At 37.0% G+C, this 72,089-nt stretch overlaps 1 protein-coding gene across 1 annotated transcript; it reads right to left on the bottom strand.

The window, feature by feature from the left end:
- Positions 1–54,097: 54,097 nt before the first annotated feature.
- Positions 54,098–58,836, bottom strand: LOC112724236 (probable methyltransferase PMT1). The gene is made up of 6 exons (XM_025775403.2): positions 58,678–58,836; positions 58,135–58,317; positions 57,130–57,724; positions 55,537–55,649; positions 55,220–55,440; positions 54,098–54,565 (listed from the first exon to the last, which is right to left on the bottom strand). The coding sequence occupies exons 1-6, from the start codon at positions 58,780–58,782 to the stop codon at positions 54,253–54,255; spliced, it is 1,530 nt and encodes a 509-aa protein (XP_025631188.2). The 5' UTR covers positions 58,783–58,836; the 3' UTR covers positions 54,098–54,252.
- Positions 58,837–72,089: the final 13,253 nt, after the last annotated feature.

Genomic DNA, 72,089 nt, shown 5'->3' with positions numbered 1-72,089 from the left:
TAAGGGTTTGCCGCTGGCCAATGGGTTGCTGCATGCACAAGGCGGGATTCGAACCTCCGACACTTGCTTAAGCGGACTAGTGAGCTAACCACTAGACCAAAATTGCCCCCCAACTAATATGGGTGGTGGGTGTGTTGTGGTTTGGGTCAATGGCTTGAAGGTCCATCTGAAATGGGTTGTGAATCCGGATTTGGGTCTCTTGGTTTGGGTATTTTTGGTCAGCTATAACACATGAAAAAGACAAAAACATTCATGATAAAATATCTTGGGCTCATCATAAAATTTGAACATATCTTTATACACTTTCTCAATCCAATTGAATAAGGTTCCTCCAAAAGATGCATAATTGAGCATCATAGCAAAGTACTCTGGAGTGAAAGTAACAAAACAAAGAATGATGATTATTCATGGAATCTAAAATTAGAATACAACGTATAGCAATGGTAAACAAGTTACAACATAAATTTGTACTAATAGTATTTTTTTTAGTATTTAAAAGTGAACCGACATTTTCTAACACACAAAAAAATAGTAATAAAGAAAATCTATGATAAAAGATTAAAGTAAAAATACAAATAAAAGTAATAATAATCCCTAAAACTAATAATAAAGATAAAATTAAAATAGATTTAAGTTAGTTTAAAATTTTTATGATTATATTGAGGTTATTTGTAGTAATAATAAATATAAAATGGATGTAATATACTCAGTCATATGATTCCTAAAATCGAAAATAATATGCATGGTGAGATTGGAATAGAGGAAAATCCGAAGAACCAAAATTGATTTATATTCACGTTACATTTTTTTTGAGTTACCTAGCCACATTTTTGAACGGTAAAGAAGCCATGCGTCTCATTATTTCTTATTTACTCTAATATTAATTTTTATAATTAAATAATATAGAAACTATTTGTTTTATTTTAATTTTGTTTTAGACTACTTTTGTAGTTTTTATAATAATATTAATAATACCAAATAATATTAAATAAAACATTACAAGCTAGAATATCATGTAACATAATTCAGCTAAATACGAGAAATAACCATGTACTAATATGTTAATAACAATCACTTTTATTTACTTAAAAAATAGAAAATATAGTACTCTTTTATTCTAGATAATAATAAAAGTACAATATTCAAGTGGTTTATTTTAAAAAATTTAATTCTTTTTTAAAAAATTGTCTTTGTAAATATGTTATTTTAAAATTTTAAAATTTAATTTATCCAAATAATTTATTTTTACCAAAAATTATTGTGGTAAAATTTAAAAATTTTATTTTTATCCTAGAAACAACAATAAATATATATAAAAAGTATATTTAAAATTATTTTTAAAAATATTATAGATTATTTTCATTACGTGTTAAAAGTGTTTAAAAAAAGAAATTAACTTTTATGTTTTTTGAATATAAAAGAAGTTTATAACTATGATCAATCGTACATAGTCATCTAAAGAAGTATATTTGGGATGCTAAGCAAGAGCTCAATTAATTTACTTTGTCAAAGTAAAGTTATAAATATAAAAAAATTTTGAGTCTTCAAGAATTAAAAACTGTAGACACTCAATTTAGATGACCCTGAGCTGACTAAAAAAAGAAATTTGCACTAATTTAATTGGAGTCTATATTTGTTTAAATTTAGTTATGTATTCCATTTATTTGTTGTTTGAAAATAATGCTCACATTAGTACTATAGATAACATGAAACAAAATTTTTGTGTTATTATCTAATCAAGAATATTTCTTCTTGCTATTGTTGCCACTATTTCTTGTTATCCATGGTAAAACAATTAGCATTAATGTACATGATCTAATGGTGTTTCACTGCCATTAGGTTGTATAAAGAGGCATGGACCATGCCATAAGTATGTTTGGTCATGTAGTTTGGCAATGCAAAGATCTACTCAAACATTATCAAATTTTAATTTCAAATTCTTGACATATTGAGTCAGAAGTATTTAATGCTCTTGCAGTGGGTTACCCAGGTAGTAATTTATCATGATAATCCAAAGTATCTGTCACATCAAAAGGGCCTTATCTATCTAAAAAAGTAATAAAACTAAGAAAAAAAGGATCCCTATTCTGCCGCTAAAGCTTCCCTTCCAAATATCTTTCTATTTCTATTGCACATACCACACAAATGGAAGCGTTAGACTCTTTGGTCCCTTTGTTACATGAGAATCATTTCCTCTGCCAGTGCCTTTTGTCCGCATGCAAACCGGATCATTTATCCCACCACCCCGTCACCGTTAAGGTGTGGATTCACATATGGAGCCACACGCAACCCATTCTTGACCTCTAATATGATAGCATCCCGTGCCATTTTTTCAGTGAAGACCTTGTAGTCCTCATCCCTTAGACAAGTCACCTTGGTAAAATGCTTACGTTGGTCTACAAGTGCACCAAGTCTGCTACGGTACCGGAATGCAGCATTACCCGTATCAGTAACTTGCCTATCGGCAATCACATTGTTCTTGGCGCTTTTGCACCACCTCTATAGGACTAGAGTCTCTGGCAAAGAACCGATATTAATACCAACTAGAACGACAATTATGTAAACACAAGGGATTCCATATGACTCCATTCTGCGGCAATTACATTGAAATATTCCATTGTACGGCTAATGCAAGACATGCCAGGTTGCCTCCGGGCGGCGATACTTCTGTATCACATAGCAACATCCATTTTCACAATCTTGCCGGTCTACAAGTAAAATCTTACAGCCAGTTTTAGGGACTCTCAAAATCTATAAAAAAGGTCACAGGTATATAGGGTTGCCGCAGATGTAAATCACGCAAAATTAGCGAATAATTAGTCAATAAATTAAATTTTAATAAAAAAAATTAGAAATATGAATATTATATTAAATAAGGATAGAGATCATCAAAGAATTTGGTCCAAAATTGGGTCGAACGGGCCAAACCGGTTGAATCGAGCCTGAACCAGACCCTTGGGCCCAACCAATCCACTCATTTAAGTGAGCTTCAGCTCACTTCTCTCTCTTCTACATGCAAAGAATGTAGAATACTTAAAGGGGGACGAACATGAGGTAAAATCACAAAACCCTTGGTTCCAATTCAATCCTCCATAACTTTCACTCTGAGCTCCGATCGCTGCACCGTTTGCGGCCACCCGTCTTTGGCGTCGAGCTCTACAAAGCCCGGTACATTGAAAGGTAAGAAAGTCATGTTTCTCCCTTAATTTTTTCACTTTCAGTTTCGAAAATTCATGTGCAAAGATGTTGAAAATTGTTAAATTTCAGTGTTTTGGATCAAATTAACTTGGTGGACCTACTGAGTCTTGTCCCATTTTCCTGTTAGTAAGGTGAGAATCCTAGAACTCTAGTTAATTCTTTAATTTTGTGTGTTGGTATATCAGGTATTGAATTTTGGGTATGAATATGTTATATATGTGTTAGGTGTGTATATGTATGATATGAACTCTTTGGAGCCATTGGAAGCTTAGTTGGAAAATTGGTTAGTGCTAGAGTTAAACTTCGGTGTGGAAGGCTTGCGAGCTTGTCTTGCGGGATTGTCTTGGAGAATACGCAGAAATTGGCCAAGGTATGGTTTAGGTTTCGCATATTTAATATATAATATTCTGTGAAACCTTAGGCTAGAGGACCATAGGATAGGTTGGAACGATTAAGCATGTTGAATGATAGTATTTGTGATAATGGTTGAAGACATGGATCGAGTATGTGTTGGTGATTATGATTATGTTGGAATTATAATGCTAAAATGGTATTTGAATAATGATTAGTTTGTTGGTAAGGTTGTTTGTGCATAATTGGTGGATTGCTCATAGTCTTATTATTTAAAGTAAGAATTTAGGTACAAAATTGTATAATATTGATGTATGATGGATGATGTAATGATATGATTATATGTGTGTTGAGAAAGTTATTGATAATATTGTTGATGCAAAATGAGGAATTGGGGTTTGAAATTGTGTAAATATAAAGTTTGGTTGAAGGTGGTGTGATGTAAAGAATGTAGTGTTGTGTTAAAGTGCTATGATATGATATTGTGCTGAATCTAGGTATAAAATTATGGATATGAGTTTAGGTTCCAAGAAAATTGAGGTTTGAAGTCTTTTGTGAAAAATCGATTTTTGGCCGAATATCAGCAAGCCATAACTTGGCTTCCGGATCCCCAAATGATTTCAAACTTATTTTGTATGAAAATTGGGTCCGTGAAGTTTACGCCGTTCGAAGAATGGAAGAAAAAGGATTTTTAACAAAAAAATTATGGTTTCTATTTAGTATTTTAAGCTTTATAATCTGAGTGTCGGTATTCTAGGATTGCCTCTGGCATTCCCAGGACTTTATATACTATATGCGTGGCACCTTTACCATGTTGAGAACCTCTGGTTCTCACCCCGTACTGTGTTGCTGTTTTTCAGATGCGGGTCAGGAGGCTCCTCAGTAGGCATTTGGACTTCTAAAGCGGAGTGGTTTCTGGGTTTCTTTTGCTATATAGTTTATGTATATATGTATGCACTTAGCTTTCTCTCCGAATAACTTGTTTATTTTGTTCCTCTTAGAAGTTAAAGGAGTGTTAAGGTTTTATCTTTGTATTTTGGGTTGATGGAAGATGTATATATGTATGTAAATATTCTCCGGCCAGCCTTGGCTTCGCAGGCTGAGTTAGGAGCTAGTTATTCTGTATCCTTGATTCTCTATTCTCTCTTTTTGTCTATTTATACCTACGATCTTTAGGTTTCTTCGCACGCAAGTTATCTCGTTTCCTGAGTGTTGCGCTTTTATTTTCACGATTTTGTTTCACCCGTTTCTCAAGACTTCTAGTTTATTATATTCTTTCTGCTGCTATATGTATATAGTTTATTTTAGAGGTTGTAATACCACACCACCTCTATTTTACGGCTTAAGCGTAAAGTTCTGTGTGGTAGGGTGTTACATTATGGTATCAGAGCAATTCATTCCTGTAGAGCCTGAGGAACGGACTGACTATACTTCTGAGCATACTCTGAGTTGTATTTATATGCTATTTAGGATATCAGACTGATATAAATAGCATAAAGTTCATGAGCATGCATTTGGGTCTTTGAATCATTGGACTTGTGATATTGAGACTGATCACCTTGATATCACTTGCTTGGTGTGAATAGGAACCAAATGGCGTCTCATGGGCGCGGTCATGGGCGTAATTGAGGTCTGGGACGAAGAGGTAATGAGGTAACCATACCGGTAGGTAGTTTAACCTATTTCGTGACCGTGATGACGAGTGCTATTGCTGCCATTAGTGCTGTTGCTGCTATGACTAGCCAAGTGATAGATAAGATGGAACCACAAGCTAGGACTGGCAATAATGGTGGTAACAAACATGAAGGTGGAAATAATGTTTTGAGTACGGGGGTACCAGTAAGTTATCTAGAGCAAGTTAACACGGGTCAGGAAACGGGAGAAAGCTCAAGGAGAACTGAGGTAGCAAGGAGTAACCGCCAGGAACCCTTCACAAAGAAAAAGGGAAAGATTACACCTAAGAGCCAAAGCTTCAAAAAGGGTTGTTATGTCGCTTCACATTCTCAACGCCGGAACAATGACCGAAGAAACGACAACCGTCTGGATCCAAATTCAAAAGGGCAAACTAGTATTCAACTGGAAGACTTAAGATGCCCAAGATGCAAGAAGTACCATCCGAATAGACCATGCAGAGCCAGACTAGGTGTATGTTACAAGTGTGGGAAGCGAGGGCATATAGCTTGAGATTGTCTACACATGAAACGCCGGGATGCAACTGAATCTGAATCTCAAACCCGAGGTAACCACGAACTAACAGTTAGATTTCTAACTTCTTTGCATATCATTAATATGTGATATTCATTCGTAATGCATGACAAGCGTTGATAATCGTGAAGTCCAAGTTGATGATTAGTCAAAGACCATTAGTCATTGAGACGGAGCGATATTTAGTTAATTTATAGGAGCGATTAAGCTCTTGAAGGTTAAGGATCAAAGTGACGTAGCGGAAGCAGGTTAGATTATATCTAAGGAATTAGGAGTGTTGAGGGCTACGCAGAGTTATTGTTTGAAATCCAGTGACGGTAAAACTTCGAGGAAGAGAAATAGAGCAAATTCAACCTTTAGTTGTTAATTTTTAAGAGGCGTGTGAAGACGAGACCAAATTTCTACTACGACAAAGTTTTTGAGACAACTCTTGAAGGTGTACCAGAATTTCCATCTCAAAGAGAAAGTGAGTTTGTGATAGACTTGTGCCAAAAGTTGGATCAGTGTTGATTGCACTACAAGCGAAGACACCATTACAATCAGTAGAACTTAGGATTGAGTTGAAGAGAGTACTGAAAGAGAGAATTGTCCAACTAAGTGTTACCTTGTGAGAAGCACCGATTATGACAGTGAAGAAGGAAGAGAACGGTAAGAGACTTTATACGAGAGGGAATGTGCCAAATTTCTTTTCAAACTTTCGTTGAAACTCTATCCGGAGTTCTTCTTAAATGACTTGATCATCTTTCCAGTTTTACTCTCTATACGCATGAATCTTGTTTCTTCTAGAATGAGTTTGAGCTTGTCTTGGTATAATCACGTCTTGCAATGAGTAGGGTTGTTCGTATTCGCAAATCGTGCTCTTCTAAATCAGTTGAGACTTCTTTGACTCTATACGCTCTATTCTTCCTACCAAAGGTCCTTGATTCAAACTCTTTTTCTTGAGATGCACCTTAGTTCTTCTCCTCGTGCATTCCAATATTTCGGTACAACTCTGTTTGACCGTACACAAGATTTTCCTACTGATTTCTCATGAACACCGTTCGTATTGTTCATTCGTCTTTCGATCTTAATGCCTTTTTTTAAAATAAACTCGAGCCTAAACTGGTATCGCATATGAATCCTAACTATAACCATTGAGACGTTGATTTTCTTAGAGCAATACTTTTGGATGCAAAGGAGTGTGCCTTTCCACCTTACAACTAGAAAAGAATGTGGGGGAAACAATACAAAGGAGAGTGCCTTTCCACCTTCCCCACATCCTCATCACGACAAGAGAGAGAACTTCCGTCCTCAACTTGCCATCCGAACACATTTTCAATTTAACACGCAAGCGGGTTCCTACCCCAAACCTTGCCATCTCGACCAAAGCGACCATACCAGTCATTGCCGGTCTCAACATTCACTCCTAAGTTCTAATTCAATCACATCTTCGCACTTTTCATTTTTAATTTGTCATTTCAAAGTTTACTTCACCCACAAGTTTCCACCATTTCCTAGCTTCATCCTATTACTAGGATTAATACTGAGATCTAAGGGTAAAAGAGTGAAAATAGAGGTTTAGAGGTTTAAATTCATGTTTAAAATACAAAAATCTTATTTGCTGAAAACAGGGGTCACACGTACACGTGGGCCATGCGTACGCATGGGAGTGCATTTCTAAAAGGTCACATGTACGCGTGGTAATACAATTTTCTATGCTCGTGTGCACAAGCATTCTGCTCGCATACGCGAGATACCTAACCCGAAACGGTTGGTCGCGTCGCGTGCAGGTGGTCGCGTATGCGAGTTATGTAGAACAGCAAAAATGCTGAATGCTGCAGAATTTTCAGCTTTGCACTCCAAACTTCTGATGTGCATAACTTTTTCATTTTAAAATATTTTTCATCCGTTCTTTGAACGGCGTAAACTTCATAGACGCAATTTTCATTTGAAAAAGTTTGAAATAACTTGGGGGTCGGAAGCCAAGTTATGGCTCACCGAAATTTGGCTAAAAATTAGTTTTTCACAAACACCTCAAACCTCAATTTTCATTACAAACCAAACATAAATCCCACTTCCTATATATTTAGCTTAACAACATATTATAACACACCAACACAGCAATAAAACTCCCACTTCATACCACATTCAATTATACTTCAATATATCACAATTTCACACATAAATTTCTCATTTTTAAACCAACAAGATTCCAATCCACTTACTCATTATGTATTTATATCATCATGTTTCCATATATATTCATATCATCATGTTGTTTATCATCAACTCATCACTTAGCCTCCTATTATCATCATAAACCACAATCATCCAACAAATACTCAATTTTTTATCAAAATCATCCCTAAGGGTGCTAAGCATCAACCATATACTTGTATTCCAACCTATCCTATGGTCATCTAGCCTAAGTTTTCACAGAACATTACATATTAAATACGTGAAACCTAAACCATACCTTGGCTGATTTCTACGTATTAACCAAGGCAACCCTCAAGGCAAGCTCACAAGCCTTCCTCACCACAATTCAGCTTCCCAAGCTTCCAATTAAGCCTCCAATGCCCACAAATCAAACTCCAATATACATATATACCTAAATTAACATCACCACACATGCCTATATCCAAGACTTAATACCCAATACACAAACTCAAAGAATTAGCTAGAGTTCTATGATCCTCACCTTACCCAAGCATCATATAAGCAAGAGTGAATATTTTTCTTAAGCTAATCGGGTCATATAACATCAAAGAAGAAAAATCTCACCACCACTCCAATAATTTTCAAAAATAAAAAAGGGGTAGAGCAACTAGGGTGAAAGTGAAGTTTACCAATGAAATTATTTCGATAGATTCGTAGAGTTCGACGCGGTGGTCGCGTAGGTGCAAATGGTGCGGCGATCGGATCTCGGAGTGGAGAGATATGGTGGTTTGAAATGGAGGTTAGGGTTTGGAACCCTTCTCTTCCCCTTGGATGTTTCAGCGTCCTTCTTTGCTGAATGGGGAAGAAGGGGCTCTCCCTTCATTAAGTATTGGGCCAATGGGTTGGTTCTACCCGTTTGGCCCAATCTCGAGCCAAATTCTTTAAAATAGTGTCAAAATTCTTATTTTAATTTTCTCTATCATGTTAAACTACAAAAATTCATTTTCTAATTTTCTTGAGTAATAATTAATTTATTCTCTAATTATTTACTAATCTCTCGGGTTTTACATCGGGAGGCGGTAACGATGGGTCGTATAGAGGTTAGGTTAGCGAAAGTTGTGAGATACAGCGATGTGATTAGAATTAGTTGGAAATTCTCTAAGTTTAGATAATCCTCTTTATGGCTTAGAGTTTAAGTTATTTAATTTGTTAAGCTTGTGTATCTGTGATGTGAAGTTCAGGATTGCCTTTGGCATCTCGGAACCTTATGTCTTATATATTGGGTACTGTTACCATGCTGAGAACCTCCGGTTCTCATACCATATATTGTTGTTACTTTTCAGATACAAGTCGCAACCCATCTCGGTAAGTTTGTGGATGGTGACAGAGCAAAGGATCTTTTGTTATCATTGTATTTTTATTTTTATGTTGTAGTCTCTTATTTTTATTCCTCATCGGGCTTCTAGTATTACTATTTCATTCTATATTTATTACTGTATGAGTTTTAAAACTATCATGACACTTCTTTATCCTTCGCTTTACGGCTAGAGGTAAGGCTTAGGGTAACAGGGTGTTACATTTATGGTATCAGAGCAGTTCGTCCTCGTGAGCCTGAAGGATGGACCAATTGTGCTTCATTGCATTCTCTGGGTCAATTTTTTTTCATGCTATTTAGGTTATCCACTTGATATGCATAGCATGCTTGTTTGTGAGTGCCTTTTTGGGATAATTGAAGCACTAGACTTGAGATATTGAGATTGATCACCATGATATCGATTGTTTGGTGTGGACAGGAACCTGAATGGCTACTCATGGACAAGATCGTTCCCATACACAGAGAGATAGTGAGGATGATCAACCGATCGGTAACCACGTTGAATTTATGGCAGCTATGACCCACCTAGCAAACGCTATGTAAGCGAATGCTGCTGCGACTGCTCAGGCTATGGAAAGAAAAGGACATGGAAATGATAACGGCAATGAGAATGGAGAAGGTGCGGGAAATGACTTGGGCGGTGGTGTTCCGATGATGTTAGAGACCTTTCTGAAAGTTAACCCGCCAAGTTTTAAGAGATCGACAGATCTTACTGAAGCAGATAACTGGTTTCAAGCCATGGAGCGTACGTTGCAAGCTCAACATGTTCCAGAGAATCATTTCTTGGAGTTTGCAGCCTATCAGTTGTTAGGTAAGGCACAACACTGGTGGCAAGGGGAGTGCCGACTGATGTAACCGCAGAATAGGGACATCCCATGGGAACTGTTTCAAACTCTGTTCTATAAGAAGTACTTTTTAGAGTCGATGAGGGAAGCAAGGGAATTGGAACTCATGCAGCTGAAGCAAGAGTTTATGACTGTGGCACAGTACACCAGCAAGTTCGAAGAACTTTGCAGATTTTAGAGGGTATGTCTGATGCACCACTATTTCGTGGAACATCTTGTACTTAATTTGGGTAGATTTTAGCCACTTTTCCCACATTTATTCAATGCAATAGTATGGATTCATGACTTTCTCCTAAGTTGTGCTTAAGTGTAAAAACATACTTTTTAGTCCCTTAATTGGTTGATTTTAATTCACCTTTGATTCTACTAGATGCCTTGATGCGTTTATTAGTGATTTGAGGTTGAAAAGGCTAGGAATGGTTCAAAGGAGCAAAGAGAAAAGCATGCAAAGTGGAGAATCCATGAAGAAATAAGGATTTGGGATGCTGAGATCGACGCGCACGCGCAGCAGACGCGTACACATGGATTGAAAATGCAATAGATGTGTACGCGTCGGTGCTCGCACGTGACCCACTTAAAGTGAATCCGCTGGGGGCAATTTCTGGGCTTTCCAAGCCCAGATCCAACTCATTTCTGAGGCTATTAGAGGCAGAATTCAAAGAACAATTAGTGGATTAGCACATTAGCACATAGTTTAGTTTACATCATGTTTTAGTTAGTTTTTAGAGAGAGAATCTCTCTCTTCTCTCTAGAATTAGGTTAGATCTAGATTAGGATTTCTTAGATCTAGGTTTAATTCATGCTTTGATTTACTTTTCCTTTGTAATTTCTTGTTCTTATACCCTTCCTCTCTCTAGTTTGGTACTTTACTCTTTGTACTTATTTACTTTGTTATTGATGCACTCTTGTTCCTCTTATTTTCCTTTAATGCAATTTGAGTTTGATTTCTTTTATTGTTGATTTGCTTTATTATTGTTAATTCCTTGCAATAGGTAGTGTAGATATACTTTTCTTGCAATTTGATTTTACTTTCCTTTTATACCTTCCAAGTGTTTGATTAAATGCTTGGAAGGATATTAGAGTAGATTTTTCTCCTCTTGGCTTGAGTTGAGTAATTAGTGACTCTTGAGTTATCAAACTCATTTGTTGATTCATAATTGGAAATTACTAATTGATTTGCATGTCACTAAAGCTAGTCTCTCCCTAGGATTTGACTAGGACTTGTGGACCCAATTTGATTATCTTCACTTGACTTGCCTTCATAGTTAGAGGTTAAATAAGTGGAGCAAAGAACAATTGTTGTCACAATTGATGATGATAATAAGGATAGGACTTCTAATTCTCATACCTTGCTAAGAGCTTTCTTAGCTATTAGTTTTATTCTTACAATTTACTTTTCTTGTCCTTTATCCAAAACCCCAAAATATACATCTCATAACCAATAACAAGAACACTTTCCTGCAATTTCTTTGAGAGACGACCCGAGGTTTGAATACTTTGATTATTATTTTTATTGGGGTTTATTACTTGTGACAACCAAATTTTTGCATGAGAGGATTATTTGTTGGTTTAGAAACTATACTTGCAACGAGGTTTCATTTGTGAAATTATATACCATCAAAAATTCGTTCATCAAAATGGTGCCGTTGTTGGGGAGTTGCAATTGTGTGCTTTGCTATTGGTTATTGTATATATGTGAATATTGTGAATATGTTTACCTTTTGCTTCTTTGTTAGTTTTTGGTAGTTGAAGGAGTTTGTTCTCTTTATTTGTTACTAGTTTTTATTTTTATTTTCTCTTGCTACTATTAATTCTCACCAGTTTGGCTATGAGTTTGGTTCTCATTATGTTGTAGGAAATGGAAGCTTCAATGAGGATATGTATCAAGGATAGGACACTCAAGAGTGGGAGGAGCCATATGTATATGATCAATCCTCTTGGCAACAACCCCCACCAATAAACTATGAACAAGAGCCATTCCATGATGTATATCAATCCAATGGTTATGGTGAATCTCCTTGTGACTATTAAGAACCACCACCATATACCTATGAGCCATATCCTCAACATAGTCATCAATCATACTCACAAGCCCCTTTTCACCAAGCACCTCCATATGATCATAATCCATATCCACCATACCAACCACCTTTTGAGCCATATGAACCATATATGGAACCACCACAATATCAAAACTTCCAAGAACCACCTTCTCCATACTATTACCAAGATGAACCACCTCTGATGCATGAAAACTTTTACCCACAAGATGAATTCTACTTTCCATCACAACCCTCTATGGAAGAATGTCCATGTCCATCAATCTAAGGACATTATGATCTCACTTATGTTAGCAATTTGGAATGAGAATTAAGGAATCGCCTAAAGGAATCAATGGATCGGCTTCAAGTAACCATCTAACAAAAGTTGGACTCATGGGATTCATGCCACAATCAAAACATGTCCATGGATGATTGTGGAAGAGTAACTGAGGAGCGGAGTATGAAGGAGATTGTAGAATCTCAACTTGAGAACAATAGATTGGAGTGTGTGGTTGATGAGCGGATAATTTATACGCTTTTTGGCATTGTTTTTAGGTAGTTTTTAGTAGGTTCTAGCTACTTTTTAGTATATTTTTATTAGTTTTTAGGCAAAATTCATATTTCTGGACTTTACTATGAATTTGTGTATTTTTCTGTGAGTTTAGGTATTTTCTGGCTGAAATTGAGGGAGCTGAGCAAAAATCTTATTCAGGCTGAAAACGACTGTTGATGCTGTTGGATTCTGACCTCCCTGAACTCGGAATAGATTTTTTGGAGCTACAGAAGTCCAATTGGCGCGCTCTCAATTGGGTTGGAAAGTAGACATCTAGGGTTTTCCAGAAATATATAATAGTACATACTTTGCGCGAAGATAAATGACATAAACTGGCATTTAATGCCAGTTCCATGTTGCATTCTGACGTTGAACGCCAGAAATAGGTTGCAAGTTGGAGTTAAACGCCAGAAATAGGTTACAACCTGACGTTTAACTCCAGAAACAGCCCAGGCACGTGAGAAGCTCAAGTCTCAGTTCCAGCACACACCAAGTGGGCCCCAAAATTGGATTTCTGCACTATTCATCTTAGTTTACTTATTTTCTGTAAACCTAGGTTACTAGTTTAGTATTTAAACAACTTTTAGAGACTTATTTTGTATCTGATGACATTTTAGATATGAACTTTGTACTCTTTGACAGCATGAGTCTCTAAACTCCATTGTTGGGGGTGAGGAGCTCTGCAGCGTCTCGATGAATTAATGCAATTATTTCTGTTTTCTATTCAAACATGCTTGTTTCTATCTAAGATGTTCATTCGCACTTCAATATGAAGAAGGTGATGATTCGTGACACTCATCACTATTCTCAACCTATGAACACGTGCCTGACAACCACCTCCGTTCTACATTAGACTGAATGAGTATCTCTTAGATTCCTTAATCAGAGTCTTCGTGGTATAAGCTAGACTCCATTGGCAGCATTCTTGAGAATCTGGAAAGTCTAAACCTTGTCTGTGGTATTTCGAGTAGGATTCAGGGATTGAATGACTGTGACGAGTTTCAAACTCACGAGTGTTGGGCATAGTGACAGACGCAAAAGGATCAATGGATCCTATTCTGACATGATCAAGAACCAACAGATGATTAGCCGTGCTGTGACAGAGCATTTAGACCATTTTTACTGAGAGGATGGGAAGTAGCCATTGACAACGGTGATGCCCTACATACAGCTTGTCATGGAAGGAACAAAGCATCTCTGAAACTCCAACATATTCTCCATTACTGCGTAACAATTACTCGTTTCATGCTCTCTCACTTTTTACAATTGAAACTAAAGAACCATATTGGTATCCTGACTAAGAATAATAAGATAACCATATCTTGCTTTAAGCCAACAATCTCCGTGGGATCGACCCTTACTCACGTAAGGTATCACTTGGATGACCCAGTGCACTTGCTGGTTAGTTGTGCGGAATTACATAGTGTGAGTGTAATTTTCGTGTACCAGTGGTGCAACAAGTAGAACGAATGGAGAACATTGAACCACTGGTGCGAAATTTATAACCCACAAACTAACTGGCAAGTGCACCGGGTTGTACCAAGTAGTACCTCATGTGAATGAGGGTCGATCCCACGAGGATTGATGGACTAAACAACAATGGTGGATTAAATTACTTAGTTAGACAAACTGAAAAGAGCGTTTGGGTCTCAATTGCATCAAACCGTAAATTCAGAAAATTAATAAAGCAAGCAGTGAACAAGTTGTGAATAATATATGGAGAAAATAGTTAAAGCTTCAGAGATATCTATTTTCCGGATTGACTTTTCTTACTAACTATTTGAATCATGCAAGATTTAATTCATGGCAAACTGTATGTGACTAAACCCTGATTCCTTAGACCTTTTTAGTATCCTTGATGAGCGGATATTTTATACGCTTTTTGGGGGTAATTTCATGTAGATTTTAGCATGTTTCAGTTAATTTTTAGTAGAATATTATTAGTTTTTAGGCAAAAATCATATTTCTGGACTTTACTATGAGTTTGTGTGTTTTTCTGTGATTTCAGGTATTTTCTGGCTGAAATTGAGGGAGCTGAGCAAAAATCTGACTTAGGCTGAAAAAGGACTGCTGATGCTGTTGGATCCTGACCTCCCTGCACTCGAAATGGATTTTCTTGAGCTACAGGAGTCCAATTGGCGCGCTCTCAACGGCTTTGGAAAGTAGACATCCAGGGCTTTCCAGCAATATATAATAGTCCATACTTTGCGCGAGGATAGACGACGTAACTTGGCGTTAAACGCCAAGTTCATGCTGCTGTCTGGAGTTAAACGCCAGAAAAACGTCTTGATCCGGAGTTGAACGCCCAAAACACGTCATAACCTGGAGTTTGACGCCAAGAAGGGCCTCCACACGTGGAAAGCTTTAGTCTCAGCCCCAGCACACACCAAGTGGGCCCCAGAAGTGGATTTCTGCACCAATTATCTTAGTTTATTCATTTTCTGTAAACCTAGGGTACTAGTTTACTATTTAAACAACTTTTACAGACATTTCTTGTACCTCATGACATTTTCAGATCTGAATTACATACTTTGTGACGGCATGAGTCTCTAAACTCCATTGTTGGGGGTGAGGAGCTCTGCAGCGTCTCGATGATTTAATACAATTCCTTTGTTTTCCATTCAAACACGCTTGTTCTTATCTAAGATGTTTATTCGCGCTTAATTGTGAAGAAGGTGATGATCCGTGACACTCATCACCTTCCTCAATCCATGAACGTGTGCCTGACAACCACCTCCGTTCTACATCAGATTGAATGAATATCTCTTAGATTCCCCAACAGAATCTTCGTGGTATAAGCCGGATTGATGGCGGCATTCATGAGAATCCGGAAAGTCTAAACCTTGTCTGTGGTATTTCGAGTAGGATTCCGGGATTGAATGACTGTGACGTACTTCAAACTCCTGAGGGCTGGGCGTTAGTGACAGACGCAAAAGAATCAATGGATTCTATTCCAACCTGATTGAGAACCGACAGATGATTAGCCGTGCTGTGACAGAGCATAGGAACATTTTCACTGAGAGGATGGGAAGTAGCCACTGACAACGGTGACACCCTACATAGAGCTTGCCATGGAAGGAACTTGCGTGTGAGAAAGAGGATTTCAAGGAAGAGTTGAAGTTCAAAGGACAAAGCATCTCCAAAACTCCAAGATGTTTCTCATTACTGCACAACAAGTAACTCTATTATTTTAACTTACAATTTTATGAAATTTGTAGTTTGGCTTTTTACAAATAAATCCAAATAACTTCTTTAGCCTCCTGACTAAGATTAATAAAATAAGTATTGATTGCTTCAAACCAATAATCTCCGTGGGATCGACCCTTACTCACGTAAGGTATTACTTGGACGACCCAGTGCACTTGCTGGTTAGTTGGACGAAGGCTCTATTATCATATTCCATAAAGAGATACAATTTTGTCCACCAAGTTTTTGGCGCCGTTGCCGGGGATTATTTGAGTTTGGACAATTGAAGGCTTATTTTATTTCTTAGATTAGGAATAATTTATTTTTATTTTTATTCTTATTTTTTATTGTTAAAGAGTCATTAAATCTTGATAGGATAGTTTATTTTCAAAAATTTCTTTTTAAAAAAATATTATTTTTCTTAATTAAGTGTTAATTTTTCGTGAGTATAGTGTCTTATTCTAAGTTTGGTGTTAATTGCATGTTTTATATGTTCTTTGAAAATTTCGTGTTAGTGTTCTTGGTTCTTCCTTGATCTTTAAGTTGTTCTTGATAATTGGTTATACCCTTTGGAACCTTTTTCAAAAATAATTTTTCTTGGATTGAATCTTGTGCCAAACTTTAAGTTTGGTGTTTTCTTGTTAATCTCTTTTATAATTTTCGAAAATTTTCTTAAAGTTTTCTAAAAATTTTAAGTTTGGTGTTCTTCCTTTTGTTCTTGGTGTTCTTGTGAATCTTCAAGGTGCTCTTGAGTTTTTCTTGTGTCTTGATCTTAAAATTTTTAAGTTTGGTGTTCCTTGGTGTTTTCCCTCCAAAATTTTCGAAAATAAGGAACATTAAATCTAAAAAATTTAAGTCTTGTGTCTTTTGTGTGTTTTTCTCTTTCATCAAAAAATTCAAAATTCAAAAAAAAAATTTTTATTTTTCTAACTAATTTTAAACTATATTTTTTCGAAAATTTTATATAAAAATTAAATTTTCAATTTCAAAATATTTTCACTTTCTTTTATTTATTTCGTTTTTATTTTATTTTATAAAAAAATTAAATTTTTTTTATAAAATAAATAATATCAACATATACATCCTTTCTTTTATTCCAACACGGAAGCACCTATGAATGAACAGTCCAAGAGGACTCTGGGGTCATATGCCAACCCCACTACTGCTTCATATGGGAGTAGTATCTGTATACCCTCCATTGGAGTTAGTAGCTTTGAGCTAAATCCTCAGCTCATTATCATGGTGCAGCAAAACTGCCAGTATTCTGGTCTTCCACATGAAGAACCTACAGAATTTCTGGCACAATTTTTACAAATTGCTGACACAGTACATGATAAAGAAGTGGACCAGGATGTCTACAGATTATTACTGTTTCCATTTGCTGTAAAAGATCAAGCTAAGAGGTGGTTAAATAACCAGCCTAAGAACAGCATAAAAACATGGAAACAGCTGTCAGAAAAATTCCTGAATCACTATTTCCCTCCCAAACGGATGACACAGCTAAGGCTAAACATCCAAGGCTTCAAACAAGGAGATAATGAATCCCTTTATGATGCTTGGGAGAGATATAGAGAGATGCTAAGAAAATGCCCCTCTGAAATGTTTTCAGAATGGGTGCAATTAGACATCTTCTACTATGGGCTTACAGAAAAAGCTCAAATTTCTCTAGACCACTCAGCTGGTGGATCTATACATATGAGAAAAATAATTGAAGAAGCTCAAGAGCTCATTGATACAGTTGCCAGAAATCAGCATCTGTACCTAAGCAGTGAATCTTCCATGAAAGAAGAAGCTAAAACAGTAACTGCAGAACTCAGTCCGGTGGATCAGGCTAATGAATTCAATCAGCAATTAGACTTTCTAACTCAGCAGCTAGCCGAATTCAAGGAAATATTACAGGAAACAAGAATGGCTAACAGAAACATGGAAGTTCAATTAAAACAGACAGAAAAGCAACTGTCAAAACAAATAGCAGATGAATGCCAAGCAGTTCAATTAAGGAGTGGGAGAACATTAAATACCTCACTTCAAAGCAGCAAGAAGACAGGAAATGAACAAATAGCTACTCAAAATCCCTCTGAGGACAGGCAGAGCCCAGAAAGGGATAAAGCTGGCGCTGAACGCCCAGACCATGCTCATTCCTGGCATTCAACGCCAGAAACAAGCATGGATCTGGCGTTGAACGCCCAAAAAGAACATGGTTCTGGCGTTCAAACGCCAGTAACAAACAAGGAGGTGGCGTTTAACGCCACTCCAGCTTCCACACCTGGCATTCAAATGACAGTGGGTGATCAGTCACATACAAGTGCTGATAACAACCCTTCTAAAAAGGCTTCCCAACCCACTTCTGTAGGTAATAAACCTGCAGCAACTAAGGTTGAGGAATACAAAGCCAAAATGCCTTATCCTCAAAAACTCCGCCAAGCGGAACAGGATAAGCAATTTGCCCGCTTTGCAGACTATCTCAGGACTCTTGAAATAAAGATTCCGTTTGCAGAAGCACTTGAGCAAATACCTTCTTATGCTAAGTTCATGAAAGAGATCTTAAGTCATAAGAAGGATTGGAGGGAAACTGAAAAGGTTTATCTCACTGAAGAATGTAGTGCAGTCATTCTGAAAAGCTTACCTGAGAAGCTTAAAGATCCTGGGAGCTTTATGATACCATGCACATTAGAGGATACTTGTACCAAGCAAGCTTTATGTGATCTTGGGGCAAGTATCAACCTAATACCTGCATCTACTATCAGAAAGCTTGGTTTGACTGAAGAAATCAAACCAACCAGGATATGTCTTCAACTTGCTGATGGCTCCATTAAATACCCATCAGGCGTGATTGAAGACATGATTGTCAAGGTTGGGCCATTTGCCTTTCCTACTGACTTTGTGGTGCTGGAAATGGAGGAGCACAAGAGTGCAACTCTCATTCTAGGAAGACCTTTCCTAGCAACTGGCCGAACCCTCATTGATGTCCAAAAAGGGGAAGTAACCTTGAGAGTCAATGAGGAGGAGTTCAAGTTGAATGTTGTTAAAGCCATGCAACATCCAGACACCCCAAATGACTGCATGAGTGTTGATATTATTGACTCTCTGGTAAGAGAGGTCAATATGGCTGAGAGTCTCGAATCAGAGCTGGAGGACATCTTTAAAGATGTTCAGCCTGATTTGGAGGAATCAGAGAAGATAATAGAACCTCTGAAAATCCCTCAAGAAGAGGAGAAACCTCCAAAACCCGAGCTCAAACCATTACCACCATCCCTGAAATATGCATTTCTAGGAGAAGGTGAAACCTTTCCTGTAATTATAAGCTCTACCTTAGAGCCACAGGAAGAGGAAGCACTAATTCAAGTGCTAAGGACGCACAAGACAGCTCTTGGGTGGTCCATTAGTGATCTTAAGGGCATTAGCCCAGCCAGATGCATGCACAAAATCTTGTTGGAGAATGACGCCAAGCCAGTGGTTCAACCACAAAGGCGGCTGAACCCAGCTATGAAAGAAGTGGTGCAAAAAGAGGTCACTAAATTACTAGAGGCTGGGATTATTTATCCTATTTCTGACAGCCCCTGGGTGAGCCCTGTCCAAGTTGTCCCTAAGAAGGGTGGCATGACAGTGGTTCATAATGAAAAAAATGAACTAGTTCCTACAAGGATAGTTACAGGGTGGCGTATGTGCATTGATTACAGAAGGCTCAATACAGCCACCAGAAAGGATCATTTTCCTTTACCATTCATAGACCAGATGCTAGAAAGACTAGCAGGTCATGAATACTACTGCTTCTTGGATGGATATTCAGGTTATAATCAAATTGCAGTAGATCCCCAGGATCAGGAGAAAACGGCATTCACATGCCCATCTGGAGTATTTGCATACAGAAGGATGCCATTTGGCCTGTGTAATGCACCTGCAACCTTTCAGAGGTGCATGCTCTCAATTTTCTCTGATATGGTGGAAAAATTTCTGGAAGTCTTCATGGATGACTTTTCAGTATTTGGAGACTCATTCAGCTCCTGCCTTAACCATTTAGCACTTGTTCTGAAAAGATGCCAAGAGACTAACCTGGTTTTAAACTGGGAAAAATGTCACTTTATGGTGACTGAAGGAATTGTCCTTGGGCACAAAATTTCGAACAAGGGAATAGAGGTGGACCAAGCTAAGGTAGACGTAATTGAAAAATTACCACCACCTGCTAATGTTAAGGCAATCAGAAGCTTTCTGGGGCATGCAGGATTCTATAGGAGGTTTATAAAAGATTTTTCAAAAATCACCAAACCTCTGAGCAACCTGCTAGCTGCAGACACGCCATTCATCTTTGATGAAGAGTGTCTGCAGGCATTTGAGACTCTGAAAGCTAAATTGGTTACAGCACCAATCATCTCTGCACCAGACTGGACATTACCATTTGAACTAATGTGTGATGCTAGTGACCATGCCATTGGTGCAGTGTTGGGACAAAGGCATGACAAGCTTCTGCATGTCATTTACTATGCCAGCCGTGTGCTAAATGATGCACAGAAGAATTACACAACCACAGAAAAAGAGCTACTTGCAGTGGTTTACGCCATTGACAAATTCAGATCCTACTTAGTAGGATCAAAAGTGATTGTGTACACTGATCATGCTGCTCTTAAATATCTACTCACAAAGCAGGATTCAAAACCCAGACTCATCAGATGGGTGTTGCTTCTGCAAGAGTTTGATATAGAAATAAGAGACAGAAAAGGGACAGAGAATCAAGTAGCAGATCACCTGTCCCGAATAGAACCAGTGGAAGGGGCGTCCCTCCCTCTCACTGAAATTTCTGAAACCTTTCCGGATGAGCAACTACTAGCCATCCAGGAAGTGCCATGGTTTGCAGACATTGCAAATTACAAGGCAGTAAGATTCATACCCAAAGAGTACAGTAAGATGCAATCAAAGAAATTAATCACAGATGCAAAGTACTATCTTTGGGATGAACCATATCTCTTTAAGAGATGTGCAGACGGAGTAATCCGTAGATGTGTGCCTAAAGAAGAAGCACAGAAGATCCTGTGGCATTGCCATGGATCACAGTATGGAGGACATTTTGGAAGTGAACGAACAGCCACAAGAGTCCTCCAAAGTGGCTTCTACTGGCCTACTCTTTATAAAGACTCCCGAGCATTTGTGCTTAACTGTGATAGTTGCCAAAGATCAGGCAACCTGCCTCACAGTTATGCCATGCCTCAACAAGGAATCTTGGAGATTGAGTTGTTTGATGTATGGGGCATTGACTTCATGGGACCTTTCCCACCATCATACTCAAACACCTATATTCTGGTGGCAGTGGATTATGTATCCAAATGGGTGGAGGCTATTGCAACACCCACTAATGACACTAAAACAGTGTTAAAATTCCTCCAGAAATATATCTTCAGCAGATTTGGTATCCCTAGAGTGTTAATCAGTGATGGGGGCACTCATTTCTGTAATAAACAGCTCTACTCTGCTCTAGTACGTTATGGAGTCAACCACAGGGTGGCTACTCCATATCACCCACAAACTAATGGGCAGGCTGAAGTCTCAAATAGAGAACTTAAAAGAATCCTGGAACGGACTGTAATTAACCGTAGAAAGGATTGGGCAAGAAGCTTGGATGATGCTCTATGGGCATACAGAACAGCATTTAAGACCCCTATAGGGACCTCTCCATACCAGCTGGTGTATGGAAAGGCATGTCACTTGCCAGTAGAACTGGAACACAAGGCCTATTGGGCAACCAGATTCCTGAACCTTGATGCCAAGTTAGCTGGAGAAAAACGATTACTCCAGTTAAATGAGCTAGAGGAATTTAGACTCAATGCTTTCGAAAATGCAAAAATTTACAAAGAGAAAGCAAAAAGATGGCATGATAAGAAATTGTCATCCAGAGTCTTTGAGCCAGGACAGAAAGTTCTGCTATTTAATTCAAGGCTCAAATTATTCCCTGGGAAATTAAAATCCCGGTGGAGAGGTCCATATGTAATCACAAGCGTATCACCATATGGATACATAGAACTTCAGGATAGTGACTCTAACAAAAAGTTCATTGTTAATGGACAAAGAGTTAAACACTATCTTGAAGGTAATCTCGAGCAAGAATGCTCAAGACTGAGACTTAATTGAAGATCAGTGATAGTCCAGCTAATGACATTAAAGAAGCGCTTGCTGGGAGGCAACCCAGCCATGTACAAAGTTTAATTACTAATTAAATAAATTTTCTTTCTTTACAGGTTTAGGTCTAAGTATCTTCAAAAGGTGAAATAGCAAAATTTATTGAAGTCCCAAGAGTTACAGAGAAATTTGGAAGCTCCCTGGCATGAAAAAGCCAGTAAGAAACACTTTGGGCATTAAACACCCAAAAGAAGCACCCACTGGGCGTTTAACGCCAGTAAGGGTAGCCTTCTGGGCGTTAAACGCCAGAAAGGAGCATCTTCTGGGCGTTAAACGCTAGAAAGATGCACCTTCTGGGCGTTTAACGCCAATCTGCTAGCATTCTGGGCGTTTAGAAAAACGCCCAGTAAAGAAGGACTTCCTGGCGTTCAACGCCAGAAAGAAGCATCACAGGGGCATTGAACTCCCAGGAGAAGCAACATGTGGGCGTTAAACGCCCAAACCATGCACCATGTGGGCGTTTAACGCCAGGATGGTGGGAGGAGGTACAATTTCGTTTTTCTTTGCAATTTTTCAAAATTTTTATGTTTCAATTCATGATTTCTTGCATAAACATATTTTAAATTATCACTTTCAATTCCAAAAGTTTTTATCCTAATTTCTAAAATCCCTTTTTCAAAAATATTAAATATATCTTAATCCATAAAGCCAAATGGCTTTCCAATTCAAGCCATCATCTTTTCAAATTTGTTTCCAACACATCAATAATTCCTTTTAAAAAAAAATCCTCTTCACAATTAAATTTCAAAATTATCTTTTAAATTATGATTCATATCTTTTCCGTTTTAAAATTATATCTTTTTCTGATCATAATTTTTAAAATCATATCTTTTATCTTATCTCTTTCTCTTTTTTCGAAAATTTCCCACCCCACCCATCCCTTTATATTATATTCGGCCTCCTCCTCCTCATCTTCATCCAACACTTGCTCTCCTTCTATCCCTCTTCTTTCTTCTCCTTTGCTTGAGGACAAGCAAAACTCTAAGTTTGGTGTGCTTATCCGTGATCACAAAAATATACTCACTTAAGATCATGGCTCCTAAAGGAAAGCAAACCACCCCAAGAGGGAAGAAAGAAAGCGCTCCAAAGCCACTTTGGAATCAAGGGAAGTTCTTAACTAAAGAACATTCAGACCATTACTACAAGATAATGAGTCACAGATCAGTGATCCCGGAAGTCAGATTTGATCTGAAAGAAGATGAATATCCGGAGATCCAAGAGCAAATTCGAAACAGGAATTGGGAAATTCTGGCCAATCCTGAAACGAAAGTGGGGAAGAATATGGTTCAGGAATTCTATGCTAATCTATGGCAGACAGAAAGGCAAAGAATCATTGGAGCTGCTCTCTTTGACCATAAGACCTTAGTCAGAGGAAAGATCATTCATACCAATTCTGACAAGATCAGGGAGATATTCAAGATTCCTCAACTGAAAGATGACCCAGACTCCTTTAATAGGAGAATGATGAGGGTCAATAAAGGGTTGGACAAGGTTCTGGAGGATATATGCATCCCTGGAGCCAAGTGGACTACCAGTACAACCGGCATCCCAGTTCAACTCAAAAGAGAAGATCTAAAACCAGTAGCCAGAGGCTGGCTGGATTTTATTAGTCGTTCCATATTGCCCACCAGCAACCATTCTGAAGTTACCATCAAAAGAGCTGTCATGATTCACTGCATCATGTTGGGAAAAGAAGTGGAAGTCCATCAGCTGATCTCCTGTGAGCTGTGTAAAATAGCAAACAGGAATTCTAAGGACGCTAAATTGGCTTATCCAAGCCTAGTTTCTATGCTTTGCAAAGATGCTGGAGTAAAGATGGGAATAACTGAATATATCCTAATTGAAAAGCCCATTACTGGAACATCAATGGTCAGGCAACAGCAACAAGAGGATTCTGCCAGAAGGAGAGCACAAGAAGCCCTCCCAGAACTGCCCCAATTTGAATATTGGGAACAGCTTGAGGCTTCTATTTCCAGATTGCAAGAAGCTATGGATCAAATAAAGGAAGAACAGAATAATCAAGGTAGCATGATTTGCAAACTGCTCAAGGAACAGGAGGAGCAAGGGCGTGATCTAAGGGAGCTGAAGCGCCAAAAATTAATCCTTGAACCACACCCCAAAGAATTAGAGGAGCATCCACTCCTCAAAACAACAGGTTGCTGAGTTCCAATTTTTCTGTTTTAACTTAGTAATAATTATTCCTTTTAGAAATTGACCTTAGAAGATATTTAGTAGTAATTAGGATGTCTATTTTGATTTTATTTCCAACTAAGCTACAATTTATTTTTCTCATCATCATTAGGCATGAATAAAGTAGTAGATTTTCTTTTAGAATAAAGAAGTAATTTATATTTTTCGAGTTCTTAATAATAAAAATTTATAATTAATTATATGTGGTGGCAATACTTTTTGTTCTCTGAATGAATGCTTGAACAGTGCATAATATGTACTTTGAATTTGATGAATATTGGCTCCTGAAAGAATGAGGAACACGAAAAATATTGTTGATGATCTGAAAGATCATGAAATTGATTCTTGAAGCAAGAAAAAGCAGTCAAAAAAAAAATATACAATATTCACAAGCCATGAGCACTAGCCAAGAGTAAAAAGGATCCAAGGCTTTGAGCATCAATGGATAGGAGGGCCCAAGGAAATAAAAATCCAGGCCTAAGCGGCTAAACCAAGCTGTCCCTGACCATATGCTTGTGTCATGAAGGTCCAAGTGAAAAACTTGAGACTGAGTGGTTAAAGTCGTGATCCAAAGCAAAAGAGTGTGCTTAAGAGCTCTGGACACCACTGACTGGGGACTCTAGCAAAGCTGAGTCATAATCTGAAAAGGTTCACCCAGTTATGTGTCTGTGGCATTTATGTATCCGGTGGTAATACTGGAAGACAAAGTGCTTAGGGCCACAGCCAAGACTCATAAAATAACTGTGTTCAAGAATCAACATACTACACTAGGAGAGTCAATAATACTATCTGAATTCTGAGTTCCTAAGGATGCCAATCATTCTGAAAATTTAAAGATACAGGGAGATGCCAAAACTATTCAGAGACAAAAAGCTACAAGCCCCGCTCATCTAATAAGAATCTGAGCCTCATTTAAAACTCGAGAATATTATTACTTCTTTATTTCTGTTAGAACCTATTTTATTCATCTAGTTGCTTGAGGACAAGCAACAGTTTAAGTTTGGTGTTGTGATGAGCGGATATTTTATACGCTTTTTGGGGGTAATTTCATGTAGATTTTAGCATGTTTCAGTTAATTTTTAGTAGAATATTATTAGTTTTTAGGCAAAAATCATATTTCTGGACTTTACTATGAGTTTGTGTGTTTTTCTGTGATTTCAGGTATTTTCTGGCTGAAATTGAGGGAGCTGAGCAAAAATCTGACTTAGGCTGAAAAAGGACTGCTGATGCTGTTTGGATCCTGACCTCCCTGCACTCGAAATGGATTTTCTGGAGCTACAGGAGTCCAATTGGCGCGCTCTCAACGGCGTTGGAAAATAGACATCCAGGGCTTTCCAGCAATATATAATAGTCCATACTTTGCACGAGGATAGACGACGTAACTTGGCGTTAAACGCCAAGTTCATGCTGCTGTCTGGAGTTAAACGCCAGAAAAACGTCATGATCCGGAGTTGAACGCCCAAAACACGTCATAACCTGGAGTTTGACGCCAAGAAGGGCCTCCACACGTGGAAAGCTTTAGTCTCAGCCCCAGCACACACCAAGTGGGCCCCAGAAGTGGATTTCTGCACCAATTATCTTAGTTTATTCATTTTTTGTAAACCTAGGGTACTAGTTTACTATTTAAACAACTTTTACAGACATTTCTTGTACCTCATGACATTTTCAGATCTGAATTATATACTTTGTGATGGCATGAGTCTCTAAACTCCATTGTTGGGGGTGAGGAGCTCTGCAGCGTCTCGATGATTTAATACAATTCCTTTGTTTTCCATTCAAACACGCTTGTTCTTATCTAAGATGTTTATTCGCGCTTAATTGTGAAGAAGGTGATGATCCGTGACACTCATCACCTTCCTCAATCCATGAACGTGTGCCTGACAACCACCTCCGTTCTACATCAGATTGAATGAATATCTCTTAGATTCCCCAACAGAATCTTCGTGGTATAAGCCGGATTGATGGCGGCATTCATGAGAATCTGGAAAGTCTAAACCTTGTCTGTGGTATTCCGAGTAGGATTCCGGGATTGAATGACTGTGACGTGCTTCAAACTCCTGAGGGCTGGGCGTTAGTGACAGACGCAAAAGAATCAATGGATTCTATTCCAACCTGATTGAGAACCGACAGATGATTAGCCGTGCTGTGACAGAGCATAGGAACATTTTCACTGAGAGGATGGGAAGTAGCCACTGACAACGGTGACACCCTACATAGAGCTTGCCATGGAAGGAACTTGCGTGTGAGAAAGAGGATTTCAAGGAAGAGTTGAAGTTCAAAGGACAAAGCATCTCCAAAATTCCAACATGTTTCTCATTACTGCACAACAAGTAACTCTATTATTTTAACTTACAATTTTATGAAATTTGTAGTTTGGCTTTTTACAAATAAATCCAAATAACTTCTTTAGCCTCCTGACTAAGATTAATAAAATAAGTATTGATTGCTTCAAACCAATAATCTCCGTGGGATCGACCCTTACTCACGTAAGGTATTACTTGGACGACCCAGTGCACTTGCTGGTTAGTTGGACGAAGGCTCTATTATCATATTCCATAAAGAGATACAATTTCGTCCACCAATCCTCTAAAATTCATCAACCGCCAATTTTTTGGTCACTTAATTCCAATTAGAGGGTGAAGTACAATTCTAGTTTATATGCCATAGAAATCCTAATTACCCAAATATAAGAGGATTATATGTCACGTATCCGGTTAAGTCCAGATAATTAGAAATTTAGGAGAATATATTTTCAAGCTGTTGTTCAAGTAACTAGCTTTTCCAAGTTATACAAGAACTCAATTAGAACAAGGGTCATACTTCCGTTCCACCCAAATTCATAAGATAAAGAACGAAAACAATTCTTGAATTACAAATCAGTACATGAATTCAAATAGAAAAACAATAGAATCAATCCATATAATAGACAGAGCTCCTAACCTTAACAGTGGAGGTTTAGTTGCTCATGGTTAAGAGAGAAAAACTAGGATTCAGGTAAACTGTAATTTACAGAATGAGGTCCCCCAAAAGAGAAGTTTCTTTTTCCTTTTAAATCTAATCCTAATAAATTTTCAAATCTATTTTCTAAAACTAAAATAATATCTTTTTCTATTTTTAAATAAAAAAATAAAGTTTAAATCAGAATTAATTAAACAATCTGCGCGATTCTTGTAAACGCGGGGACCACTAAACTTTACTGAGGACCACGCCTAACTTGGCAACAAGTCACGCCTTACTTGAGGGATGCAGTGAGAAAGAGTGTGTTGCCCTCATGTGCTGCGCCTAACTTGGGGGTTCATTGTGCCTTACTTGAGGAGTCACGCCTATGGTTGCATGTTGTTGTTGTTGTCTTGTGCCTAACTTGGGGGTTCATTGCGCCTTACTTGAGGAGTCACGCCTATGGTTGCGTGTTGTTGTTGTTGTCTTGCGCCTAACTTAAGATTCTCAAGTTAGGCGCAACCTTGGCCGAATTGGTGGGAGAGAAGTGTAAACTATTATATATCGTTGGAAAGCTCTGGAAGTTATCTTTTCAATGCCACTAAAGTTACATCCATTGGACCTCTGTAGCTCGAGTTATTCAGGTTTGAGTTCGGAGAGGTCAAGATTAACAGCATCATTCGCCTTCTTCTGTTTTTCTGCGGAAACTCCATCAAATTCATCCGAATGCTACCTAAAATAAACATAATTTCACACGACTCAAAGTAGCATCCATAGTAACTAAAATATAATTAATTCTTTATTAAATTTAATAATTTTAATGCAAATTCACTAGGAAAAGATTGAAAAGATGCTCACGCATCAACCACCACATCCTTACTATGATAAACCACCTTCCTATTACGAATCTTTTCTCCATGATTATTGATAATGAACCCTTCCATCCACCCCAATCTCCAACAAATGAAACCCTTGGTCTTAATCTTCAAGGGCAAGAACAGATGCAAAGGGATGTACTATATTTCACGGCCGCCTTGGTCGAGGTCGTAAACCGATTAGCCTCCCAATGCTTGAACACTCAAAGCACTCCCATGGCTACATGTGGGAAATCAAATGAAGTGCATAGCATGAAGGAGAGATTGGAAATTCCGGTGGAAAATGAGGAATGTTGCTTTGTGTTGGAACAATTGGAGGAAGCTTTGATTCTTGAAAAAGAGGAAGAATTGGTTGAGGACTTAGGAGATGCGGAACCTCCATGGGAACTCAAAGTTGAAGAAAATCCCTCCAAGAAGATCGAATTTGATGTTAAGGAGGAATGTGCACAACTTCCAAGGCATATCCCATATGAAGAATTGGATGGGATAGTGGAAGAATTAAGTTCCCTTGGCAATTAAGATCAAGCATCAAGTCTTAGTGGTGAAGAATCCTTTGAGCTTGAAGAACCTTCTCAAATTGATGAACAAAGGATTAAATTTGATAAATCTTGTGAAGAGGTGGAAGTCCTTAGAAAAAAGAAGGACGGGAGTTGAACACGCTTTGTCAAGATCCTTAGAAGATTCTTTACCTAGGTTGTCATCTATTCCTTCATTTGAGTGGGTAAAACTCATTTATATTAGCCTTATTATCCCACTTGAGTTTGGCTTGTTTGGAACGGATGGTCAACTTAGGACACTTTGCGAGATGAAGCGTAAAAGGAGGGTGTTTTGTGGTTGACGTTGCAAATCAAGGTTCATAATGGTTGATACTTCAAGGATTAGATGCAAAGGTTGGACTAGTGCTCAAGTAGATGGGTCTAGGAGGATAGTTAGACACTTCATTGAGAATTCATCTTGCTTTCCACCCAAATGGAATAATGATGATTAACTTAAAGATGGGTGTAGAAATAAGATATGGGTTCCGGGAATATATGACGATCAAATTTGGGAGCCTTTAGCTTGTGAAGAACTCCATCAAGACTTGGAGGTATTGATTATGAAGAATAGAGCTTATTGAAAGTCCAAGCATTGATGGATGTTCAAGGATGAGTACAAGCACAAGCCATCTTGAGGAGGAGCTCCCCATAAGTCCAACTTAAGGACAATAAACAAAAGTGCTAAGTAGGAGACACCCTACCATGGTAAAATCTTTTCATTTCCTCTTTTGTAAATATTAGTAAAATCAGTTTAAATTCATGTTTTTTTGAGTTTGTTGAGTGTTGATGTGTGGAAAACGATCCAACACAAAACTCACCGGCAAGTGTACCGGGTCGCATCAAGTAATAATAACTCACATGAGTGAGGTCGATCCCACAGGGATTGAAGGATTGAGCAATTTTAGTTTAGTGGGTGATTTAGTCAAGCGAATCAAGTTTTGGTTGAGTGAATTGTGTTTAACAAGAAGTAAATGACAGTAAATGTAAAGGGGGAAGGGAGAAGTGCAGTAAATTAAAGAACAGAATTGTAAATTTGCAGAATCTTAAAGAGCAAGAAAATAAATGACTGAAACTTAAAGTTCAAGAAACTTAAATTGCAGTAACTTAAATGGCAAGAAAGATAAATGGCTTGAATATAAAAGGGAATTGAGGAATGGGATTGCAGAATCTAAACAAAGAGAAAGTAAATTGCAATAATTAATCGAACAGAAATTGAATCAGAAGCAAATAGCATTCAAACAGAAGGAAAATAAAATGCAGCAAAGGTTCACAGAAGAACCAAAAGTAAAATTGGGTCTCAGGTCTCAAGAGACTAGGTAGCAGAGCCTAGATCTCTATTTACCTTCTTAGATCCAAGTTCACAAAGAAATTGACAGAAAATTGAAGAGAAAGCAGTAGAAGAACAGAATTGAAATTGAATTATGCAGAAAACAAATTGAAAAGAGTTTGAATGGGAATTGGGACAGAATTTCCCCAATTTCACACACCCAAAACTCAGAAACAGAAGAGTAGAATTGCCCAAGAAAAATGAGGAAGGAGATCAATCAATTCTCCCTTGATCCTCTTAGCTCTCGGTCAAGTCTCTCAAGAAAGCTCAAAGAAAGTGCCAAAGTAAAAGTAAAATTCAATAGCCAAGGTAAAAAGTATAAGTAGTAAAAAGGTAAAAGCTAAAAGTCCTAATTACATCAAACTAGCTTCTATTTATACACTTTCTATTCTTGGATTTTGGGATTTGGATGGGCTTTTGATTTGGTGAAGAAATGAATTCAATTGGATTTTTAATTGAATTTTTCGGCCCATGAAATTCACTCCCAGGAGGCTGCCCTGCCCTTGTGGAGGGCAGGGCAGAAAATTGATGCATGGTGGTGCGAGCTGGTGCGGCGTGGTGCGGCATGGTGCGAGTTTGGTGCGCCCTTGGTGCGCCAGATGCTGCCCTGCCCGCGCCAAGGGCAGGGCAGAAAAGTTGGTGCTGCCAGGGTTGAGGAGTGCGCGCGTTGGTGCTGCCAGGGTTGAAGATTGGTGCGCCAGAATTGATTTTGGTGCGCCAGATGCTGCCCTGCCCGCGCCAAGGGCAGCGCAGGAAAGGTTGGTGCTGCCAGATGCGTGCGTGGTGCTGCCAGATGCGTGCGTGGTGCTGCCAGGGTAGGATTTGGTGCGCCAGAATTTTGTGTGTGGTGCGCCAGTCCAAATGCTGCCCTGCCCGCGCCAAGGGCAGGGCAGAGTTGCCACTTCCACGCCCCGTGTTCGAAACACGGCTGGGGCACACGCTACAATATTTTTCTTGGCTTCTTGGCACGGCACTCAACCTTAGTTCTTGGCTTCCTCATGGTTCCTTGTTCGAACCTTGTAGCATGCATGGGTGACAGTTTCCTTTGAATTTCTTCCTTGGATAGCCCGATTCTGCCCTCCACAAGGGCAGGGCAATGTTCTCTTCCTCTTGGTTCCAAGGCACCATTTTGTGCTCTGCCCTTGTAGTGGGCAGGGCAGAGTTGCCTTCATTGTTTGGTTTCCTTATGTTGCCCTCCTAGAGGGCAGTCTGCCCTTGTGGAGGGCAATGTTGCCTCCCCTTGCAATGCGGCACGCTTCTTCTCTCCTTTGCCACGCTTTCCTTTCCTTGGGCTACACTTCTTAGGCCACGCTTTTCCTTTTCTTTTCTTTTCTTCACCTATAATAAACCAAAACAACACTCCAAGTATCACTAAATTCAAGAGGCTTATAAATCAATTAAAATTCAATTAAAATTAGCTTAAACCTCATGATTTAACATTAATTTCATGGTGGTTGCTTGATTTAGAGAAGTTATGCATTTTCACTCCAAATCACTTACTTAGGATGCAAGAAAGTGCATAAATGCTAACAAAAAAAGTGAAATTAGCTTGAAAAATGGGTATATGATGACTTGTCATCAAGTGTATTTGGTAGTCTAGGATGTTAAATAAGTTTTTATAGTGTTTTGGTAGCTGTTTGGAGGTTTGAAATGCTTGGTTTGGTGCAAGAACTTAGAAAAATTTTGAAAAACAAAGCACCAACCCATGTGTATGTGTGCCCCACGTGTACGCATGATCCAAGTTTTTTCAACCATCCATGCGCCGCGTCACCCACGCATACGCGTGGATTCAAAATTTCCACCTCCCAGCCAAAATCTCGACAGTTGTGCATACTTCATGCCAACTTTGTGCCCGAAAGCACGCATATGCGTCACCTCACGTGTACGCATCGACGCTCTTTGAATAACACACCACCGTACGTGTGATAAACGTGTACGCGTCAATTCCATTTCACCACTCCACGCGCATGCGTCGCTCCACGCGTACACGTGGGTCGCCTTGTCTCAACACCCCTCTTTTCTTCTCTTCTTTCCATTTCTTTCTGTCCCTTCTTCTTCCCTTCTCTTACTTCTCATTCAACACTACCAAACACCATTTATAACTATTCCTTTTAGTTAGTTAGTTATTTGGTTAGTTTTATTTTTGTTTAATTTTTCTGTTTTCATTATAAGTGTTGTATTATTAATTCGTTTTACTGTTTATTGCTGCTGATCACTGATGAGATGTTGGTTTAACATCATTGTTGTTAATTTTTATTGTTGGATCTCTTTATTGAGGTTATAATTCATTACTTGGTTTTGAATTTTTCATGCTTAACTTTTGTGAATACCAAGTGAATGACTTGCCTTTAGAGCTTTCTAAATCTTTTGAATTGCATGATTTGGCCACCATGTGATTTGAATCCTTTCTTTGTTTAGGTAATTTCTTGATGGATGTTGAGCATTTATCTTAATGCATTGTGTTTCTTGATCATATGCATCCATATGTTTTTCGCTTGAATGCTTTTATGCTTCTTTATTGCTTGTTTAGTTGTCTTAACCTACAAGATTAAAAGTATTTCAAGCACACTAAAATGAGTGAAGTGCATGCTTCTCTTGTGACATAGCTTTTATGCTAGTGTGTGTTCTAAAAGGTGCCTAATTTAGCACTCACACGCTCTTTTCTTCAATGTCACACTAATTCACTCACTTCTTTCTGGTGATTATTACCTCATTCCAATAATTTGCGCTTCCTTGCTTTTGTATTTTCTCATCTTATGGTGTTATTTTCTATTTTTCATGAATAATGCACCACAAGCAAAAATGGAAGCGGGAAAAAGAACATACAGCAGCCAGTTGATCTACTAGCTGAAGGTGGCAATCCGGAAATTCGCCGTACTCCCTTGCTCATCTTTGAATGCACCGAGGACGGTGCAAACTTTTAAGTGTGGGGAGGTCGTCCGACCAGTCGGCATTTTTGGGTGACAAGTTTATAATCCCAACACTCTTGCATTTCATTTTTCTTTTAGGATTTTTAGTTGCATTATGAAATTTTTCAAGAAATTCACTTATAGGGCGTCCCAATTGATTTGAGTAAAAAAATTTTTCTCATTGAACTTGCTTGAACTGTACATTGTGGATCATGTTTTTGAGCTAAGAACACAAACTTGTGAGTTTTGAGCCTAATTGCATGGTTATATCTTATAACCACTTATTTTCCTTCTTGTGTGCATTATTCTCTTTCTATGATTGTCATCTTTGATTTGTTTAATTCTTTATGTCCATTATTTTGTGTATACATGCATTTATATGATTGAGGCCATTGTTTCGTTTAGCTCACTTACCCAAATAGCCTACCTTTTATCTTCTATTGTTAGCCAACTTTGAGCCTACGATTAACCCACTTGTTCTTCATATTAGCACATTACAAGCCTTAAAGCGGAAAACAATAAATGTCCTTAATTTGGATCTTTGATTAGCTTAGGCTAGTGAGTGTGTATGATTCAAGTGTGGGAAAACTTGGGACATTGGTTTAGAAAAGGTGTGTGTTGTACCTTTATTGAAGATCTTGGAAATTGGAAACATTCTCATGTGTTAATTAAATGTAAAGCCATATGCATTGATACTTTTGTAAAAAGGAAAAAATGAGAAAATAAAAAGAAAAAAATATATATATGAAAAGAAAAAAAAATAAATAGAGAAAGAAAGAAAAAGAAAAAGAAAGTAATAAGAAGGGGACAAAAAGCCCCAAAGCGAAGTTCAATAATAACCAATGCATATGAGTTGTGATCAAGAAAAGTGATGAGCGGATAATTTATACGCTTTTTGGCATTGTTTTTAGTATGTTTTTAGTATAATCTAGTTAGTTTTTAGTATATTTTTATTAGTTTTTAGCTAAAATTCACTTTTCTGGACTTTACTATGAGTTTGTGTGTTTTTCTGTGATTTCAGGTATTTTCTGGCTGAAATTGAGGGTCCTGAGCAAAAATCTGATTCCGAGACTAAAAAGGACTGCAGATGCTGTTGGATTCTGACCTCCCTGCACTCGAAGTGAATTTTCTGGAGCTACAGAAGCCCAATTGGCGCGCTCTCAACGGCGTTGGAAAGTAGACATCCTGGGCTTTCCAGCAATATATGATAGTCCATACTTTGCCCAAGATTTGATGGCCCAAACTGGCGTGGCAAAACAGCCTCAGAAATTCCAGCGTTTAACGCTGGAACTGGCATAAAACTTGGAGTTAAACGCCCAAACTGGCATAAAAGCTGGCGTTTAACTCCAGAAAAGGTCTCTACACGAAAATGCTTCATTGCTCAACCCAAGCACACACCAAGTGGGCCCGGAAGTGGATTTTTATGTCATTTACTCATTTCTGTACACCCTAGGCTACTAGTTTACTATTAATAGGATCTTTTGACATTGTATCTGTACCTCATGACACTTTACACGTTTTCTTTGTGTACTTTCCACAGAATGAGCCTCTAAACCCCATGGTTGGGGGTGAGGAGCTCTGCTGTGTCTTGATGGATTAATGCAATTACTACTGTTTCTCATTCAATCATGCTTGCTTCCATTCTAAGATAATACTTGTTCTTAATCCGGATGAATGTGATGATCCGTGACAATTATCATCATTCTCAACTATGAACGTGTGCCTGACAACCACCTCCGTTCTACCTTAGATTAAGTAGTTATCTCTTGGATTCTTTAATCGGAATCTTCGTGGTATAAGCTAGAACTGATGGCGGCATTCAAGAGAATCCGGAAGGTCTAAACCTTGTCTGTGGTATTCTGAGTAGGATTCAATGATTGAATGACTGTGACATGCTTCAAACTCCTAGCAGGCGGGGCGTTAGTGACAGACGCAAAAGAATCACTGGATTCTATTCCGGCCTGACCGAGAACCGACAGCTGAATTCCGCGTGCTGTGACAGAGCATATGCAATCGTTTTCACTGAGAGGATGGGAGGTAGCCATTGACAACGGTGAAACCCTACATACAGCTTGCCATGGAAGGAGCCTTGCGTGTCTGAAGAAGAAGACAGTAGAAAAGCAGAGATTCAGAAGATGGAGCATCTCCAAAACCTCAACCTATTCTCTATTACTGCAAAACAAGTAACCATTTCATGTTCTTTTGCTTTTCACAATCAATCCTGATAATTTCTGATATCCTGACTAAGATTTACAAGATAACCATAGCTTGCTTCAAGCCGACAATCTCTGTGGGATCGACCCTTGCTCACGCAAGGTATTACTTGGACGACCCAGTACACTTGCTGGTTAGTTGTGCGGAGTTGCAAAAGTGTGATTGCAATTTTGTGCACCAAGTTTTTGGCGCCGTTGCCGGGGATTGTTGAGTTTGGACAACTGACGGCTTATCTTGTTGCTTAGATTAGGACTGTTTTATTTTTGTTGGTTTAGAGTCTTTTAGTTGAGTCTAGTTTCATATTTTAAGTTTGGTGTCAATTGCATGCTTTTGTTTTTCTTTTAATTTTTGATTTTGCATGTTCTTAGTCCCTTTTGATTCATAAAAATTCTAAATTTGGTGTCCTCCTTGTGTTTTTCCTTTAAAATTTTCGAAAAATTAGTGTTTGATTTTCTAAAAATTTTAAGTTTGGTGTCTTTTGTGTTTTTCTCTTTCCTCTTTTTAAAAAATCAAATCTTTTTCATAAAAATTTTTTTCAATCATATCTTTTTAATTGCTGTTTTCAAAATCTTTTTAATTAACTAATTGATTCAGTTTTCAATTTGCTTTGATCTTATTTTCTTTTTGATTTTCGAATTTTTATTTTACTTTTATTTTATTTTATTTTATTTTTTTCGTTAATTCAAAAAAAAATTTTTATCTCCTTGCAATCATTATCATTTCCCTTTTGTCCATTATGGACTTAAGTGGGATTAATCAGTCCAAAAGGACTCTGGGGTCATATGCTAACCCCATTACAGCTGCATATGGGAGTAGCATCTGTACACCTCCCATCAAAGCAAGCAGCTTTGAATTAAATCCTCAACTCATTATCATAGTGCAGCAAAATTGCCAGTATTCCGGTCTTCCACAGGAAGAACCTACTGAGTTTCTGGCACAGTTTTTACAAATTGCTGACACAGTACATGATAAGGAGGTAGATCAGGATGTCTACAGACTATTACTGTTTCCATTTGCTGTAAAAGATCAAGCTAAAAGGTGGTTGAATAACCAACCTACAGCAAGCATAAAAACATGGAAACAGTTGTCAGACAAATTCCTGAATCATTTTTACCCTCCAAAAAGGATGACACAGTTAAGGCTGGACATCCAAGGCTTTAAACAGGAGGATAATGAATCCCTTTATAATGCCTGGGAGAGGTATAGAGGTATGCTAAGGAAATGTCCCTCTGAAATGTTTTCAGAGTGGGTACAGTTAGACATTTTCTACTATGGGCTTACAGAAAAAGCTCAGATGTCTTTAGACCACTCAGCTGGTGGATCCATACACATGAGGAAGACAATTGAAGAAGCTCAAGAGCTTATAGACACTGTTGCTAGAAACCAATATTTGTATTCTAGCAATGAGTTCTCTCCAAAAGAGGAAGTCATGACAGTAGTCACTGACCCTAGTCCTCAAGAACAGATAATTGAGCTTAATCAACAATTGCTCCTGATGACAGAACAGTTAGCAGACTTTAAAGAGATGCTCTATGAAACTAAAGTTGCTAACAAGAGCATAGAACTGTAGTTGAATCAAGCAAAACAGCAAATATCTAAACAGATAACAGAGGAATGTCAAGCAGTTCAATTGAGGAGTGGGAAGACCCTGAATAACACTGCTCAAAAGAGTAAAAAGCCAAACAAGGAACAATTGACAGAGGACAACCAAACTACTGTTCAAAATCCCTCTGAGGACAGTAAGAGCCCAGAGAGGAATGTCATTGGCGTTCAAACGCCAGAAAGGGAAGGAAAGCTGGCGTTAAACGCCCATTCCTTGCCCAGTTCTGGCGTCCAAACGCCAGAAAAGGGGGAAAAGTTGGCGTTAAACGCCCAATTTCCACCCAATCCTGGCGTTCAGACGCCTAGGGAGAATCAGACACCTGAGAGTGCTGACAGTAATCCCTCTAACAAGGCTTCTTCAACCACTTCTGTAAGGAATAAACCTGCAGCATCTAAGGTTGAAGAATATAAAGCCAAAATGCCTTATCCTCAAAAACTCCGACAAGCGGAGCAGGATAAGCAATTTGCCCGCTTTGCAGACTATCTAAGGACTCTTGAAATTAAGATTCCGTTTGCAGAGGCACTTGAGCAAATACCTTCTTATGCTAAGTTCATGAAAGAAATCTTAAGTCATAAGAAGGATTGGAGAGAAACTGAAAAAGTGTTTCTCACTGAAGAATGCAGTGCAGTCATATTAAAGAGCTTACCAGAAAAGCTTCAAGATCCTGGAAGCTTTATGATACCATGCTCATTAGAAGGTGCTTGCACCAAGACAGCCCTATGTGATCTTGGAGCAAGCATCAATCTAATACCTGCATCCACTATCAGAAAGCTTGGGTTGACTGGAGAAGTCAAACCAACCCGGATATGCCTCCAACTTGCTGATGGCTCCATTAAACACCCATCAGGCATAATTGAGGACATGATTGTCAAGGTTGGGCCATTTGCCTTTCCAACTGACTTTGTGGTTCTGGAAATGGAGGAGCACAAGAGTGCAACTCTCATCCTAGGAAGACCTTTCCTAGCAACTGGACGAACTCTCATTGATGTACAAAAAGGGGAAGTAACCTTGAGAGTCAATGAGGATGAGTTCAAGTTGAATGCTGTAAAAGCTATGCAGCATCCAGACACACCAAATGACTGCATGGGCGCTGACATTATTGACTCTCTGGTAGAAGAGATCAATATGGCCGAAAGCCTAGAATCAGAGCTTGAGGACATCTTCAAAGATGCTCAAACTGATCAAGAAGAACCAGAGGAAGCAAAGGAATTTTCGAAAATTCCTCAGGAGGAGGATAAGCCTCCCAAACCTGAACTCAAACCACTACCACCATCCCTAAAGTATGCATTTCTGGGAGGGGGTGAAACTTTTCCAGTGATTATAAGCTCTGCTTTAAATCCACAGGAAGAGGAAGCACTGATTCAAGTGCTAAGGACACACAAGACAGCTCTTGGGTGGTCCATAAGTGATCTTAAGGGCATTAGCCCAGCTAGATGCATGCACAAGATCCTATTGGAGGATAATGCCAAACCAGTGGTCCAACCACAGAGGAGGCTAAATCCTGCCATGAAGGAGGTGGTGCAGAAAGAGGTCACTAAAGTACTAGAGGCTGGGATTATTTATCCTATTTCTGATAGCCCCTGGGTGAGCCCTGTCCAAGTTGTTCCCAAAAAAGGAGGCATGACAGTGGTTCATAATGAAAAAAATGAACTGGTTCCTACAAGGACAGTCACAGGGTGGCGCATGTGTATTGACTACAGAAGGCTCAATACAGCCACCAGAAAGGATCATTTTCCTTTACCATTCATAGACCAAATGCTAGAAAGACTAGCTGGTCATGACTATTACTGCTTTTTGGATGGCTATTCAGGCTACAACCAAATTGCAGTAGATCCTCAGGACCAAGAGAAAACAACATTCACTTGCCCTTCTGGCGTGTTTGCCTACAGAAGGATGCCTTTTGGTCTGTGCAATGCACCTGCAACCTTTCAGAGGTGCATGCTCTCTATCTTCTCAGATATGGTAGAGAAATTCCTAGAAGTCTTCATGGATGACTTCTCAGTATATGGAGACTCATTCAGCTCCTGTCTTAATCACCTAGCACTTGTCCTGAAAAGGTGCCAAGAGACTAACCTGGTTTTAAACTGGGAGAAGTGTCACTTTATGGTGACTGAGGAAATTGTCCTTGGGCACAAAATTTCAAGCAGGGGAATAGAGGTGGATAAGGCAAAGGTAGAGATAATTGAAAAATTACCACCACCTGCCAATGTTAAGGCAATCAGAAGCTTTCTGGGGCATGCAGGATTCTACAGAAGGTTTATAAAGGATTTTTCGAAAATTGCAAAACCTCTGAGTAACCTGTTAGCTGCTGACACACCATTTGTGTTTGACACACAGTGTCTGCAGGCATTTGAGACCCTGAAAGCTAAGCTTGTCACAGCACCAGTCATCTCTGCACCAGATTGGACATTGCCATTTGAATTAATGTGTGATGCCAGTGACCATGCCATTGGTGCAGTGTTGGGACAGAGGCATAACAAGCTTCTGCACGTCATTTATTATGCCAGCCGTGTTCTAAATGACGCACAGAAGAATTACACAACCACAGAAAAAGAGTTACTTGCAGTGGTCTATGCCATTGACAAGTTTAGATCCTATCTAGTGGGATCCAAAGTGGTTGTGTACACTGACCATGCTGCTCTTAAATACTTACTCACAAAGCAGGATTCAAAACCCAGGCTTATCATATGGGTGTTGCTTCTGCAAGAGTTTGATATAGAAATAAGAGACAGAAAAGGGACAGAGAATCAAGTAGCTGATCATCTGTCCCGGATAGAACCAGTAGCTGGGGCGTCCCTCCCTTCTACTGAGATCTCTGAGACTTTCCCAGATGAGCAACTCTTTGCCATTCAGGAAGCTCCATGGTTTGCAGATATTGCAAATTATAAACTGTGAGGTTCATACCCAAGGAGTACAGTAGAGTGCAAAGAAAGAAATTAATTTCAGATGCCAAGTACTACCTCTGGGATGAACCATATCTCTTTAAGAGATGTGCTGACGGAGTGATCCGCAGATGTGTACCCAGAGAAGAAGCACAAAGGATCCTATGGCATTGCCATGGATCACAGTATGGAGGACATTTTGGAAGTGAGCGAACAGCCACTAAAGTCCTCCAATGTGGCTTCTACTGGCCTACTCTCTATAAGGATTCCCGAGAGTTTGTGCGTAACTGTGACAGTTGCCAAAGAGCTGGTAACTTGCCTCATGGATATGCCATGCCTCAACAAGGGATATTAGAGATAGAATTGTTTGATGTATGGGGAATTGACTTCATGGGGCCATTCCCACCATCATACTCAAACACTTACATTCTGGTGGCAGTGGACTATGTATCTAAGTGGGTAGAAGCAATTGCTACACCCACTAATGATACCAAGACCGTGCTGAAATTCCTCCAGAAACACATCTTCAGCAGATTTGGTGTTCCCAGAGTACTAATCAGTGACGGAGGCACTCATTTCTGCAATAGATAGCTATACTCTGCTATGGTTAGATATGGAATTAGCCACAAAGTGGCAACTCCGTATCATCCACAGACAAATGGGCAAGCTGAGGTCTCTAACAGAGAACTAAAAAGAATCCTGGAACGGACTGTGATGGCCCGAAGAAAGGATTGGGCAAAGAGCTTGGATGATGCTCTATGGGCATACAGAACAGCATTCAAGACTCCTATAGGAACCTCTCCATACCAACTGGTGTATGGGAAGGCCTGTCATCTGCCCGTGGAACTGGAACATAAAGCCTACTGGGCAACCAGATTCCTAAACATGGACGCACAGTTAGCTGGTGAAAAAAGACTGCTCTAGCTAAATGAGCTAGAGGAGTTCAGACTCAATGCCTTTGAAAATGCAAAAATTTATAAGGAAAAGGCAAAGAAATGGCATGACAAGAAGTTGTCAACCAGAGTCTTTGAGCCAGGACAAATAGTTCTGCTCTTCAACTCTAGGCTCAGACTGTTCCCAGGAAAACTCAAATCCTGGTGGAGGGGTCCGTATGTGATTACAGGAGTGTCACCATATGGATATGTTGAGGTTCAGGATACTGATTCTGACAAAAAGTTCATTGTTAATGGATAGAGAATCAAGCATTATCTTGAAGGGAATTTTGAGCAGGAATGCTCAAAACTGAGACTTGAGTGATTCTCAGTAAAGGTCCAGCTAAAGACAGTAAAGAAGCGCTTGCTGGGAGGCAACTCAGTCATTAGGAGGTTATATGTTTTGTTTTTACAGAGGCAAGTATCAAAAATGAAGGAATTCACAGAGTTACAGAAGGATTCAGCTCAAAAAGCAGAGAAAAAGAGCTTACTGGCGAAAAAACGCCAGTAAGGGGCATTTTGGGCGTTAAACGCCAGAATGGGTACCATTCTGGGCGTTTAACGCCAGGAATGGTGCCATTCTGGGCGTTAAACGCCAGAATGGGCACCATTCTGGGCGTTTAACGCCAGGTGTGCAGCATCCTGGGCGTTCAGAAAAACGCCCAGTGATAAAGGATTTCTGGCGTTTAACGCCAGCCAGGGCACCTGGCTGGGCGTTAAACGCCCAAAAGGGGTACCAAGTGGGCGTTAAACGCCAGAATGGGTGCCATTCTGGGCGTTTAATGCCAGTAAGGTGGGGGGACCACAATTTTGTTTTCAAATCAGATTTTTTCAAAACCCATATTTTTCTACAAAAATACATTTCAATCTCTCATCATTCACTTTCAAATTTTCAAATATCTAAAATCACTCTTCAAATCTCTCAAATCATTCCCAAATTTTGTTCAAAAAAATCACCCTTTTCTCAATTTCTTTCCACATCTTCTCAAATCTCCTTTCAAATCTCTCTTTGTTTTTCGAAAAAACTCCCCTCCCCACCTTATGAATACACGTTGGGCTCTCTCTTCCCACCACACCATTCGAATTTCCTCTTCCTCTCTCTCCCTTCTTTCCTTTCTTTTGCTTGAGGACAAGCAAACCTCTAAGTTTGGTGTGCTTTTCCGTGATCACTAAGCCAAAATTCTTCAAGATCATGGCTCCTAAGGGAAAACAAACCAATTTAAGAGGAAAGAAAGAGAATAATCCAAAGAATCTTTGGAATCAAGAGAAGTTCTTAACCAAAGAACATGAAGACCATTATCACAAAATAATGGGTCTGAGGTCAGTGATCCCGGAAGTTAAATTTGATCTGAAAGAAGATGAATATCCGGGGATCCAAGAGCAAATTCGAAACAGAGGATGGGAAGTTTTGACCAATCCGGAAATAAAGGTTGGAAGGAACATGGTTCAGGAATTCTACTCTAATCTGTGGCTAACAGATAAGCAGAGAATGACTGGAACTGCTTACCATACCTACAGAACCATGGTCAGAGGGAAAGTTATGTACTTCCATCTGGACAAAATAAGAGAAATCTTCAAACTACCTCAACTGCAAGATGATCCTGAATCCTTTAATAGGAGGATGGTGAGAGCAGATAAAGGGTTGGATCAAGTTCTAGAGGACATATGCCTCCCTGGAACTAAGTGGATAACCAATTCAAAGGGTGTCCCAAACCAACTCAAGAGGGGAGACCTCAAACCAATTGCAAGAGGTTGGCTAGACTTTATTGGGAGTTCCATATTGCCCACTAGCAACCGTTCTGAGGTCACCATCAAGAGAGCAGTGATGATTCATTGCATTATGCTTGGAAAAGAAGTGGAGGTTCATCATGTGATTGCTTGTGAGATCTACACAATTGCAAATAAGAATTCCACTGAAGCCAAATTGGCTTACCCAAGCTTGATCTCCTTGCTCTGTAAAGAGGCTGGGGTGAAGATGGGAGTAGATGAGTTCATACCCATTGAACACCCAATCACCAAGAAGTCAATGGAAGGCCAAATGCAAGACAACTCTATCAAGAGGAGGGCGCAGGAATTCCTCCCTGAATTCCCAAGAATTGACTACTGGACCAGCCTAGAAGCATCTATCACCAAGTTGCAAGAGACTATGGAGCAACTGAAGGAAGAACAGCAGAATCAGAACTGCATGCTCTGCAAATTGCTGAAGGAACAAGAGAAGCAGGGGCGTGAACTCCAAGAGTTGAAACGCCAAAAGCTCTCATCTCAAACTGAGGGAGCATCCACTTCTCAAAATCAAGGTTGTTGAGTCCTAACTCTGTGAAAACCTCTATCATTAGGAGCCTATGTTTTTGCGTTTTTTTTTTCTTTTATTTTGTTTTCTATTTTTATTTTTTACTTTTTAGTCTCATCTTATATTTATCTTTGAGTCTTGTTCTTAATTCATAATTAATAAAATTGAAATTTTATGCCTTAAAGATATGAATGTCCTATGAATCCATCACCTCTCTTAAATGAAAAATGCTTTAATCACAAAAGAACAAGAAGTACAGGATTTCGAAATTTATCCTTGAAACTAGTTGAATTAGCTTGATGTGGTGACAATACTTTTTGTTTTCTGAATGAATGCTTGAACAGTGCATATGTCTTTTGAATTTGTTGTCTTAAGAATGTTAAAATTGTTGGCTCTTGAAAGGATGAGGAGAAAGAGAACTGTTGTTGAGGATCTGGAAAAAATCATCAGATTGATTCTTGAAGCAAGAAAAAGCAGTGAAAAAAAAAAGAAATTTCGAAAAAAAAAGAAAGAAAGAAAAAGAAAAAAAAGAGAAAGAAATAAAGTTGTGATCCAAGGCAACAAGAGTGTGCTTAAGAACCCTGGACACCTCTAATTGGGGACTTTAGCAAAGCTAAGTCACAATTTGAAAGGGTTCACCCAATTATGTGTCTGTGGCATGTATGTATCCGGTGGTAATACTGGAAGACAGAGTGCTTTGGGCCACAGCCAAGACTCATACACTGGCTATGTTCAAGAATCATTATGCTTAACTAGGAGAATCAATAACACTATCTGAGTTCTGAGTTCTTATAGATGCCAATCATTCTGAACTTCAAAGGATAGAGTGAGATGCCAAAACTGTTCGGAGGCAAAAAGCTACTAGTCCCGCTCATCTAATTGGAGCTATGTTTCCTTGATATTTTGGAGTCTATAGTATATTCTCTTCTTTTTATCCTATTTTGATTTTCAGTTGCTTGGGGACAAGCAACAATTTAAGTTTGGTGTTGTGATGAGCGGATAATTTATACGCTTTTTGGCATTGTTTTTAGTATGTTTTTAGTATAATCTAGTTAGTTTTTAGTATATTTTTATTAGTTTTTAGCTAAAATTCACTTTTCTGGACTTTACTATGAGTTTGTGTGTTTTTCTGTGATTTCAGGTATTTTCTGGCTGAAATTGAGGGTCCTGAGCAAAAATCTGATTCCGAGACCAAAAAGGACTGCAGATGCTGTTGGATTCTGACCTCCCTGCACTCGAAGTGGATTTTCTGGAGCTACAGAAGCCCAATTGGCGCGCTCTCAACGGCGTTGGAAAGTAGACATCCTGGGCTTTCCAGCAATATATGATAGTTCATACTTTGCCCAAGATTTGATGGCCCAAACCGGCGTGGCAAAACAGCCTCAGAAATTCCAGCGTTTAACGCTGGAACTGGCATAAAACTTGGAGTTAAACGCCCAAACTGGCATAAAAGCTGGCGTTTAACTCCAGAAAAGGTCTCTACACGAAAATGCTTCATTGCTCAACCCAAGCACACACCAAGTGGGCCCGGAAGTGGATTTTTATGTCATTTACTCATTTCTGTACACCCTAGGCTACTAGTTTACTATTAATAGGATCTTTTGACATTGTATCTGTACCTCATGACACTTTACACGTTTTCTTTGTGTACTTTCCACAGCATGAGCCTCTAAACCCCATGGTTGGGGGTGAGGAGCTCTGCTGTGTCTTGATGGATTAATGCAATTACTACTGTTTCTCATTCAATCATGCTTGCTTCCATTCTAAGATAATACTTGTTCTTAATCCGGATGAATGTGATGATCCGTGACAATTATCATCATTCTCAACTATGAACGTGTGCCTGACAACCACCTCCGTTCTACCTTAGATTAAGTAGTTATCTCTTGGATTCTTTAATCGGAATCTTCGTGGTATAAGCTAGAACTGATGGCGGCATTCAAGAGAATCCGGAAGGTCTAAACCTTGTCTGTGGTATTCTGAGTAGGATTCAATGATTGAATGACTGTGACGTGCTTCAAACTCCTAGCAGGCGGGGCGTTAGTGACAGACGCAAAAGAATCACTGGATTCTATTCCGGCCTGACCGAGAACCGACAGCTGAATTCCGCATGCTGTGACAGAGCATATGCAATCGTTTTCACTGAGAGGATGGGAGGTAGCCATTGACAACGGTGAAACCCTACATACAGCTTGCCATGGAAGGAGCCTTGCGTGTCTGAAGAAGAAGACAGTAGGAAAGCAGAGATTCAGAAGATGGAGCATCTCCAAAACCTCAACCTATTCTCTATTACTGCAAAACAAGTAACCATTTCATGTTCTTTTGCTTTTCACAATCAATCCTGATAATTTCTGATATCCTGACTAAGATTTACAAGATAACCATAGCTTGCTTCAAGCCGACAATCTCTGTGGGATCGACCCTTGCTCACGCAAGGTATTACTTGGACGACCCAGTACACTTGCTGGTTAGTTGTGCGGAGTTGAAAAAGTGTGATTGCAATTTCGTGCACCAAAAAGAATACATGAGTATGTGAAAAAATGAAGAATGGGTAGTTAGGTTAGCTTTGAAATTGCATAGGTTGTCATATAGGTTAGGTGGGAAGTTTAAGTTGGTCAAAGATTTAAATCTCAAGCTCACTTGACCATATGCATCCTACCTTGACCCTAGTCCCATTACAACCTATGGAAAAGTCCTCATGATATTTGTATGCATGCATTGAATAATTGTTGATTGTTAGATGAAAAAATAAATCTTGGAAAGCATGATTAGAGGAGAATTGAGTGAATCAATCCCAAACACTTGAGTGATTAGAGCGGATACACATCCGGTGAGGGCTCGATTGCTCAATTACATGTTTTCACCTAGAATCATCACTTTTCTTGCAAGTTTGTAAAATCTTCAATAACTCAACTCAATTGTGGATTTGATTTGATTGCTACTGCTTTATCCCTCATGTGCTCATATATGTCTTCTTAGGAATTGATTTATTTTGACCAAGTAATTGCATCCATATAGATAGTTGCATTCATTTAGATAGGTTGCATTTAATTAGTTTGTATTGAATAAATGTTGATACCCTTTGTTTCTTTCTTGATTCTAGCATGAGGACATGCTTGGTTTAAGTGTAGGGAGATTTGATGCACCACTATTTCGTGGTATATTTTGTGCTTAATTTGGGTGGATTTTAACCACTTTTTCTATATTTATTCAATGAAATAGCATGGTTTCATAACTTTCTCCTAACTTGTGCTTAAGTGTAAAAACATGCTTTTTAGTCTCTTAATTGGTTGAGTTTAATCCACCTTTGATTCCACTAGATGCCTTGATGCGTTTGTTAGTGATTTCAGGTTGAAAAGGCTAGGAATGGATCAAAGGAGCAAAGAGAAAAGCATGAAAAGTGGAGAATCCATGAAGAAATAAGGATTTGGGATGCTGAGATCGATGCGCACGCGCAGCAAACGCGTATGTGTGGATTGAAAATGCCATCGACGCGTACGCGTGACCCATGCGTACACGTCGGTGCTCGCACATGACCCACTTATAGTGAATCTGCTGGGGGCAATTTCCGGGATTCCCAAGCCCAGATCCAACTCATTTCTGAGGCTATTAGAGGCAGAATTCAAAGGACAATTAGGGGATTAACACATTAGCACATAGTTTAGTTTACATAATGTTTTATCTAGTTTCTAGAGAGAGAAGCTCTCTCTTCTCTCTAGAATTAGGTTAGATCTAGATTAGGACTTCTTAGATCTAGGTTTAATTCATGCTTTGATTTACTTTTCCTTTGTAATTTCTTGTTCTTCTACCCTTCCTCTCTCTAGTTTAGTACTTTACTCCTTGTACTTGTTTACTTTGTTATTGATGCACTCTTGTTTCTCTTATTTTCCTTTAATGCAATTTGAGTTTGAATTCTTTTATTGTTGATTTGCTTTATTGTTGTTAATTCCTTGCAATAGGTAGTGTAGATCTACTTTTCTTGCAATTTGATTTTACTTTCCTTTTATACCTTCCAAGTATTTGATTAAATGCTTGGAAGGATGTTAGAGTAGATTTTTCTCCTCTTGGCTTGAGTTGAGTAATTAGTGACTCTTGAGTTATCAAACTCATTTGTTGATTCATAATTAGAAATTGCTAATTGATTTGCATGTCACTAAAGCTAGTCTTTCCTTAGGATTTGACTAGGACTTGTGGACCCAATTTGATTATCTTCACTTGACTTGCCTTCATAGTTAGAGGTTAACTAAGTGGAGCAAAGAACAATTGTTGTCACAGTTGATGATGATAATGAGGATAGGACTTCTAATTCTCATACCTTGCCAAGAGCTTTCTTAGCTATTAGTTTTATTCTTGCAAATTACTTTTCCGGTCCTTTATCCAAAACCCCAAAATATACATCTCATAATCAATAACAAGAACACTTCCCTAGAATTCCTTTGAGAGGCAACCCAAGGTTTGAATACTTCGGTTATTATTTTTATTGGGGTTTGTTACTTGTGACAACCAAATTTTTGCATGAGAGGATTATTTGTTGGTTTAGAAACTATACTTGCAATGAGGTTTCATTTGTGAAATTCTATACCATCAAAAATTCGTTCATCAATGTCAGGGAGCTCTTGAGTCCTACAAAGAATGGAAATGCATCAAGTACCACGAAGGACTTAAGGATATCATCATGACCACTGTGGCTCCGTTAGAGATTAGGAGATTCTCGGAGTTAGTGAACAAAGAAAGAGTTGTGGAAGAGTGTGCCAGGAAGGTGGCTTTGGTGAAGGATACTCATGGAAGTAACAACGACCAACGCCGTGGGAAATTCTTTCGATCGAGGGGGCAAGCTTCAAGAGGGATGGGCATGCACGTCAGCGTCCTCAGACTCAAGGCAACTTCAGCGGAGCTAACTTTGACCAGTTTCGTCAGACAAAGGGAAGAGGTGTATGTTTTAATTGTGGACTATCTGGACATATTGCCAATGATTTCCATCAGGGGAACAATCAAGATGCGAGCCGGAATCAACAATCAGGTCGGGTGTTTACTCTGGATACACGTGATGCGATGGGGTTAGATCCTCCGATGAAAGGTAAGCATATACTGTGGGAATATTATGTTACTTGGACATAAGCGTAGCTTAGTTCTATCTTTTGGAAAGTCGTTGTTAAAACTGCAAGAGCTTAGGATTTTGTTGGAATAAGCCATGGGAAAGGAAGATTCTAGTGGATGTAGCCTAGGAATTCGGATTCGTGATGACGAACGACCAGAGTGACGCAGCGGAAGCGTGGTGGTTAGCATTTTCGAGGTCGAAAATCTTTTTTTAGGAGGGGAGAATGTAAGAACCGGAATTTTCACAAAAAACCGCTTGAGTAGAATAGAATAATTTAATTGCCCGAAATAGGTTTGAAAATATAAAAATGTTTTTTTATATAAAAGTAAGATTCGGATTCAGTAGATTTTTCTGAGTAGAAAAATGTCTTCTTTTGAAAATCTTCGCGTAAAAATGCGTATCGGTAGATTAGCCGGCAGTACCAACTTAGGTCTGTCCAGTACTGTGTGAGAGAGAATAAAAAAGTAGAAACTCTTAGAAAAGGATTTGAAATAGTAAACCGGGCACATATTCTAAAGGATTTGGCCCAAAGTTGGGCCAAACGAACCAAAAATGCTATGCGGTTGGACCAAGCCCAAGTTGGGCCTAAGCCTAACATATATAAAATCTTAAATGAACCAAGAAAGTTCATTTTTAGCATAAAGAGGGAGAGAGGAACGTGAGATTGAGAGAAAAGAGTGTCCTCCATTGACACTATTTATCATCTCCTTCTTTTGGCCATATCTTGAGCTACGGTGCTTGGATTGTCGAACGGTTTGCGATCACGAGAAGGTCTTGCCGAGCTCTTCCTTTCTAACCCATCAAAGTTGGTAAACAACTCTGATTCCAAGAGCCTTAAACCTTATGAGAGGCAAGGAAATTGATTTTAGTTTGGAGAGCATCCAGAGGGTCTTAAGGTTGAGAATCTCAACCTCATCATCTTTAGAGGTCACATATGCAGAGAGAAAAAAACATGATGCAAGGCTTGATGAAGTGATCCGAGGTCTTACTTTGTCGAGCGCACAGTGGATCACAGGAGTTTCAAGCAAGGCACTCCATTTGAGAAGGAATGAGCTCAAGCCAATTGTAAGGGGTTGGATGAAGTTTGTCTATCGTTTAATTTCATCAACAAGTAACTGATCTGAGCTTATTGTTGCTAGAGCAATCATGATTTACTACATAATGATCGGTCAAGAGGTGAGAATTGATAAAATAATTTCACATATAATATACCATTTTGCTTCTAGCCCAAGTTCAAGATCTCCATTGGGATTCCCTAGCATTATTTACCGTCTCTATGAAGCGGCTGGTGCTTTCATAGAGAATGACATTCCGATCACTAGGACACCCAATCATTAAGAAAACAATGAAAAAGGTAAAAACACAACCTGCTCAAGGAGTTCAAGAAGAAGAGGCTCAGGGAGTTCAAGAAGCTCATGAGGAAGAACAAGAAGATCAAGAAGCTCAGAATTCACAATAACACCCTTAGATTCCTCCACAACAAGGAGTAGAGTGACAATAAATATATGCTGCAATACAGGAACTTTCTACACAACAGACATAATTTATGAAAGATTTTCAAGAGCATAGCAGAGAATTTCAAGATTTCAGGGCATAGGAGAGGGCAAATCACAAAGAGTTCCAAGACTACAAGGCACTCTATGAAACTCGGTTTGATGCTCAAGAATCTTGGCGACTACACATGCATGCAAAGATGAACTACTGTACTTTGGCTCAAAATGCAGCACATCCGGATATCACTCCATATGAAAAAGTATCTAACATTTATGGGAAAGAGGCTACAATGATAAGCAAGCAGTATGCTGAGTGGAGGGAGAATGAACTAAGGAAGCGTGGCCTATGGAACAAAAAAGGTAAAGCTAATAAATCTGAGACTGGAATTTAGAAGTCAAAGGGAGCACAGGAAGAGGAAGATGGTGATGAGGAAGGCAATTATAATGACTAAGGTTGTCAAGTTCCCTTTTTACTTTTATTCCTTTTCTCTATTATGTTTTATAATCTGTTTGCACTATCCTATGTTTTATTTTGCATTTGCTTTGATTGTATGTTTCCATCCTTTAATTTGTTTGATCCACCCAACTACCACTTGTAATGTCCTCTTAAGCACTCTTATCATATAAAACAAAGTTGGTTATACGGAGGAAAGTTAAATCATAATAATAAAGCCCTTTCATGAATCGTGGTGGTATATGCTTGTGATCTTCATAGAGTGAGCCAAGAGACAATGATATTGCATGAAAGGGAAAGAATGATTCTTCTGAGCATGAGACTTAGAAAAGTATCATGGGATCTTTGACCAAAAGAAAAGATCCTTGAACTTGAACTGAAAAAGAAAGAGAGAAAAGAAATAGCAACCAAGGAAACAAAGAAAGAAAATCAAGATAAAGATCAAAGGTTGCAAAACTTTGAGCATCAATGGTTAAAGAGCCTTACTAGATGTCTGTGGTGTGATTGTCCAAGGATAAAAATTGGGCGATTAGATCCGAGGGGTGCTTCATCACTCGGTAACTTGAACAAATTGGTTCGGGATTGCTGATCGAAAACTCACCATCAAGAGTCCCCTTAAGGCAGAGCACTTAGAAACCCAAAGAGGTTATGGACACCAATGGAAGGGAATTTAAAGTCTTTAACCATATGCTTGTGGTGTGAATGTATCAAGGAGTGGCTCAGGTAATTAGGTCCGAAGGGTGCCTCATCACCCAGTAACTTGAGCCAACTGGCTCGGGATTACCGATCGAATGCCCACAATCAAGAGTTGCCTTGAGAACGGAGCATTTAGAGTTGCCAACCTAAAACGCTCTCTGATATGAAACAAAAAACTCCAAAGATCAACCAAAAGTTTAAAAAAGGATCACATAATATTATCTGAGTCTCAACTCTGAGGAATCATCCATTCCTAGAAAGGCAAGACTCATTGCAGATACAAAGTATCCAAGATGATCACAAAGGTTGTTAAACCCCACTTCTTAAGAAGGCATGAACCTCAAGAAAAATTTAACTCCAATCTATTTAATTCAACTTTGGTCTCTTTTCTATTTTCTTTGCTTGCTTGAGGACAAGCAAGATCTTAAGTTTGGTGTTGTGATGCATTCGCATCATTAGTACTTTTCTTTCTTGATTTCAATTGATCTACTAAGAATTCCTGTTGAATAAGAAATGAATTTAAGGTTAGAATGAACATTACTTTGATTAGTTGAATTTCATTGATTACAAGAAGCTTTAGAAAGACAAACAAAAAGAAATAGAACAAAAAAGAGGATGGAGAGCAACAAACAAAAAGCTCTTTGTGACAAGCAGAATACTTTCTGTGGCAAGAAAAATACTCCTTGAGATAAACAAAAGCTTCGCTTGAAGAAGAGAGAGAGATGTGCAAAGTGGTAAAGATCATGTACCATGTTGGGAGCAATTCACCTATCATGCGTACGCATGCAAGCGTTCGTACGCATGGATATCACTTTTCACGTGGGACATGAGAGATCTCACGTAGAACGTAGCAATCATGCGTACACATGTGTGGTACGCGTACGCATGACAAGAGATTTTGGCAAGCATGCGTATGCATGCATGTATGCGTACGCATGAGTGTATTTTTACAAGGTACGTGACATTCACCACGGACACAATGCTAGGGAGCATTCATGAGCCACAATCAAAGGAAAATTGGTTCACGTACAATGTTGCTTTAGTTCACGTGGTGCGTGAGCTTAACAAAGAGCATTCCAACCCCAAAATTTGCTTCATGTGGCACACAAGAAATCTCAAGTGGTACGTGGGCTTAAGTGCATCTCCCAAGACTTCAATCAAGGCCAGCCTTTATCCAAATTCTCAACCATTTGGATGATCAATCAAAAGTCCTTTGATAAACCACTATTTTATGGTTTATCTTGTGCTAAATAGAGTGGATTTTATCAATCTTTCATACACTTATTCATATGAAATGCATGGTTTTACATTTGCCTTCCCAAATTGGTGCTATGATTGATAACATACTTCTTTGGCCTTAAATTCATTATTTTTAGTCCTCTCTTATTCCCATTCGATGTCGTGATATGTGTTCAGTATTTTCAGAGATTACAGGGTAGGAATGGCGTAGAGGATGGAAAAGAAGCATGTAAAAGAGGAAGGAAGACAAGGAATAAAGGATTTCATGGGCAAGCAATGACGCACATGCGCGAAGCACACGCACGCGCGAAGCACGCGTACGCGTGGTTAGGAGAAAAAGCTGCGACGCGCACGCGTATAACACATGTACATGTGATTAGAGGAATGCACATCGACGCGCACGCGTGGACGACACGTACGCGTGGAAGGCCGTCACATGCTGCATATTTGAATTCGCCGGGGGCGATTTCTGGGCCCCTGTTTAACCCAATTTTAGGTCTGAAAGTCCAGAATAGATGCATGGGTGTAGCTAAGACTTGAGACACTTTTCATTCTGAATTTTTTTGTTTTAGTTTTAGGGAATTCTAGAGAAAAACACTTGCTCTCATAGGGTTCTTAGTTTTTCATAGTTTTTCTTAGTTTTGCTTGGATTGGATCTTGAGAGAGAGTTGCTACTGCCTTTGGTGGAAGTCTTCGTCATTATAATTTGCCATTCTCTTACCTTACTCTTGTGCTTTTCCATTCAATTGCTTGGATTCATGTTATGATTTTCTTAATTTTATATTTCTTAATATAATGAACCAATTTCAGTTTTAATTCTATTACTTGTTGAATTCCTTTCAATTACTTTCCATCCCCAATTTTAGTTTTATTAATTTTAATTTTAATTACCATCTCCTTTCTCTACTCCCTTCATATGTTTGTGGAAATGACATTCATATCAACAGAGTAGAGCTCCCAACTTGACTTTGGAGTTGATTAATAGGGAACCCTTGAGTTGGAATACTCAAGTGTTAATAGGTAATTGGAAATGGCTGCCAATTGGATTATCACTAACTCTAATCCTTCCTTGGGAAGCGATTAGGACTTGTGAATCGAAGTTAGTTGCCTATTTGACTCTGCTTTATTAATTAAAGGATAACCAAATAGAAGCAACAACCATTTCTCTATTATTCTTGGAAAAACCAATAAGGATAGAAATTCCTATTAATTTTCTCCTAGTCAAGGTTTCTTATGTTAAATACACAACACATCTTGTTATCATCCACTGCTTTAATTTTCAGTTATTTATTTTCCGTTTTCAAATCTCATAAATTTCTCAGAAAACTCCTGATCAATAATTCGCACATTGTTTCAACTTGTTGAGAAACGACCTGGAAATTCTACTCCCAGTATTTTATTTTTAATTGTGACATCTTTTTAAAATTGATAAGTGGAATTTTCGCCAGTTAAGGACTGTACTCACAACGTTATTCTTTTTATAAATTCTTAATTGACAATTTTCCGTCCGTCATCCTTCAAAGATAACATTAATTGAAGATTAAAAGCAATTAAGAGAGAGATCTTTATAGAAGAGGGAGCAATTATGAAAGGGATTTGATTTCACTTTAATTTTGATTTTCTGTTTTGAAGTTTGAATTTGATTTTAATTGTCTAGGATTAGTATATAACGGAAGAGGGTTCTGACCTCTTCTCTTCTTTGGCAGTTTTTAGTTTTTGACAATTAAGGATTTTTCGAAGAACATAAGCAACTAATTCTTTTCGGTTAAAGCTAGGAACTCTATTAGTTCTATGGATTAATGCAATAGTTTTTCTACCTCTAATTGATGCAATTGATTACTTCTTAAGAAAAGATTTTCGTTCTTCATCTCAAAGGGTTTGAATATGTTGGGAAATAATTCTTCTCTGACTTGAATTCCTTTAACCTTTTTAAAAAGTTGATTAATTGAATTAAGCTTAAAAACTAATTCTCATAATTCTTAATTTTTGAATCTAGACTTGATAAGTGGCATCAAATCAACTAGGCTAAATTCTTATGAATTGTGTAGCTTTATAAATCAGAGACCTGCATAACTCTTTTCTTGTTTAGCAAAAACACATATATTTGTTAGAAAAGCATCAATCTTAAAAGTTTGCGGTTTTCCCCTTCTAAGTCGAAGTCGTAATCACTAGACATAGCTTATGCTATATATGGGTGACAAGTCCTAACACCTAACTGTATTTTGTGTTAACTATTGAAAAGTTTACGTGATACAGAAGTAAAGAGCCTAAGAAGCATCATAGCTACTATGCCATGTAACTTAAATTAATACCACCACAAGATGAATGAAAGGAAGCAAAAGGAAGAAAAAGAAGCGAGATAAGAAAACAATGTAAGAATTATGTAATGCTAAAAAACTCAAAGTTGTTCAATGCATTCAACACTAGGGGCATACACGCACGGTTTTGATCCCTGTTAGGAAAAGATAACAGAAAAGAGAGAGAGGAAATGAAACATAGAAGGCATATGATTATCCTATTGATCTGTATCAACACTCCCAGTTGTCAACCATAATTTCTTTTGGATAACGAGAATTACTTCGTTGCCATCGTCAGAGTTGGATTCTGAAGTTGCAATTGCTTCCCAGTGTAATGCTGTAAGGTACTTCTTCACAAAATCAATCACAAGTTGTTTATCGTGGATGATAATAAAACCGGTTGGTCGAAGCATGCGGTCCATCTCGATTAAAAGATCCTCTGGACTGCAATCTCGCTTCTCCAAATCAGAGAACACCGTCCAAGCATGAAGTAAATCATAAGTCCGAGGGTATGTTGAAAATGCTTCACACCTGTTAGAATGCATTTTTTACAAAAATTTTAATTTTGAGAAATAAATTAAATCTTGCTTATTTAGTTTAATCAAAATCTTTATTGAGTACTCCACTTTGTTTAACATTCACAAACAAAATAAACGGCTCAAGATGGCTACTCAATGGGTACATGTAAGCAAATCAAATATTGTGAATTAAGACTAAATTAAAACTTGCACAAAATAAAACACTAAAAATATGACACAAAAAATAAAGACATAAAAAGTTAATATTTTTATATTTTATTTGTTAATAAACTAAATATAAGATAGAATTATTATGAAAATTTAATTTATTCTATTTTTTTCTTCACACAAAATTTAAAAGAAAAAAACATAATAATAAAGAAAAATAATTATAAAAAAAATTGATAGGAATAATAAAAAAATAAAAAAATAAATTGTCTCTTACTAGTGTCTCTATATCCTTCCTAGTAAGATGGATACAAAATATATTAATTCAGTGCTTGACATAATATCTATATCCATATTTATCTATCAAATTAAATATGATTTTTTATTTTTGTGTCTTATACTTATAAACAAGTGCACCCTATATGTATGATTCAAATGCATATGAAACTTCAAAGGTGTCATATATTTATATTTTAGTAAAATAGATTGAGCTAAATACCAGTCATGGGTAGATCCTATGAGACCCCTGTCATATACAATCCTAAGAGTGCTTGGTCCATCATGGGGTACAACATTCATCACCCAAACATCCTTGCTTCTAAGAGCAGCGGCAAAGGAACCCATGCTTGCTTTCATATCCATCACATTCCTTATAGTGTTTGATGTGACTTTTGGACCAAAAAGACTCCAGTAATGATCAACTCTTCTTTGCCATGTTTCCTGTACCAAATGAAAAAAAAGTTAAGAGCACAATTATTTTTCTAATTGTATAAGCAAAGAAGAAACAACAAATAACGAACTGCAAACTTTTATTACCATGTCCTTTTCAAACATGTCACTGGAATAGCCCAAATCAGCTAACCTAGGAGGGGGACTGGTTAATCTTTCAGGCCATGGAGCTAATTCACTACCTTTGGCTCTGTTGTCATCTGATGATAAAACCCAGAAAATTTTAGTTGGTGATATTTCTTGCGCCCATGCATTACTCTGGTATATGTAGCTAAAACTCAATTGAAATTTCAAGATTTGTTTTCAATATCAGTTAAATCTTGTTGAGGGGGAGAAACTTACTAGTAGGTTTAGCTACTTAGGACTCATATTGCATGATTTAAATGTGGTTGCAATTAGATGTATGTTTTGATGTTTTCTAGGTTAAATTATTATATTAGTTTATATAGTTTTATTAAAGTTATAATGGAGTCTATACACTTCTTAAAAGTTTTTAATTAAATCCCTAAAATAATTTTAAATCCTTAATCACATTCTTGTTGTTCAAAAAATATTAAAGTTAGTAGAATATGTTGAGACATATTGGCTAGTAGTATGAGATGGATAAAATCGTTTTCGTAACATTTACAGTTAAAAAAGATCTAATTATAAATTTAAAACTAATACAGAAATTCAATTGAAAACTTTTAAAATACAGAAATATAATCTTAAATTTAAAAAAACTATAGCGACTAACAAAATAATTTAACCTATTTTCTATAATTAGCATATAGTAAGTATAAAACTAATTACTTTAGCTAAGAATATATTAACTGATATGCTTGTGAAAAACATTATAAAAATTAAATCCAATTTATTCTACTTGTTATTCTTTAAGAAAAAAATTATTATCTTTATTAACAGGGAAAATTATTCTAAAGGACTGTTAGAAAGATTTAATTATTAAAAAAGATTTTTAATACTAAAATTATTAAAAAGGACGAAATTTTTTTATAACATTTAAGAAGACGAATCAAATCTTTTTATAAAAAGATAAATATATTCTTAATTATTTTTATTTATTTTTTAATAATTTTTATGTTGATAAATTTTGTTTTTTTTAAATTTTAGTAATTTTTATTAATTGTTTATTTATTTTTATTTTTTTTGTGATCTTTACCCAACGAGAATAAAAAGCAAAAGATCATAAAAGTAAAAAATAAATAAATAATCAAAATTACTAAAAATTTAGAAAAATAAAAATTGTTAATATATAAATTATAAAAAATAAATAAAAAATAGTTAAGAATCAATATTTTAATAATTAAATCTCTCTAACGATTTTTTAGAGTAATTTATTTTAGATTAATTAACTAATTAATTCTAAGTGAATATTCATACATATCTATATAGCGTTGAGAATTAAACAACATATATTAAAGATTATAAAAATAAATAAAAAATAATTAAGGATATATTTTTTTCCTTACAAAAAGATTTGGTTTTTCTTTTTAAATATAAAAAAATTTGGCCCTTCTTAATAATTTTAGTATTAAAGATCCTTTTTAATAATTAAATCTTCCTAACTATCCTTTAGAATAATTTTCCCTTATTAATATGCATTTTGATATATATGTGATAAAAATTTTAAGATTCTTTTTGAATCTTAAACTCTTTAAGTTGCAAGAAAAATGTACTTACGTTCAGAGTAAGGTGTTATGCAAGCTTCCATATTAACACCCCAAACTGCATTTGGGTCATCATCTGACTGGCACAAAGGAGGATGGGTATCAGGTTCCCTTTCCATATAACAATCATTCGTCAAAGGTTTTTGCCAAATGACAGTTTGGTCCTTCTTTGCAGCAATCTTCCAACACATACGTCCTACAAGGGCACTCATTTCCCTCCATATCCTCAAGTCCTCTTCATCTTGAGCATATGCTTCTGGAGAAGAGTATGCAAAATAGCCTCCTGGCCTAAGCAACCGATCCAGCTCAAGAAGTAGTATTCCGTCTCTTTGGAGCCAATCGATTCGACAGCGCGAACAATGCGCCAGTTCGAAAGATCTGCTTGGGTAAGGGAGCCTCTTTGTTCCTAGGACAGCAAGATAGGCAGGTATTCCTCTTTCTAAGGCAAATTGAATTTGATTTTGATGTACGTCGTTGGGTGCCAATGACATTGCAATGATGTTAGATCCTAGAAGATAACCGCCAAAACTTGCAACACCACAACCAACATCAAGAATTGTGCGTAGATTCCCATCGTTATTGAGATTGTCATTTGAAAAGTTGAGCATCTGCAAATAAGAGCAATTGGTTTTTACAATGGATATAGAAAATCATATTTAGAATCAAAATAATCTGGAAATTATTTGCACTGAATTGAGTTACAAATCAAATAAAATTGTTTGGTATAGAGAAAAATAGTATTTTTATTATTTAGATATCGAAAATCAATTCAATTACATTAAAATTTGTTAGAGATATAACTATTTATGTGCTTCTTTCTATCAGTTTAAACTTTTAGAATATTAGAGCTTTTATGACATAATGTATCTAGAATTCAATTCTTGTTAGACCACAAAAGAAAAAAAATTGAGTATAAGGCTAATAAAAAAAGAAAGAAAACCTGTTTAAAAAAAACATAATGCGCATTTGATCTCACTTTGTTGTGTATGAATAATAGTAAAGACAATAGAAACCTTACATTTGCCATATGTGCAATGTACTTATCAGCTCCATGATGAAAATGAGTTCCTCCTCCCGGAAACACTATCTTTTGACCTTTTACAATCATCCAATTCTGGTCAGATTTCTCATGTGCAAGGTGAGTATGTGGTATATTTACTTTCCAAACCTCATCTCTACTCTGTGGCCACTTAATTGGAACCTATGACATCAAAAACTACAAAAATGTTTAATTTCAATCTATAGCAGGCAATATGCTAATAAAAACGTAAATAGACAAAAATACATGTAAAAGAATTCCGAATGGACAAAAACACACACATCAAAGTTCATAAATATCAAAGTAGTATACTTAAAATATTGATTTTGATGGACAAAAGTACATTTCAAATTTTACAAATTTATTAATGACATGATATTTTTGTCCATAAAAAATAATCTTTCAAATGTATTTTAATATTTATGATTTTGTGTGTATTTTAGCCCATTCCAAACTCTTTCATATATAATTTTGTTCATTTATTTTAGAAATAATATCTTATCTAGACTTAACTTATCTTACCTTGTATCCACGTGGAGGTGGAATCAAACAATTAAATCGCCTTTCTTGGGGAGGACAATGTCTCTCATAGTGTTCCATCAAAGAAAGGTCCAATTTCAATCTCATTTGATATATAAAATTTCTGTCCAAGCAGGGAATCAACTCTGAATGACGATCATCGCAAACCTTCAAAAATAAAAAGCATTGCAAATTTATTAGTGACATTGATTATATTCTAAAGTTTGGCTCATTTGGACAATATGCATAATTAAATAATAATGGCTCTCGCGCGCGGACACACATACATATATATAGTTAACCTTTTATAGGGTGGATGGTGAATCTATTTTATAGGGTGGACGGTTAATTAAAATAATATAGTACACTAATACAAAAATGTTAGCTGAATAAATTTTTTTAGTAACGATTTTCAACTAAGTTCAGTTATACTCATGTTTTGTTAGTAGAGTTTATGTTATTTCTTTTCCGTTGCCTTTTTTCCCCTTAATGTTTTTCTATCTTCTTCTTTTGTGTGAATGAATTTTGTTTATTGGAATAGTTTTAGACTAGTGAATTATTGAGCCAAGTTAGATAGACTAATCGACCGGATGACTAAAAGAAAATTTGTTCATATAGCACTAACTAATTTTGCTTAAGTGGTACATATATAATTTGACGTTAGTTAGATAATTAAAATTTTTACCCATACTTATGTTGCAGATTGCTTGAAAAACTTTAAATACCACCTGAAATACTTTAGAAGCAGAAAAAGATATTATTATCAAGATAAGAAAAAAAATACAAAATACAAGTAAAAATAGAAAATAAATCAAAAGTGCAATTTTATAAAGAATTTAGGCAAATTGGTTAAAAAATATACCTGTAGAAAAAAATGTAACAAGAATGTACAAGGGATAAAGAAGAATAAAATATTTTGGTGAATGGGGTGTTGAGGCTTTAAAATTATGCTTCATTGTTAAGTGAAGCAATTGAGGCATAGAGCACCACGTTAGGATCATACTATTAAAAGTCAAGAGAGGAGATATAAGTGAAAATATATATATTGAAGTAGTAGATGGATTTAATATGTCCCGCAAACTAGAGGATGAAAAATATCTAAAATACTAAGCTTGGAAAGGTTGAAATGAAAGGATGAGGAGACAGTGGTTTTGTAAAAATGTCAGCCAGTTGTCCTGAAAAATAAACAGGGAGAAGTTTTATCATCGCTCCAACTTGAGCCTTTTGTTGAACTAAATTACAGTCAACCTCCAAATGTTTTGTCCTTTCATGAAAAATGGAATTTGTTGCAATGTGAAGAGTACTCTGATTGTCACAATAAAAAACTGGAGGCAAGGTGAAAAAATTGCAGCATGTTAATTAACTATTAAAACTCAAAGTTGTGCTGGCAAGAATACGATACTCAGCTTTGGTACAGTATTCTATTTCATAGTCTTCTAAGAAATTAAAGACCCTTCTAAGAAGAAACAATAACTGGTCAAGGAGCGACGAGTGTCGAGGCATCCTGTCCAGTCTAAATTGCTAAAGCCTAAAGGTTGAATGGTGAAATCTCTTGGAAAAAAAAGACCCTTTTCTAGACTGGCTTTCAAATAGCGCAATACACGAGTGACAGCCTAAAAATGTGCTTGACTAGGAGAAGCCATGAATTGGATGCAATACCAGGAGGGAAGACCATATAAACATCCTCTGATAAGTCCCCATATAAAATATTATTCATGTCAAGCCTATGGAATGGCCAATTCTTCATAGATGCCAAAGCCAGAACTAATCTAATAGTTGTAGGCTTCACTACTGGAGAGAATGTTTCCAAGATATCAACCCCTTCAATTTGTGTAAATCCTTTTTCCACAAGACGGGCTTTGTACCTCTTAATAATACCAACTGGTCAATGCGGTATATCCATTTGCAGCCGATTGGCTCGATCCCAACAGGACAATCAATAACAGATCAGGTTTTGTTCAACTTAAGAACATCAAGCCCGTTCTTCATAGCATTTCGAGCATCTTGAAAATACCTTGGCTCAATTTTAGAATGTGACAAAGTAAATTTTTGGTAAGAAGGAGAAAGATAAAACAGAGACATAGCAGAGGATAAGGAATATCGACACATTGAAGATGAAGAATTTACGTACGTGAGAGAGGAGCCATAGATGCAACCGAAAAAATGTGAGGGTGGTCGTCGGTCTCGGTGACTATGGCGAAGGGGTATGGGAATTATTGTGGGTGATGGGTGAAAAGACAAAGGTGATAAAGAGGAAGGTAGTGTGGTGGGAGAGGTAGTACTATATGGTGCTATTGAAGGCATGGTGTCCGAAGTGGTAGGTTGAGAGGATAAAGGTTGAAAGGGACTAAAGGTTGCAGAAGGTGAAGAAGGGCGCATTCTTGATGTTGAAAGAGGCACAAAAGTATTGTGGAGTGTGGAAAGTAATAAAACGGAAAGAGTATACAAAGATAATAAAATTGTGAAAGAATAATAATGAAAGAAAAGAAAAGATGAAGAAAATTGATTGTTGATTGATTGAATATTTCACTATGAAGGTAAAACTAAGTATATATAGAGCATTAGTCTATAAAAGATAAAAGATAAGATAAAGATAAGATAGAGATAAAGATAAAGATAACTATAAGATAAGATAAAGACTAAAATTATAATTGAATTTGTGTATTCTGTTGGGCTGAATTTGTAGGCCGTGAGACGTCTTTATTGTTGTCATGGGCTGAGGTAGAAGAGTGATTTAATACGCCCCGCAAGCTGGAGGATGAAAGATGTCAAGAATACTAAGCTTATTCAGATTAAGATGGAAGGGTTGAGGAGACAAAGGTTTGGTGAAGATGTCGGCTAGTTGCCCAGAAGAGGGAATTGGGAGAAGTTTCATCACTCCAGCTTGAGCTTTTTGTCGAACCAAGTGACAATCAACCTCTAAATGTTTGGTTCATTCATGAAAAATTGGGTTAGCAGCAATATGAAGAGCACTCTAATTATCACAATATAAAACTGGTGGGCGGATGGGGGAGATGCGTAAAAATTGTAACACATTTAGTATCCATTGAAGTTCACAAGTTGTGTTGGCAAGTGCACGATATTCTGCTTCCGTAGATGAGCGGGCAACGGTGGTTTGTTTCTTGGTCTTCCAAGAGACTAAAGAATTGCCTAAGAAGAAACAATAACCTATTAAAGATCGTCGAGTGTCAGGACATCCAACCCAATCAGAGTCACTGAAGCCAAGAAGCTGAATTTCTGATTCCCTTGGAAAGAAAAGTCCTTTGCCGGGACTAGTTTTCAGATATCGTAACACATGCTTGGCAGCTTGAAGATGAGATTCAGTAGGAGATGCCATGAATTGACTTAATTGTCGAGTTGCATACATGATGTCCGGTCGAGTAGTGGTGAGATAGATAAGACGGCCAACCAAACGGTGATATACAAAAGGGTCGGATAGCATGGAACTTTTGTCTTGATATAGTCTTGTGGTATTATCCATTGGAACAGAAGCAGGTTTAGCACCTAATAAACCAGAATCCTCTAAAAGATCAAGACATTATTTTCTTTGAGATAAGCAAATTCCCTTCTCTGATTGAGCAACTTCGATACCCAAAAAATATTTTAATGGGCTCAAGTCTTTAATTCGGAAGTGTTGGTGCAAAATAGACTTAATGGTAGCAAGTTCAGAAGTGGAATTACCAGTGAGAACAATGTCGTCAACATAGACTATAAGGATAGAAATTTGATCACCAATGAATTTAACAAATAGGCTATAATCAGATGAGGTCTGCTGATATCCATGAGATAGCAAAAGATGAGAAAGTTTGTCATACCACATACGACTAGATTGTCGTAAACCATACAATAACTTTAGTAGCTTACAGCATTGATTCGGTTGAGAAGATATAAATCCGGATGGCAGAATCATATAAACATCCTCAGAAAGATCCCCATGTAAGAACGCATTATTGACATCCAACTGATGTATGGGCCAACGCTTCATAGAGGCCAATGCCAAAACTAATCTGATGGTGGCAGGCTTGAAAATAGGGGAGAAAGTTTCTAAAAAATCAACACCTTCAGTTTGAGTGAACCCTTTAGCCACAAGGCGTGCTTTATATCGATCAACTAAACCATCAGGCTTGCGTTTGATGCGATAGACCCATTTACAGCCAACTGGCTTAACCCCTGCAGGACAATCAACAAGACGCCAAGTTTTGTTCAGCTCAAGAACATCCAACTCATCTTTCATAGCACTACGCCAATTAGAGTGTTGATTGGCGTCCTTAAAAGACTTTGGCTCAACGTCAGAATGTAGAGATAAAATAAACCTTTTACGTGAAGATGAAAGAGAAGAAAAAGACATGACTGAAGATAAAGGATACTTGCACTTTGAGGGAGATTGATTTGTAGAGATGAGAGAGGAATTACACAAGTAATTAGAGAGATATGCTGGAGGTTGGTGAGGCCGGTCGGAATGACGAGGATGGGGTTGCTCAGGTGGTGAAGAAGGTGACGGGGGATGAGAAGGTGATGGTGGATTGGTGTCTAGTGCGGAAGGAGAGATGGGTATCTGTGTTGAAAGTGATTCAGTGGTCATGGGTTCAACTTGGCTAGGTAACGATAGTGAGAAAGAGGGAGAGGTTGTTGGAGAAAATAAAGAACTAGGTGGAGTTGGGTCAATGGGTATAGGTGAGGGTTCAACTAGAAGACTAACTGAGTCTTGTTTTTGAGAAGGTGTATTTGGCAATGTTGGGCTGAGTGTATGAAATTGGGCATTTTTTGTGACTAAGGGCAAGATCATTTCATAAAAAATCACGTTTCTAGAAATCTCAATTTTTTTATCTTCTAAAACATAAACAATATATTCTTTAAAACCACTTTGAAAGCCAATAAATACAACCTTTTTGGCTCTTGGATCAAATTTTGATCTATTTGCCATTAGGGTAGAAACAAAACATAAGCAACCAAAAACTTTAAGGTCATGATAATTTGGTAGATGATTGAATATAATCTCAAATCTGTTAAGTAGATAAACAGCATGTCTAACAGCATAAGACCAAAAAGATGATGGTAAATTAGATTGAAACATAAGAGCACGAGCTATATTCAAAATATGTTGATGCTTGCGTTCTACCCTTCCATTTTGTTGAGGAGTTTCAACACAACTACGTTGATGAATAATGCCCTTTGAAGCATAAAAATCAGGTAAAATAAATTCTGGTCCATTATCGGAACAAATAGTTTTGACTTTGGAGTTGAATTGTGTTTCAATTAAAGTAATAAAATTTTTTATTTGATTTTGCACTTCTCCTTTTGATTTTAATAAAGTAACCCATGTAAAGCGGCTAAAATCATCAACAATAGTAAAAAAATATTTATGATTATGAATAGAACTTTGTCGAAATGAACCCCAAATATCAAAATGTAATAAATCAAAACTTGCATTGGCTTTGTTAAAACTTTGAGAAAATGAAAGTTTCTTTTGCTTAGAAAGATGACAAATGTCACAAGCCTCATCATGATGCATAGAGATAAAAGGAAATTGTTTATGTAAATGATTAAGTCTTTGCCCAGAAGGGTGTCCTAAACGAAAATGCCATATATTGGAAGGTGTAATGGGTGGAGATTGGATGGAATTTATGGAGTGTGTAGTGAATGAATTTTTACCAAAATTGGGTTCAAAGACATATAATCCCTCTCTCATTTTGGCCAAATCAATCGTCCCCAAATTGTTGCTCTGTAAAGTGCAAGAAGAAGATGAAAAAGTGAGTTCACATGTGAGTACTGAAGTAATTTTTGAAACGGAGATAATATTAAAGTTGAAATGAGGTAAATAAAGAACATCATGAAGAACCAAGGATGGTGAAAATTGAACAATGCCTTTATAAGAAACAGTAGCTTGAGAACCATTTGGTAAATGAACAATAACAGGAGAAATTTGTGTGTAAGAAATAAACCAAGACAAATTTGATGCAATGTGATCTGTGGCACCAGAATCAATGATCCAAGTATTCAAGAATGAATCTCGATTTGAAGAATTGTTAACAGTAGAAAAAGTATTGAAAGAACAAAGATAATGAGTAGTTGGACTTGGCAAAAGCTCAAGTTGGTTTGAAGGACGAGCTTCTTCATTGAAAGGAAGTGCCATGAAAGAAAAGTGTTGGGTTGACGAAAGGTCCAAAAGAGGCTCCGGATGAAGTTGCTGTTGTACCCTTTCTCCTTGATCCATGGATGTCAGCAGAGTTCAAGAGGAGCTCTGATACTATAATAAAACGGAAAGAGTATACAAAGATAATAAAATTGTAAAAGAATAATAATGAAAGAAAAAAAAAGATGAAGAAAATTGATTGTTGATTGATTGAATTGTTCACTATGAAGGTAAAATTAAGTATATATAGAGCATTAGTCTATAAAAGATAAAAGATAAGATAAAAATAAGATAGAGATAAAGATAAAGATAACTATAAGATAAGATAAAGACTAAAATTATAATTGAATTTGTGTATTCTGTTGGGCTGAATTTGTGGGCCGTGAGACGTCTTTGTTGTTGTCATGGGCTGAGGTAGAAGAGTGATTTAATAGAAAGAGGGTTTGGGTCAATAAGAAGTGGGTGAGGCCCAATATAATAAGCTGATGGATTATAGATTGTTTTGAGTTATTGTTGTATGTGATATTAGTGGTTATACATTGGGCTAGATGGAACAAGAGTGGAACTATTTGGACTAATAACATTATCATTTTATGAAAGACAACTTTTTTAGAAATTTCAATCCTTTTTATCATCTAAAGTATAAATCATATACCTTTAAAACTATTTTAAAACCAATAAAAATTGCCTTTTTAGTCTTTAGATCAAAATAATTTTGATCTATTTGTTATGAGAGTGGAAACATAACATAAAAATCCAAAAATTTTAATATCATGATAATTTGGTGAATGTTAAAATAAAATTTTAAAAGGTGTTTTAAAATTTATGATGGAAGAACAGATCCTATTAATTAAATAGACCACATGATTAATGGCATAACACAAAAAAAAGTAGGTAATTTTGATTGAAATATGAGGGCACGAGCCACATTTAAAATATGTTATTGTTTACATTTCACTCGTCCATTTTGTTAGAGAAATTTCTACACAATTTTGTTGATGGATAATTCCTTTAAAAGCATAAAAATCATTTAGAAAAAATTCAGAACCATTGTCAAAAGGAATACATTTGACTTTGAAATTAAATTTCGTTTCAACTAATGCAATAAAATTTTTGTCATGATTTTAAACTTCCCCTTTTAATTTTAAAAGAATTATCAATGTAAAACGACTAAAATTATAAAAAATAATTAGAAAATATATATGATTGAGAATGGAATTTTGACGAAAAGAACCCATATATCAAGCAAGATATAATAAATCAAAGGCATGATTAGATTTATTTAAACTTTGTGAAAAAAAATTTCTTTTACTTGAAAAGATGATAAATATCACAAACTTGATCATCACAATTGTGAAAATAAAGGGAAATTGCCTATGTAAAAAATTAAGTCTTTTTTTAGAAAGATGTTCTAAACGAAAATACCATAAATTTAAAGGTGTGATGGGAGTGGCTTGTAAGGTGTTGGGGGAGTGTGTAGTGGATGCATTATTGGCGGTGAAGGACTTATTAAGGATATATAATTCCTCTCTCAAACTACCCAAACCAATCATCCTTAAATTATAGTTCCGTAATTTGTATGACGAACATAAAAAAGTGAGTTCACATTTTAACATGGAAGTTATTTTCGAAATAGAGATAATATTAAAACTAAAATTTATAATCGAATATCATGAAGAATTAATGAAGTTAAAAATTTCACAATTCCTTTATGTGAAGTAATAACTTGTGAATCATTTGGCATATGAACAAGTATGGGATTGACTTTAGAATAAGAATAAAACCAAGATAAATTTGAGACAATGTGATCTATGACACCTGAATTAATGATCCAAGTGTCAAGAAAAATATGTTGATTTGAAAAATTATTTAGCATAAAAAAAGTGTATGAAGAGCATAAATAAGGAATACCCAAATTTGGGCTTTGAGGTAACCCAACACTGCCCTTGCATTCTGACGTTGAAGCTTCGGCTCTCTTTAAAAAATTTATAAAGGAATGATTTTAGGCTGGAGAGAGGCACGTAACCTGATCTGCAACTGAGTGTTGCTACTGAGTTGCCCTATCTCTTAAAATCAAGATATTCTATGAAGGTAGTGGCACTGAAATTGAATTAGGAGGCAAAAGAGTGGCTACGACGTTCATAGAGGAGGAGAAGAGACTATTGAAGCGCGGCTTCCTTGAGAAACGTGGGTGACCTAATGAGTACCATGTTTTATGTTTGCTATAGCAAACATCCACCGTGTGGCCATTCCGGCCGCCATAGGAACATTGTTTGGAGGGGAAGGCACCGCTGTCGCAACCTGCACCAGAGAAAAATGATGAATGACCACCGCTGTGGCCAGATGGAGGATAACGCGAATCAATAGCAACAGCCATTGCATGTGGTTCATCCAAGATTCTAGATAGAGCTTGCAGTTGACGTTCATGTTGAATAACCAATGCAAACATGCGAGTCATCGACGGTAGAGGGTCCAGAAGGAGAACATGTGATCGAACAACAGAGAATCTTTCATCAAGACCTTTGAAAAATCGGATAATAAAGTCTTGGGATCGATGCTTTTTGCTAGGTAAGCTAATATTGAAAGCGGCCGCAAAATGGCAAACTCTTCCTAGAGTGTTCCCAATGAAGTACTGTAAAAGTATGTAGCTGAGAGATTTTGTTGTTTGAGTGCATACACCTCTTTTTGTAACTTTGCAATTCTAAGCAAATCACTGTGAAAAAAGCGTTCTTTGAGATCATGCCCAAACAGCTGAGGCTATGTTGAAATAAATAATGCTTTGCATAATTGAATGTGATAGTAAATTAAAAAGTCAGGATAGAACCAGAATGTTGCAGCATTTCCAGATTAGATAAAAAGATTCATCTGGTAAAGAAGGAGGAATGGTACTAGTAAAAAATCCGTGTTTATTTTTAAAGACAATGATTATAGAAAAAGATCGACACCAAGAATGGTAATTATTGTCTATAAGGATTACTAAAATAGAAGTGGAATTTCCACTGATATAATTATAAAATTGGTAGGGTCTTGTGCTAAGTTAAGAGACTGATCCTCCACGATAGAAAGAAGATGGAAAAGAAGATGATTCACGACAACAATCTTCACCATAGATATCAGTAAAGTTTAAAGGAGTTCTGATACCATATTAAAATTCAAGAGATGAGATAGAAGTGAAAATATATATAATTATATATTGAAGTTTAATGTTAACTTTTTTTTTTTATGTATCATCTAGCTAGCTATATATAGAAATACTACACCACTATTATAATTATTATCTAATCACTACTAACCTAATTTTTAACCATTAACATTTCTAATAAATAGTAAGTCATCATAAATGAATTTGTTTCTAGAAGAGTGAATAACATTCTGTGTATAGAATGTAAGACAGTTTCTTCATATTATTGTTGGATTATCTTGTGTGGGCTGATTGAAAAGCTTATTACTTCGATTTTGGGCTAGTAGATGGATTTAATACACACCACCAATAAGATTAGTGAAGAAAATAGGAAAGTGATGATGGAATCTCAGAATGCATAAAAGAAATTTACCGGGAAGCTTTTCGGTATAATATCATCGTCCCCATCCTGTGCAAAACTTGATGAAGACACATCCTGCTTGCTATCAGTGTCATCTGCACCCAAATATGATGCTCCAAGTCTTTTCAATGATCTGCTACCATAATCAAGTGCAGATGAACCACTATTCCGAGAACCAAAGATGGATCCACTGTATACATATAGAAAACCCAGAAAAAATGCCACAGCACAAACTGAAGCAACTAAGCGCTTCTTTTGTGATTCCTCAGATCTACCCCTCGACATTTATCACTTTAAAATTAAATTATGCTTTTCACAGTCGTTACTGTTGTAAACTGAATATGATGATCACAGCATAGATTTTACTTCACTTGATATGTGGTACCAAGTTCATCATCGTCCAAAGTAGCATTGTTTGATCATTCTCCAGTGTTTCAAAATAAATAAACGCAATTCAAGTTCTTCAAAGTTGCAAAGATTACACCTGCATATATATATATATATATTAAAAAAGTGTCAACAAATGGAATATAGAAATTTCTTAGAGCTAAAAAGAATAAAAATCAATTTAGATCCTTAGATATATGGAAGGCAATATATTCCAGAATGGAAATTAGTATGTGACGTGCCATAAGTAAAATATTTTATGTGAAAAACATATATATAACGTTCTGATATGTACATAAATTGACATGCAGTACACTATTTAATTAATCCAGATTGAAACATAAAAATCATTTAATTATTTTTATTGTGTCAAAATTTGATGAGACGTAAGTAGGGCAATGCATATTGAGAGTAGTTAACTAACAGTGATAAAGATTAACTTTCTTTTTAACTTAACCTCGCTTTTGTGTCTATAAATACCTCCCTATTCAATGTTATTAGGCATGCATGTATGAATTATCAAACTAAATAAAGAGGTATATATAGAAAAATAATAATGTTAAGCGAAGTCAAACTTTATCATTGCTAGTTCTACTCTTAATAGTGCATATATATTACTAAATTAGAAAGATAACTAAAAGGCATAATGTGCTCCAGCTAAATCAGCCTAGAAATTCGAACAAGGTAGAACAATAAAAAAATAAATAAAAAGACAAAGGACAATTTAATTACCAAAACACTAGAGATCCATGATTTCATAGTTTTCATAATCTTTTGTCTAGTTCAAGTGCACTTCTAACATGTAAAAAAGAAAGTAAATCAAGCTATTTTAATTTGGTACGGTTCAACTGGATATTACAATTGGTGTGACTCACTATTAGGTTTTAGTCAAATTCTATGTACCACATGTCCCATCAAACAATAAAAAAGAAATATAAGATAAAAAATTATTATTTTTCACTTGAAAAAATAAGTGCTGTAAAGCACACAACAGGCTTTGCACTAACTAATAACCATGAAGCTATCCAAAAAAAAAATTAACAACAAATAAGTGAAACTGATGCATCAAGAGAGACTACGTGAAAGATAAAAAGGTAGCTATTTGATACGTATTGATATAACATTGAAAACCTTTGTCTACAAAATTGAATATTATTAAATCATATAATAATTAATATGAGTTTAAATATATATGTTCCAAAGAATTAAATGGGACTCCCAAATCTGGAATAGTTTAAGACAACAATAATGTCAACATCAAAACATGACTCGCTAACAATTCAATCACAAACTATGGAATAATCGAAACAACAATTAGAAAAAAGAACGAAAAAAACTTACTGTGTTGATATATCAGCGTTAAAGTGGTGTGAGATACGAAGCAACGAAGCAAGATTTGAGTACAGGGGTTCACAAAAAATAAAACTTAAAAAACCTACAAGAAATGAAGATAAAGGATGAGAGAGAGATAGAGAGATTGATCGTTATGAGATCTCAGTAATTGGTTTTGACATCCTATTTTTCGAAGTGACACACAGACTAAGTCATTAGTTAATGTGTTGTCGTGTCATTACCACACTTTTCCTTGTTCAGTTCGTTAATATAAGGCAATTCTTTTCTCCTTTTAACAAATATACTTTTTTTTCCACATAAAAAAATCATACTTTTTATCTCCTACTGTCTAAATAATATGGTTATGTAGTTTTAATTTTTTTTTAAGTTTGAAGAAAAAATTTAATTAAAATAAATAAAGGGTATCATCTCAAATTTGGACATGTGCAAGTCAACTGTCTAAAATTTCTTAAATCGCCTTTTAATTTGATTATGGAGGCAAAGTTGGACTTGGATATGAGGAGAAGTGATGCTTAATATTGATGTGGTGTCAGACACAACTTGAACCCAGCAACTTTTTGAACTTAATTCAAAAAAAAATTAACAGAAAAAATGGATCATCCGATTTCATGTAAATCATAAAAAAAAATTTTGATCATGGAGAAATCGCAGGTTCCGATTTAATTTATGTGAATTTCAGATCCTCCCTCCATGCAAAACGGACCCTGCGATTTACTTCCAAAAACTTAAAAACAAAGAACTCGAAGGGTCCAATTTCTTAACACCAAACCTGAATAAAAAACTGTCCCACAAATTGGTGTAGCACCTTCATCATCCATAACCCGACACAACACCTTCACCTCTTTCATAACCAAAAAAATCAGCCCATCATCTACGACTATATATATATATATATATATATATATATATATATATATATATATATATATATATATATAATATTAATAAATTAGACAATTAATTTAATACATTTAAAAAACTCTATCGTCTAACACCTACCCCTCTATATATATATAGTATTATTTTTATCGTCAATATTTAGAATAAATTTTAAAGTAATTTCTGATATTTAAATTATCCTATTTATATATAATATTTTAAAATTAACTTAATATTATTATATCGTCATATCACGGTAAATTTTAAAAAAGTTAAATTTAACAGTATTTGTATAGTTTTTTTGGAGTGTTTGAGAATATTTTAGATGGCTCTAGAATGTTTTAGAATGTCCTAAAAGGTTCCAGAATATACTAAAAAATTTTAGAAGACTCTAGAAGGTCATAGAGTAATCTAAAAGAGTCTGGGTGTATATAGAAGTATGAAGAGTAGTATGAAATAATCTAGAAGTATTTAGAAAGTTGTGGTAGGATAGATATTTGTAATGAAGGTTCTAGATGATTAATCTGAACTGTTGATTAGATTTAATCCTAACCATCCATTGAGGAGGTGGATGGCTATAAATAGGAGGTAAGAGTTAGTATGAGTCGTGTGTGAGTCATTTGTAATAAACACTTGAGAGTAATAAAGTATTTTTTCTACCAAAGCTTCCTTTCTCTTGTGTTCTCTTGTGTTCTTAACTTTCTTGCTAAATACTGAGAGTTAGGCTGACTTGGTCTTAGCTCAGGAAGTTGAGTAAGTCCGAGTGCTGGCACGGTAGCGTTGGAGTGTGCCCAAGGCCGAGACAATTTGGCATCAGAGCAAGATTCGAGAGAGAGCACAAGTAGTTTTTGGGTATGGCTTCTAGTATCACCATGGAGCATGTTGAGTCTCAAAGGAGAAAGGATGCTATACCTTCTCAATGGGGAGGCAAGAAGTCCCATTCTTCAAGTGAGCCTAGAGGTAAGGACTCTAACTTCTTAGAAGAGAGAGTTTCTATGTTGGAGAATGTTCTGTCCTATATGGATGAGTGCTTTCAAAGGAAAGAACATGATAAAGAGACCCTCGAGGCTCACGTGTTAGGAGAACTAGATGCTTTCAAAGAAAGAATGCTCTAAATTGAA

Source organism: Arachis hypogaea, chromosome 2, assembly GCF_003086295.3.
Source record: "Arachis hypogaea cultivar Tifrunner chromosome 2, arahy.Tifrunner.gnm2.J5K5, whole genome shotgun sequence".
Taxonomy (NCBI): Eukaryota; Viridiplantae; Streptophyta; class Magnoliopsida; order Fabales; family Fabaceae; genus Arachis; species Arachis hypogaea.
The sequence above is the reverse complement of the archived record's forward strand: the minus strand, read 5'-3'. Positions and strand labels throughout refer to the sequence as shown.

Coding starts and splice junctions, on each gene's coding strand:
- LOC112724236 (XM_025775403.2), bottom strand. CDS start 58,782: ATGAGATTGAAATTGGACCTTTCTTTGATGGAACACTATGAGAGACAT. Junction 58,318..58,677: donor CACCTCCACGTGGATACAAG/GTAAGATAAGTT, acceptor TTGATGTCATAG/GTTCCAATTAAGTGGCCACA. Junction 54,566..55,219: donor ATAGGATCTACCCATGACTG/GTATTTAGCTCA, acceptor GCATTCTAACAG/GTGTGAAGCATTTTCAACAT.